This window comes from Podarcis tiliguerta (genome assembly GCF_965153285.1).
Source record: "Podarcis tiliguerta genome assembly, chromosome: 6".
In the NCBI taxonomy this organism is placed as follows: domain Eukaryota; kingdom Metazoa; phylum Chordata; class Lepidosauria; order Squamata; family Lacertidae; genus Podarcis; species Podarcis tiliguerta.
In genome coordinates, this window is record NC_139539.1 from 923,178 (window position 1) to 992,995 (window position 69,818).

At 51.0% G+C, this 69,818-nt stretch overlaps 2 protein-coding genes across 5 annotated transcripts; one reads left to right on the forward strand and one right to left on the reverse strand.

Annotated features, from left to right (window-relative positions):
* Nucleotides 1-1,747: 1,747 nt before the first annotated feature.
* Nucleotides 1,748-12,829, forward strand: LOC310680565 (uncharacterized protein). 3 transcript variants are annotated; one of them, XM_083447396.1, is made up of 3 exons: nt 1,748-1,827; nt 10,440-11,059; nt 11,240-12,829. In XM_083447396.1, the coding sequence occupies exons 1-3, from the start codon at nt 1,752-1,754 to the stop codon at nt 12,461-12,463; spliced, it is 1,920 nt and encodes a 639-aa protein (XP_083303522.1). In that variant the 5' UTR covers nt 1,748-1,751; the 3' UTR covers nt 12,464-12,829. The 3 variants fall into 3 exon arrangements, with proteins under 3 accessions (XP_083303522.1, XP_083303520.1, XP_083303521.1); XM_083447394.1 differs by having other exon boundaries at nt 10,440-12,829; XM_083447395.1 differs by lacking the exon at nt 1,748-1,827 and adding an exon at nt 8,207-8,410 and having other exon boundaries at nt 10,440-12,829.
* An 8,027-nt stretch (nt 12,830-20,856) lies between these two features.
* LOC310680703 (BPTI/Kunitz domain-containing protein-like) lies at nt 20,857-29,856 on the reverse strand. Of its 2 annotated transcripts, XR_014512877.1 has the most exons (6): nt 29,705-29,856; nt 26,645-26,821; nt 25,641-25,781; nt 24,570-24,737; nt 23,616-23,968; nt 20,857-23,573 (listed from the first exon to the last, which is right to left on the reverse strand). XR_014512877.1 is itself a non-coding variant. In XM_083447715.1 (5 exons), exons 1-5 carry the CDS (start codon nt 29,787-29,789, stop codon nt 23,958-23,960), a joined length of 582 nt encoding a protein of 193 aa, XP_083303841.1. In that variant the 5' UTR covers nt 29,790-29,856; the 3' UTR covers nt 20,857-23,957. The 2 variants fall into 2 exon arrangements, 1 of the variants encoding a protein (XP_083303841.1); XM_083447715.1 differs by having other exon boundaries at nt 20,857-23,968.
* Between the last annotated feature and the right edge of the window lie 39,962 nt (nt 29,857-69,818).

Below are 69,818 nucleotides of genomic sequence, written 5' to 3' on the forward strand. Positions count from 1 at the left end.
ATACACCACCCTTCAAAGTAATTACGCGGCAGTTTTCATCACAATAGCTAAAAAAGAGCAACGCAACCTGACTCCTTCATCTGCCCCAGAAGCAACAATACACGTTAGTCTCTACAGCCCCAAAGGCCCAGTTCTCCATTGTCCTCCAAGACAGATGGATGCCAAAGACAACATCTAAAAACACAACAGGAATAAATCAAACAGGGTATAATCCTAATAAACGGGATCCAAGTTTGCTAAATTGGAGAGAAGTACAACTAGGACCAAACTGTGGGAGGCAGTGGAAGACAGGAGTGCCTGGTGTGCTCTGGTCCAGGAGATCCGAAAAAGACCAAGACCCCAGGCAGATGGTCCTCAAATGTCTCCCTCCAGGAAGGGTGGGTGGGACGAGAGACAGCCCACCCCCAGGAAATGAGCTGACCTGCTCTTGCTATTAACACGTCTCTCTGAAGATGCTCAGGTGTACTACCTGAAAGGTAACAATGCAGAAATGCAACCTGGCTTCTAGCACTGCACTGACCAGTCCTGCAACATTACCAAGAAACATATAATTCTGGAGATAGATGAGTTTGCACTCCAAGCGTGGGTGACTCAGCATGCATCACAATAGCGAAGATATCCGCAGCACATGCTACCAGCCAGTGCACCTCGGTGGTGCAGGATGCGGTTGAATCCAGGAATGTAGGAATGCAGAACAGGGGCATGAGGCTCTTAACCTCAGGGCTTGACGGTTCAAGCTCCAGGCTGGGGAAAAGATTCCTAAATTTCAGGGGTTTGGACTCGCTGATCCTGGTGGACTTTCCCCCAGGAGGCAGGGATGACCACCAACTCTGTTCTGTCTTCTCAGTTGGGGTCAGCAAGGCTTCTGGATCCCAGTTGCTGGAAACCACCGAAGGGGAAAGTTGCTCCTGGGGTCGGATTCTGCTTGTTGGTTTCCCTTTGGGGCTTTTGTCTGACCACTGTGAGAACAGGATCCCGGGCTAGATGGGCCCTTGGCCTGATCTTACGCTTTTGTGTTCTGGGATTGGTGACTCAAGGGAGATAACTGAAACAAAATGAAAAATTTCCTTCCAGTAGGACCTTAGAGATCAACTAAGTTTGTTATTGGTATGAGCTTTCGTGTGTATGCACGCTTCTTCAGATGTGAAAGCTCATACCAATAACAAACTTAGTTGGTCTCTAAGGTGCTACTGGAAGGAAAATTTTTACTTTGTTTCGACTACGGCGGACCAACATGGCTACCTACCTGTAAACAGATAACTGAAGGCAGCTGCCAAGGGGAAAACAGGCAGAAACCCTCTTTTTCATGGAATCATAGCATTGCCGAGATGGAAGGGGCTCCAAAGGATTCCCCTACAATCAGGAATCCCACCAGTGGCCTGGATGCAGAAGGAGCCTGATTTCTGGAGGCCCCAGAGCAGAACAGAGCTGCCTTCCTCCAGAATTTGGCAGGATCAGCTGTTGATATTCAGGCGGAGCCGTGGGACGCAGCTATGATGCCCTGGGGCGCTGGCTGATTTCTGCTCTTCCCGTTGGCACCTTGCCCTTCTCGTGCTCCTGCTGGCTGCGTAGGTGGCGCAGGCGGTCCCAAGCAGCTTATTAGAGAATGGAATTGGTCTGTCTAACGGGAGGCCCTTGCAAGTCACCTTGCAAGCTGGTTACGTCACTCGCCAAACTGCTACGCCCAAGCAATTGCTTATATCCCGGTATGGCTAAATCCCCGGCACTTTGAGCTGCCTCTCAGCACCACCATGAAGCCAGGTGGCCTCTTGCTCCTTCTGGGGTCCTCGGTCCTCTGGACTGCCCTGCTGGCTGCACCGCACACAGGTGAGTAGAGGCAGCTGATGTCCTGGCGGGTGCTGGGATGCAAAGCCAAGGCGCCTGCCAGGTGAGGGGAGGAGCGGTTTTATTTCCCTGGGGAAAATCAAGGAATGGTTTTGCAATGACGAAAAGGACTAGACGTGCAATTCTGGTCCTTGCATGGAAAAGGCTGACTTGCCACTACTCCCCCCGCTCTCTGAGATGGAGCCAGGTGCAGGCACAAATCCAACAGGGAATGCTCTCCTAGCATGCAGAGGGGGGGGGCAGCTTCACCTGCAGAACTCCTGCATGCCATCTACGTAGCTGCTCTTTTCCTGAAAAAGGGGGGCAGTGGTGAGGGAGCAATGGAGACATTCATTTTTCACATTTCTCTTTTTCACAAGCTGAAATGCGGCCGTCCCTCAAAACGCAACCAAATCTTCTGCCAAGGAATGTGTGCCTGTATTGGTGAAAAAAGAGGGAAGTTGCTTGTGGAGATTAGGACCAGAGGCATACCTGGGGGGCTGGCGAAACCGGCCCCTGTTGGGGGCACAGGCCTGAGGGACCCCAACAATAATCACCCCAGAAATCTGTGTAAGGCTGTGAGTTCATATGAGAGCTGGGAGCTGAGCAGTACGAGAAAAGGCAAGACAGGAGAAAGGTAGACTGCCCTGAGACTTGTGGGTATAAGGTGGTATACAAATAATAATAATAATAATAATAATAATAATAATAATAATAATAGACGGCTGGAGACTATGGAGTGTGTGCTGTGTATGGCGAGATCTAATGTGGGAGAAATTTTCCATCCTCTTGCACGACAGCAAAAACGTGTGCAATTCTTTTGCCCTTTTTCCTCGCCTCGCCCTCACTCCAGACACTTCAAGTGCTTGGGATGCATAAAAGGTAGTAATTTCTAATGCAGCTATTGTTGTAAAGTGTTTTTTTCCCCCGGGGGGAAGGATGCTCATACGGCTCCTTGCCCAGAGCACAGGCGGCCCTTGATATGCCTCTCGTTAGGACTCTGCACAATTGCACACAAAAGGTTTACATTGGGAGAAAAGCATTTTTAAAAAGGGGGACAATTTTTTAATGCAGATCTTTATGTGACTGACTTTCACTCAGAGTAGACCCATTTAAATTAGCATCCACGACTCACTTAGGTTCATTTCAATGGGTCTACTCTGAATAAAAGTTAGTTGAACACAAGCTTGAAACACAAAATTTGCAAATTGATGCAGGGGTGCGTGTTGAGCCCACTTTTATATACACTCTATGCAGCTGACTGTGCCCCCAATTACCCCAGTAATAAGATCATTAAGTTCGCAGGTGATACAACGGTGGTTGGTTTAATCACGGCTGGAGAGGGGGAGGCGGCCTATAGGAAGGAAGTTGAGCAGTTGGGGGAGTGGTGCAGGAAAAACAACTTACTCCTTAACTTAAAGAAAACAAAAGAGATCATTGTGGACTTTAGGAAATGTAAATTGAATATTCAGCCACTCATTATTGAGGGGAAGTGTGTGGAACAGGTCTCAGTATTTCGATTTCTGGGAATGGAGTTGAGAGATGACCTGGGGGGGGAAACAGCAAAGACCTGATGAAGAGCACAGCAGAGGTTATATTTTCTGAGAATCCTCCGGAAAAACAATCTCTCAAAGGACCTGTTGATGGCATTTTACCATTGTACTGTGGAGAGTGCATTAACTTATGGTCTGTGTGTGGTTTGGGAGCTGCACGGCCAGGGGGAAAACAGTGCTGTCCAGGGTTGTAAAGAGAATAATTGGGTGCCCTCTTCCCACCTTGGATCAAATCTATGCTTCCAGGTGCCACAAGAAAGCTGCAGAGATAGCGCAGGACAGTGCGCGCCCCGGAAATGATCTCTTTCAGCTTCTGCCTTCTGGAAGAAGGTACAGGGTTATAAAGACCAGGACTAGCTGCCTGAGAAACAGTTTCTATCCAAATGCAATTCTAGTTTTAAATGTAGTATAAGGAGTCTCTATAGTATATTGTATTTAGAAATGGGGTATCAGAGTTTTTAGGGGGTTAACCAGGCTGGGATAGCAGGCTTGTTGGTTTCTGAATGTCTGATGTAGATTTTTTCAGTTTCGTTGTTCTGTATGAGACAATGACAATAAAGATTATCGTATCGTAAGAAGTGGGTGGGTGGGACAAAATCGAGATCGGAAAGATGGGACCTGAGGACGGAAGTACCTTCAGGAACAGAACTTTAGCACAGGATCCAACCACCGCCAGGCAGAGGCTTGGCTCAGTATATTACTGGGATGAGCATCACCCTAGAGATCAAAACTGGGCTGCTGTTTCAAAGCAGGATTTTGTCTCACAGCACATAACTCAGCTATGGAGTTGACTCCCAGATGGTGCTGTTACAGCCACAAATTTGGAGCACTTTCAAAGAGAATTCAGCCTATTCATGGGACAGGGAGGCCTTGCAAAGAGGAGAAGGGGGAAGCCTCCTTAGGGTGGTAGCAGCACCCCACGCCTGACTGGTGTGTAACCTGTAAGTGGGTCTGACTATTCTCAGTTCTCTTTTTCTAGAAAAAAACAAGTGCTGGAACTCACAATGGACGCCTCCCTTGTTCTCCTTTAATGATAATGGTGCCCACCTGAGAGGTACTGGAACTGCGTTCGGGCTGAAAAAAAAGCCTGGCTATTCCACCTGGCAGACAGGGGTAGCGCTGTGGGTTAAACCACAGAGCCTAGGACTTGCCGATCAGAAGGTTGGTGGTTCGGATCCCCGTGACGGGATGAGCTCCCATTGCTCGGTCCCTGCTCCTGCCCACCTAGCAGTTCGAAAGTGAAAGTAGATAAATAGGTACCACTCTGGCGGGAAGGTAAATGGCGTTTCCGTGCGCTGCTCTGGTTCGCCAGAAATGGCTTAGTCCTGCTGGCCACATCACCCAGAAGCTGTACGCCGGCTCCCTCGGCCAGTAAAGTGAGATGAGCGCTGCAACCCCAGAGTCGGCCACGACTGGACCTAATGGTCAGGGGTCCCTTTACCTTTACTTATTCTACCTGGCAGGCAGGGCTGGCTCAAGACCTTTTGTCCTGCAACCCCCCCCCCGAGGCTGCTTTGCACCATCTGAGCGCAGGGTCCCTTTGCCAAGTGGCAGCTCTTGGCTTTTGCCTAGAATAGCACAGGGTCCTGCGGGTGCAAGAGGTTTTGGGTTGCACCAAACAGCTTGTACAGGCCCTGCGGGAGCCTGAGAAGCTCCTTGTCTGTGGTTCTCCTTGCAGGCAGTGCCTAGGAGGTGGACTAGATGATGATGATGATGATGATGATGATGATAATAATTTATTTATACCCTGCCCATCTGGCTGGGTTTCCCCAGCCACTCTGGGTGGCTTCCAACAAAATATTAAAATACAGTAATGCATCAAACATTAAAAGCTTCCCTGAACAAGGCTGCCTTTAGATGTCTTCTAAAAGTCTGGTAGTTGTTTATCTCTTTGCCATCTGATGGGAGGGTGTTCCACAGGGTGGGTGCCACCACCGAGAAGGCCCTCTGCCTAGTTCCTTGTAACCTCACTTCTCGCAGGGAGGGAACCGCTGGAAGGCCCTTGGAGATGGACCTCGGTGTCCAGGCTGAACGATGAGGGTGGAGTCCCCCTCAACTCTCCAGTTCTCGGATTCCATGGCCCTGCTGGGCACTTGTGTGCCAGTCATTGCAGGATGGCATGCTGCCAGCAGGCCTTCTGCTGCCAAGGGCGGCTCACGTGCCTCCTCCTCTTCCTCCCAGGCTTGATTCAACTCTGATGGCTATCAGGTTCAGGTGCTAGTTGCTCAATTAATTAGCATAATTGCAAATTGGAAATGACACGGAGTCTTGCTCACAGGCACTTCCTCTGCTCCACACAGCAGCCCACGTGAGCCTGGGAGAGGAGGTCAGGAAGTTGGGATGGGTGAGGGCAGGAAGCATTTTTTGTGAACAGGACCATATGTTTATATCCTGCCTTTTCTGGATAGGGACCCCAGGCGAGAGGAAAACAATAATTAAAAAAACCGTTAAACAATGATAGAGTTAAAACTGTGTGTGTACACACACACACACACACACACACACACGCACACACACAAAATCTTTTAAAAACATGCACATAATTACAATGAAACAGCCTGACACCAGCCATTTTCCAAAAAGCAGTCAGTTCTCAAAAGTCTGTTGGAATGAGAGGGTCTTTTTCACCTGCCGGTGGAAGGATGCTGAGGAGAGAGGCAGCCTGGCTTCTCCAGGGAGGGGGTCCCCGAATCTGGGAGCAGTTGGTTGCGCTGTGGGTTAAACCACTGAGCCTAGGACTTGCTGATCAGAAGGTTGGCAGTTCGAATCCCCGCGATGGGGTGAGCTCCCGTTGCTCGGTCCCTGCTCCTGCCCACCTAGCAGTTCGAAAGCACCTCAAAGTGCAAGTAGATAAATAGGTACCGCTCTGGCGGGAAGGTAAACAGTGTTTCCGTGCGCTGCTCTGGTTCGCCAGAAGCGGCTTAGTCCTGCTGGCCACATGACCCAGAAGCTGTACGCCGGCTCCCTCGGCCAATAAAGCGAGATGAGCGCCACAACCCCAGAGTCGGCCATGACTGGACCTAATGGTCAGGGGTCTCTTTACCTTTACTACTGAGAAGGTCGCCTCCTGCACCCACACCAAGGGGGCCTGGGAGGGTGGTGGGACTGAGAGAAGGGCCTCTCCTGAAGATCTTAGATCCCAGGCAGGTTCACAGGGGAGAGTAAGGTCTTTCAGATGGCTTGGACTTAAGCCAGGCAGGGCTTTGTGCGCATTTAGGTTCACACATGTGGCAATTAAAAAAATAAAAGTGCAGAATTAATGATGATGATGATGATACTACTACTACTACTATCCGGTGGAGTACAGGGTCAGGTTGAAGGTGATGGTTTTGAGCCCTATGCAGCCCTGGACCCACGTACCTACGGGACCGCCTCTCCAGGTATGCCCCACGGAGGACCTTAAGGTCCACAAATAACAAACCTTAGGAGGTCCCAAGCCGCAAGATGGTTAGATTGGTCTCAACTAGGGCCAGGGCCTTTTCAGCACTGGCCCCGATGTGGTGGAACGCTCTGTCACAAGAGACCAGGGCCCTGTGGGACTTGACATCTTTCCGCAGGGCCTGCAAGACAGAGCTGTTCCACCAGGCCTTTGGATTGGACACGGTCTGACCCTTGTGTTTCCCTCCCCTTATGGTCTTGATCCATGGGCTACTTTTAAAATGAGGCTGCATTTTAAATTGCATTTTAACCTGTATTTTAAATTGCCCCCCCCATTATGTTTTTTACTGTAATTTTACTGATGTTAGCCGCCCTGAGCCAGGCTCTGGCCAGGGAGGGCGGCGTATAAATAAAATTTATTACTACTACTTTATATGCCACTCATCTGACTGGGTTTCCCCAGCCACTCTGGGCAGCTTCCAACAAATTATAAAACCATAATAAAACATCGAACATTAAAAGCTTCCTTCTAGAGAAGGGCTTGGGGGAAATGACTTTGGAAATCCCCCCACCATAGAACTCAAAGGGCTTTGACTATATGCAATTTTGGCTTTAGGAATGATTCCCACAATGTCACCCCCGCCTAAATTGCAGGAGTTTGGTACAAGGAAGGAAATTCGGGCTCCCTGGGAAGGTGGTGGCCCCTCCTTCCTGGGAGATTTTTTAAGTCAAGGTTGGGTGGCCACCTGGCAGGGATGCTTTTGCTGAGCTCCCCATATTTCAGCGGGCTGGACTAGATGACCCTTGGGATCCCTTCCAGCTCTACAACTCTGTGTTCTACCTATATCCCACCTGAGCATTAACAGCCCAACAGATCTTGCTTCTCCCTCGATCCCAGCCTTGGATCCCAGCCTGAATCAAACTTGAGTTGGATGCCAACCGCAGCAACTGGGTCCCAGATTCTCATCCCGCTGCCTCACACACAACTCACGCCTGTTGTTCTTTGTCCGCCTGCCAGGTGAGGAAGGGGGATGCCCCACGCCTTTGCCCTCTGGCACAAAGCGAATGCTGATCCTTAAATGGAAAGCTTCGCCTATTATCTTAACAACCGCCCAGTTTAGCAATGGAGTCGTTCATCAGCTGATACCCTTAGTGGGTACAGGGCCCCCCAGAATCGGAAGGGACTCAGGCATCCTCCAGACTCACCGGCCAAACTCACATCAATATAAAGGAAAGAGACTGGGGGGAGAAGCCTGGCTCACACCAGAGGCCTCCTGGAACAGAATACGTAGGCAGAGGCATGTTGCAACCAGGACGGGCTTATTTTTTGCCGTCTCATGATGTTAAGCAACCCACAACCTTTTCGGCTAACTGGGTCATTGTGACACGACAAACCCATCATTACTTCCAGTTCTTGAAACGCCTGGGATAATTGCCCCAGCTGCTTGGTCACCAGAAGCGGATTCTCACTCTGCCTGTTGAAACTCCCTTTCTGGACTTGGCAGCCCCATAAAATCAGAAATAGCTCTGGCCGGCAGCCTCTGCAATTTGGTGGCTTCTGTGGTTGGGCTGCCAGGAAGATGGAGCACCTGAGCTGCTATGGATCATGCATGGTTCTACTCCCACTCCCCCAGGTTATTTCCATGAATTAATAGGTGGCTCATTCTTCCTCTCCCCTCTTTCGAATTTTTATTATAAATGTATAGATGTAAGGTAAAGGTAAAGGGACCCCTGACCATTAGGTCCAGTCGTGACCGACTCTTGGGTTGCGGCGCTCATCTCGCTTTATTGGCCGAGGGAGCCGGCATACAGCTTCTGGGTCATGTGGCCAGCATGACTAAGCCGCTTCTGGCGAACCAGAGCAGCGCACGGAAATGCCGTTTACCTTCCTGCCGGAGCAGTACCTATTGATCTACTTGCACTTTGATGTGCTTTCGAACTGCTAGGTGGGCAGGAGCAGGGACCGAGCAATGGGAGCTCACCCCGTTGCAGGTATTTGAACCGCTGACCTTCTGATCGGCAAGTCCTAGGCTCTGTGGTTTAACCCACAGCGCCACCCACGTCCCTCCAGGTTATTTCCATGAATTAATAGGTGGCTCATTCTTCCTCTCCCCTCTTTTGAATTGTTATTATAAATGTATAGATGTTAGACTGCCATTAACAATTCCCAGGTTTGCTAAATTTCCATATCAGCCAAAGGACCAACATTTCAGCAAACACCCGTTGACTTGTTGGGTACAATCAAGCTCCAGACAATTGTTATGCTTCCTCCTCCTCCTCCTCCTCCTCCTCCTCCTCCTCCTCCTCTTCTTCTTCTTCTTCTTCTTCTTCTTCTGTGATCCCTCGTAGCCGAGTAAGATTGTCTTCCATAAACACAGTTTTAATGAGTCCATAAGTGACTGTGGAGGCCAGTTCTGGATCCACACGTCCTTCCACAGTGGAGACATAGGTTTCCGGATGGGAGTTGATCATAGTGTGGATTTGCCAAGTGTGACTTCCTCTTAGCATGTTTCCAAATGAAAAAATTGTTATGCACATTCCCCCTTGGTGAGGGACTTGTTCGTTGCACTGCTATATCCGGCCTTTTCCACCAAGGAGCTTAGATGTGGCACACATGGTTTTCTCCCTGTCCTCGTGGAATCCCCACCACAACCCTGAGAGGTAGATTTGGCCAAGGTCACACCTGGTGGACTTCTGGCTGAGGGGGGGATTGGAGCCCTGGTCTCCCCCCCCCCCCGGGCGTCCCAGTCCGACCCTCTGCACTCTGCCACCACCTGGCTGGCAATGAGACGTTGCTGCGTTAGGCTGGGGGGGAGACGCAGGAAAGGAAAAGATGGCGGCTCTTGGGCCCTTGGCAGCCGTTGAGGCAAAACCCACACCTAATGCCCACATAGTGGGAGGTTTCCAAATCTAATAGCATTTTATACATTATGGATTATTATTCTGCAGGCCTTTTTCTAACTGAATAATTTGATTTACAAAATCATTCTTTCTCCCCAACTTAAATAATTCATTAAGTTGGTGATACTGTAACCAACTCATCATCTTTTTCTGTTACTTCTTCCTACTTCCTTAATCTTATCTCACCACCAACCTGTTTTTTATTTTTATTATAATTCTTCATAATCACACTTTCATCCAGGGACGTCGAATAACTTACAGAAAAATGATTCAGTCGGAAATCTAACCAACCTCTGTTAACAGATCTCTCTCTCTGTTTCCCATTCTTCTCTCATATTTCTTTTTCTCACTGGTATGGCTTCAACAGGTGAAAGCCATCACAGTGTTTTCCTTTCCGGCAAGTTTTTATAGTTTCCCTGCACTTGGTATAATTTCTTCCCTGATTTTTGAAACCTTTATATACTTCACATTTTCCATAACATAAGTAGATGTTTTGTATTTCATCTGTCTTGTTTGAATTAGTGTAAGCCGCCTTGAGCCCTGCTCTGGGGGAAAAGTGGAATATCAATGAATAATAATAATAATAATAATAATAATAATAATAACCACCACCTCAGAAGGTCATGGAGGTTTTTATGCAGAGCTTGGGTGGCCATTTGTCAGGGATTCCTTAGCTGCAATTCCTGTTTTGCAGGGGGTTAGACTAGATGGCCCTTGGGGGTGCCTACAGTTCTATGATTCTTCGATTCCATGACCGTCTGTGCTTTGTATCCTCCTTTCTAGGCCCAGAGACCTCTGCAGCAGCAGCAGTAGCATCTCTTTCCCGTGGTGGTGATGCAGTGATGGGGCGCCAGGGGGGAGCCCCTTCTCAGGGGGGAAAAGCCTCCGGTCATCAGCTTCTGTGTCTGCTGATCAAGGATGCAGAGGTGTCTCTCAGTAACTGCTTGCCCAAGAAGCGGCCAGAGAGCCAGGAGGGCACCTCTGTGGGCAAGGGCAAGGTCTCCTCTCCAGAAGCACCCATCGCCAAGGAAGGCGGCACCCTTCTCCCAAAGGAGCCAGGACCTCCCATTCTCTGTAAGAAGAAGAGACCCCAGACTGAGAACAGAACAGAAGCCATCTCTCCTTCCACTGGAAAGACCCCAGTGGGACAGGAGGGGGTCTTTGGAGTTACCTCTGGGGAGAAACCAGCCTCCAGTGCCAAGCCAGCTTCTAATATTCAGCATGGCAAACCCACATCTGCTGACCAGCCGGTGGTGATGGGAAAGCCAGCTCCGGGTGCTAGGAACAAGACCCACTGCAGACCCCGCCCCAGGGAAAAGCCAGTAACGGACAAGAAGCCAGCTCCTCCTGTTGGGTCCATGGCACATGTCAAGCCCACATCTGAAGAGCATCCTTCTGGGCAGGTGGACCATGGCAAGCCCACATCTGGAGAGCATCCTTCTGGGCAGCCAGACCACGCCAAGCCCACATCTGGAGAGCATATCTCTGGGCACGTGGTCCACGCCAAGCCCACATCTGGAGAGCATCCTTCTGGGCAGGTGGACCATGGCAAGCCCACATCTGGAGAGCATCCTTCTGGGCAGGCAGACCACGCCAAGCCCACATCTGCAGAGCATCCATCTGGGCAGGCAGACCATGCCAAGCCCACATCTGGAGAGCATCCTTCTGGGCAGGCAGACCACGCCAAGCCCACATCTGGAGAGCATATCTCTGGGCACGTGGTCCACGCCAAGCCCACATCTGGAGAGCGTCCTTCTGGGCAGGTGGACCACGCCAAGCCCACATCTGGAGAACATCCTTCTGGGCAGGTGGCCCATGTCAAGCCCACATCTGGAGAGCATCCTTCTGGGCAGGTGGACCATGGCAAGCCCACATCTGGAGAGCATCCTTCTGGGCAGGCAGACCACGCCAAGCCCACATCTGAAGAGCATCCTTCTGGGCAGGTGGACCATGGCAAGCCCACATCTGGAGAGCATCCTTCTGGGCAGGCAGACCACGCCAAGCCCACATCTGCAGAGCATCCATCTGGGCAGGCAGACCACGCCAAGCCCACATCTGGAGAGCATCCTTCTGGGCAGGCAGACCACCCCAAGCCCACATCTGGAGAACATCCTTCTGGGCAGGTGGCCCATGTCAAGCCCACATCTGGAGAGCATCCTTCTGGGCAGGTGGACCATGCTAAACCCACATCTGGAGAGCATCCATCTGGGCATGTGGACCATGCTAAACCCACATCTGGAGAGCATCCATCTGGGCATGTGGACCATGCTAAACCCACATCTGGAGAGCATCCATCTGGGCATGTGGACCATGCCAAGCCCACATCTGGAGAGCATCCATCTGGGCATGTGGACCACGCCAAGCCCACATCTGGTGACAAACCAGCATCCCATGCAAAACCAGGGTCCGGTGTGAAACCTGCCCCTGAGAGTAAGCCTAAGCCTGAGGACAAACCAGAGAAAGTTGATGACAAGGATGACAATGATGATGAAGACGACATTTTTGAAGATGAAGGGAGTGAGGGTGGCAATTCCAATGCCAGCGATGCGGACAATGGCGGCGATGGAGATGCCTTTGACAAGGAACTGGATTACGGGTTAGACAGGCCTGCTGACAATGCGTACGCCTACCACGACATGTGGAGCGACGAGGATGCTGAGGACATTGGCTTGGAGGAGGAGGAGGCAAGTTGGCCTCATGAGTTTGGGTGGGGCTTCAACAATGGGAAGCCTGCCTTTGACGCCTGGGGAGACAAGCCCATGAAACCAATTGGAAAACAAAAACAAACAGCTCCTCGCAGGGCTTGATTTGTAACACAGAACACAACTCCTTCATAATGTGATCATGGGACAGCCAGGAAGTTTAATGTTCCTGAATCAGGTCAGGAATCCTTCCCAAAATAAATGAGGCTTTTACAAACTCTTTGAGAGGTGTGAGATTACTTTTGCCGGGTAATCTCATTGATGTGAGCTCTAATTTGAGACAAGCAAACTCTCGTCTCCTCATCAACACAAAGAAGCCTTGCTCTTTTCTGATCTTTGTCAGAGTTGAAAATCCCTTTCCACAACAATATGTCGTGGAGAACAGTAGAAGAATAGCCAATGGTCTTGGTCTCATTTTGAAAAGGTATCTATGCATATTCCACAAATAAAAAGAATACTTTTGATACTATACTTCCCTGTGATGTTGAAATGCTTCTTTGATTGTCCTTGAATCTCTCCGCCGCTCTTCCCATCCTCTCCTGCCACACCCTTTGAGAACCAAGCTCTAGGTCAAGTTGCCCCTTGTCTCCTTCCCACTAAACCTCTTCCTGTTCAAAGAGGGTCCTTAAAGGACCTGCCTGAGGGATGTGAGATCCATGACCAGAAAGAGCCTTTAAGAAAGCTGAGCTGCAGCTTTGTTTTCTGCCCAACAGCAGGGGATCTAGTTCCAGCACCAGGGATTCTAAGGCAGGATCTTCTGGGAAGCTGACCAGCCCTGCTGATTCTTTGCGAGTAAACCTGAACAACGAGTGTAGTTGAAATATACTCAGAGTCGCAAAGTGATTTCATGCTCTTTATTCAGCTCATAGTGGTGAGGAGGAATGAATGAAACTCCCCTCAAAGTATCTGCTTTATATACATTATTTACACAATGGGCTGCACATGATTGGCTAATTCTGGAATTCTACTGTAAGCCAATCAGGTTGTGGATTCACTTATATCTGGAGCATGATTGGGTGGTTCCTGCCAACCAATCAGACTGATGCATTGTTCTAGGACCAATCAGACTGATGCATTCTGAATCCTATTGTTCTAGGACCAATCAGACTGCTGCGATTTGGATCCTATTGTTCTAGGACCAATCAGACTGCTGCAGTTTCGATCCTATTCAACTCAGTACATAACACCCCTCCCCTCTAAGTTCCAGTCCTGCCCGGGAGGTCACATTCATAGTCCTCAAGGTACGCTGGCGGCCTACGTGTGCGTTGCGGCCTGTGGTGTTCCCTGGTCCGGGGTTCAGGTTCTGGCTCGTGTTCCAAGGATGCTGGCTGTGATGGGCCTGTTTGGTCTGGCGCAACCGGCTCACTCAGTCGTGGTTCTGGTTCCGGTGTCCTTTCGGCCTCGCGGGTCCTCTCTGTATTTACTGATTCTGCCTCTCCTGCTGGCCCCTCCTGCTCTATGGGCCTCACTACCCCACTGTTCCCTTGGGACTCCTCTGACCTTTCCTCCTCCTGGTTTTCTCCCGGGAATCGTCGCCGTATCTGGTCGCAGTGGCGGCGCCAGCATTGCCCCCCATCCGTTAGCACCTCGTATGACACGGGGCCAGTGACCCTGGTGACTGTGGCGGGTACCCATGCTGGGCCTGCCCCAAAATTCTTTGCGTACACTGGGTCCTGGGCCTCGAAGGTCCGGGGGTTCCTGCCTTCCCCCACCACTACCTCATCCTGAACTCTATCGGGGTGAAGGCGGTCCAATCTGATTGCAAGGCGCCGACCCATTAGTAGTTCAGCGGGGCTCCGGCCAGTCGTTGAGCTGGGGGTGCTGTGCTGTGCTAGGAGGAATGTGGCAAGGCGGTACTCCCAATCCCCTTGCGTCATGAGGCGAAGGGTGTCCTTGGTGGTCCGCACCATGCGTTCTGCTTGGCCATTGGTGGCAGGGTGGAATGGCGCCGAACGGATGTGGCGGATGGCGTTCTGCGCTGTGAAGGTTTGGAATTCTCCTGACGTGAATGCAGTCCCGTTGTCTGAGACGAGAGTGTCAGGGAGCCCGTGGGTTGCAAACAGCCTGCGTAGTACCCGGATGGCTGCGGATGTAGAAGTGGACGGTACCAGTGCGACTTCCAGCCATTTGGTGTAGGAGTCCACCACTATGAAGAATGTTTTCCCCTGAAAGGGGCCAGCGAAGTCCACATGCAGGCGTGACCATGGTGCTCGGGCGGACTCCCAGGACTGGACTGGGGCCCTTGGGGGATCTGGGCGGGATTCTTGGCAGGCCTGGCAGTGTTTGACCCAGGCCTCTATCTCTCCGTCGATCCCCGGCCACCACACATAACTCCTGGCCAGGGCCTTCATTCTTACTACCCCTGGGTGTGTCTCGTGTAGGGCTGTGAGGACCCTTTTGCGGAGGGGCTGGGGAACAACGACCCTGCTTCCCCATAACAGGCACCCCTTGTGGGCCGACAGTTCATGTTTGCGGGTTGTGTAGCCAGCGAATTCTGGCCCAGGGCTGTTGCTGGGCCATCCCCTCCACACCCAGTCCAGGACCCGGGAGATGACCCTGTCTTTCTTGGAATGGTGTGCAACTTCTTGTGCCTGAATGGGGCGGTCGGGAAGCAGCTCCAGGCTCATAACCTCTTGTGCAGGTGCTGGGTCGGGGCCTGTTTCCGGTAGTGGTAGCCTGCTGAGGGCGTCCGCATGGCCCATCGCCTTCCCAGGTCGGTGAATCAGTGCATACTGGTAGCTGGCAAGGAAAATTGACCACCTCAGGACGCGAGGAGACAGCACTTGGGGGGTCTGCTTTTCGGGGGCAAACAAGCCAAGCAACGGCTTGTGGTCAGTCACCACGGTGAAGGGCCGCCCGTACAAGAAATCATGGAATTTTTTTACTCCCTTCACAATTGCCAGCCCCTCCTTGTCTATTTGTGAGTAGTTCCGTTCGGTTGCGCTGAGTGTCTGGGAAAAGTATGCTACTGGTACCTCTCTTCCATCCGGGAGTTGGTGTCCCAGGACAGCGCCAATGCCATAGGGTGAGGCGTCGCATGCTAGCACCACCGGCAGCCTCTCGTCGAAGTGTGCCAAGACCGAGTTTGAGACAAGCAAGTCCTTGACTGCCTGGAATGCAGCCTCCTGGCGCTGGCCCCACACCCAAGGGGCCCGCTTGTCCAGAAGTCTGTGTAGGGGCTCTGCTACCGCCGCTTTGTGGGGAAGGAAGGAATGGTAAAAGTTCAATAGTCCCAAGAAGGCCTGAAGTTCAGTCTTGTTCTTGGGCGCTGGGGCATCACAAATGGCCCGTACCTTGTCCCCAGTCGGGTGGACCCCTTCTGCGTCCACCATAAATCCCAGAAAGTCCACCTGAGGCACTCCTAGTAGACATTTTTCCCGCTTCACCTTGAGACCCGCCGTCTGGAAACGGTGCAGAACGGTGCGGAGGCGGTCCTCAAACTCCTCTGGTGTGGGCCCGGCAATCAACACATCATCGAAGAAGGGGGTGACGCCAGGAATTCCTTTAAGGAGAGAGTCCATTAGGTTCTGGAATATGCCTGGTGCCACGCTGACGCCGAATTGCAGCCGCTTTACCCTGAACGCTCCTCTGTGCGTCACAATCGTCTGTGCCTCTGCTGTGGCCTCATCTACTGGTAGCTGTTGATATGCTTGGGCCAAGTCCAGCTTGCCAAAAATTTTCGACCCAGCCAGGGTGGCAAGGACATGGCTGACCACTGGCACTGGGTATGCATGGGCCGTGAGGGCCTTGTTTATGGTACATTTGTAGTCTGCGCAGATGCGGACCGAACCATTAGGCTTGACGGGTGTGACGATTGGGGTTTCCCAGGGGGCATTAGGCACCGGCTCCAGCACTCCTTGCTCCACGAGCCGGTCCAATTCCTCGTCTATACGGGGTTTCAGGGCGAACGGGACCCGGCGGGCCTTGAGCCTGACTGGCCGTACTGCGGGGTCAAGCTGTAGAGCAATGGGGGGCCCCGTATACTGTCCCAATTTCCCATCAAAAACCCCCGGAAATTCCTTGCATATGGCGTCCACGTCCACTTGTAAGCTAGTGTTGTTCACTCCGGTGACGGCTAGCCCCAGTGGTCCAAACCATGCCAATCCCAGTAAGCTAATGTAGGGGCCCTTGACCACAAGCAAGTCCAGTTGCCGCGTCCGCCCTCGGTATTGCACCCTGAAGGTCCCCACCCCCATTGTGGGGACCTTACGTTTCTGGAAGTCCCGGAGGGTGAATGGGGCCGGCCTGAGTTTGGGACCCCCAGTAGGACACAGTTTCCTTAAGGTCCTTGCCGAGATTATGGATAGATTTGAACCCGTGTCAAGCTCCATGCGGCATGGGGCCCCCTCTATCTGTACCTCTACATAAATTTTCTCTACGTTGGGGTGGGGCAACTGGTATACCTGGAAGTCCGTGAGCTCCGTTGAGTTGCCTTGGTGCGTTGGGCCCCGGGACCTGGGGCTCTTGGATTGGTCATCTGATGCCTGGCGTCGGGTGGGCCGAGCCCGACACACCCGGGCGATGTGTCCCGATTTTCTGCACTGCCTGCACTCTGCGTTGCGGAAACGGCAGGTCCTCCTCTCGTGACTTTCTCCACAGCTTGCGCAGTTCCCTCCTTCTCGTCGAGGCAGCTGTGGTATGTGGGCTGCTTGAGTGCGCTGCTGTACTCGGTGCACCTCCTCCTCCCTGTCGGATCCTGAGTTGTCGGTGAGGTCTTCGTGGTGGACCCGCGGTTGGGGTGGCAGGCTCAGCCGTGCCTCTTGCGTCGACCTCTTTGCAGCTTCCGTTGCCAGGGCCTCCTCCAGAGCGACCTGGAACGTTAGGTCCTTCTTAGCGTAGAGGCGTCGTTGCAGCTTCTCATCCCTCAGGCCACCGACGAGGCGGTCACGAAGCATGTTCTCCAGCTCTGAGAAGTTGCAGAACCGGGCGGCTTGGCGGAGAGAGGTCACAAACCCAGTTATGGTTTCCCCAGGGGCTTGCCGCTTTGCGTAGAAGGCATTTCGACGAGCCACCACTGAGGGCTGTGGCGAAAAGTGCCCCTTCAGCTGTTCCATTATTGTTTTGTATGGAACTGTAGCGACGTCTTCAGGCGCAAGGAGAGCCCGGGCGATTTCAAACGTCTCCTCTCCGCAGACGCTGAAGAATATCGCCCTCTTCTTGGAGTCTTCTTCATCGGTGACCCCTTTGGCTTCTAGGAGGAAGGTGAAACGGGAGGCGTACGCTTCCCAGTCTCCAGATGCTGGGTTGAACGGCGAGAAGCTGCTGTCGGTTGCCATTCTGAGTTCCTTGTGTCCCGGAGCTGAAGCCTGGATACACGGTGCGAGGCAGCGGTGCGGCAGGTGGCGGTGCTGCGGTGCGGTGTGTGGCAGTCAGCTCAGCGGGATCCCACCATCGTCGCCAGTGAAATATACTCAGAGTCGCAAAGTGATTTCATGCTCTTTATTCAGCTCATAGTGGTGAGGAGGAATGAATGAAAGTCCCCTCACAGTATCTGCTTTATATACATTATTTACACAATGGGCTGCACATGATTGGCTAATTCTGGAATTCTACTGTAAGCCAATCAGGTTGTGGATTCACTTATATCTGGAGCATGATTGGGTGGTTCCTGCCAACCAATCAGACTGATGCATTGTTCTAGGACCAATCAGACTGATGCATTCTGAATCCTATTGTTCTAGGACCAATCAGACTGCTGCGATTTGGATCCTATTGTTCTAGGACCAATCAGACTGCTGCAGTTTCGATCCTATTCAACTCAGTACATAACAGTAGTGAATTTGCTAGGAATAGCTCCTTGTAGAGCCCCAAGGCTCAGCCTCATTTGCCATTCTGTTTGGACCTTCTGCCTGCTTCCTCCCTCTTGTGACATTTGGGAGCAACTTGGAGAGCATGCAGACTGCATTTACGCTCCAAGCAAACCCCCAAAATGTAGGTGGAGTGCTGGGGCACTGACCTGGGACCATAGAATCATTGTATTGTATAGTCGGAAGGAACCAATGCAGGAATCTCAACTGAAGCATCCATGACCGATGGCCATCTAACCTCTGCTTAGAAACTTGCACCCAATAACAAGGGAGTCAGTTCCAGTGTCGAATGGCCCTTAGTGTCAGAAAGTTAATAATAATAATAATAATAATAATAATAATAATAATAATAATAATAATAATATAAATTTATTCTTTATACCCCGCCCATCTGGTAATGCATCAAACATTAAAAGCTTCCCTAAAGAGGGCTGCCTTCAGATGTCTTCTAAAAGTCTGGTAGTTGTTCTTCTCTTTGACATCTGGTGGGAGGGTGTTCCACAGGGCTGGTGCCACGACTGAGAAGGCCCTCTGCCTGGTTCCCTGTAACTTCGCTTCTCGCAGTGAGGGAACCGCCAGAAGGCCCTCGGCGCTGGACCTCAGTGTCCGGGCTGAACGATGGGGGTGGAGATGCTCCTTCAGGTATACTGGGCTGTTTAGGGCTTTCAAGGTCAGCACCAACACTTTGAATTGTGCTTGGAAACGTACTGGGAGCCAATGTAGGTCTTTTAAGATCGGTGTTATGTGGTCTCGGCGGCCGCTCCCAGTCACCAGTCTGGCTGCAGCATTCTGGATTAGTTGTAGTTTCCGGGTCACCTTCAATGACCCGGCATAGAGCACATTGCAGTAGTTATGTTTAATCACAGCCTCCTTTTTTTGTAATTTTAATACATTGGTTAGGATTCTGCGCTCTGGAGCAGCAGAAAGCAAGCCTGCTCCATTTTCCATGCGGCAGCCTTTCAGGTATTTGAAGATGGCTATTCTATCTCCTTTCAGCCTCTTCTTCTCCAGGCTAAACATGCCCAGCTCCTTCTGGGGCTGCAGTGGCATAGAAATTTAATTGATGATAATGATAATACTGGAGGGTGAGGCCCACTGCCAACACTGATGGGGGTTGTGTTGCAGTTGAGCAGTGAAGCAGGTGGGAAAAGCTCTTGGGCACCCCCTCCCCGCTTGGTCCCAGGTGGAGCCCCCTGCTCCCTTCTTTCCCAACGTCTGCTGGATATCCTGTTTCTGAAGGCATCTCCCAGAGAAGGAGCTGAGGACAGAGAGGGAGGCGGAATTCCTGTTGTGGGGGGCAGAGGAGATGGGGAAGCAGCCTGAGGAACCCCCCACCACCCCCTGCTTCCAAGTTCCTCTCTAGTGGCCTCCCCCAGCCCCACCAGAGCCTTCCCCATCCCTCTGGAGGCCTCTTCTGGATCATCATCCTGACTCAGCCAACCCTTTGGAGCATTGTGCAGCAGGCAACCACCAGGGGGCAGCACTGCAAAGCTGCTCTCCTGAAAGACCTTCATTGGCTCCCAGTACGTTTCTGAGCACAATTCAAAGTGTTGGTGCTGACCTTTCAAGCCCTAAACCGCCTCCGTCCTGTATACCTAAAGAAGTGTCTCCACCCCCATCGTTCTGCCCGGACACTGAGGTCCAGCGCCAAGGGCCTTATGGTGGTTCCCTCATTGTGAAAAGTGAGGTTACAGGGAACCAGGCAGAGGGCCTTCTCGGTGGTGGCACCCGCCCTGCGGAACGCCCTCCCACCAGATGTGAAGGAAATAAATGACTATTTGATTTTTAGAAGACACCTGAAGGCAGCCCTGTTTAGGGAAGCTTTTAATGTGTGATGTTTTATTCTGTTTTTAATCTTTTGGGAGCTGCCCAGAGTGGCTGGGCAAACCCAGCCAGATGGGCAGGGTATAAATAATATTAGATGGTGATGATGATGATGACGACGACATGCTTTCTTTCCCCCCCTTTTACCAATGACCAAAGTAGCCTTTTCTAAAGCTGTCTGCAGTGGCCTTTTCAAAAACAGCCCGCCTGCAATCCCCTAAACCCATCAGTTGCTGTTACCATATTTTTCCGTGTATAAGACTAGGTCCCCCCCCCCTAAAAAAGTCAAAAATTAGGGGGTGTCTTATACTCTGGGCCATCTCCCCCATTTTCTTAAATCTGGGTCCTCCAAAATAGGTGGCGTCTTATACTTGGGGGCGTCTTATAGATGGAAAAATATGGTAAGTGTCCTAAATCTATACTTGGTGGAGCAGGACCCCACACTTTGCTTTGGCGCTGCAGGATCTGATGAATCTGCCTGGCCACCTCAATTGCCTTCCTGTTCGGCTGATGATGTATTGGCCAAAGCAGGCCTTTGCTTCTCACTGCTCCTGCTGACTGAGCTTTGCCATTCATCAAAACTGGATTTACATTAAGAGCAAAACTGAAACCACACCTGTGCGGCATCCCTGGGTCTGACACACCAGCAGCCATGCCCTGGCCATTCCAGCAGCCGTGGGTCCCTCTCCGCCATGAAAAGACCTCCAGAGAAACACGACTGGCTCTTCCACTACATTTAAGGAGTTCAATCCCTGCAGCCATGGAAAAGTGGGAGAATCTGATTTGTTTTATTTAAGATAGGTACACCTCACCCAAGGCAGCTCACACCCACAACCATTACAATACCAACAATATAAAAGCACCATATTTATTTCATAATTTATTTTTATAAAGAAAAATACAATTCTTCAATCCCCCCCCAAAGACAATGTTACAATGATATGATAAAATCACACTGTTAAGCGAAACAATTCTGAACAAAGATTCCAATAAGGCTAAGCAAGAGACGGAGGGACAAGGAGGAGTCCCCCTGCCAGGAATCCCTTGAGGTGTGGGAGGGGCTCCAGACTGAGGGATGGGGCCACCCAGGGAGCACCCAGAATGAAGCGCCTCCCTCCTTCCCCAGCCCCCCCCCTTGATCTGCCCCAAAACATGAAATCCCTGGACTCAGATAGGACCACAGTTGATCTGTGAGTGTACGAAGCCCACTCTGCCATTTAAATCTAGGAGAAGGACCACTTGCCATCTGTAGAATACAGGCTCAGCATACAGAAATTCCCAGGAACACCCCCAGGATTTTAAAAGCAGAGATTGTTTAGCTGCGACTCCTGCATTGCTGGGGGTTGGACTAGATGAACCTGGGGGTCCCTTCTGACTCTGCAATTCTGTGATCCCACAGGAGCTGGCTGCTCCCCGTATTCCGCCTGAGGCAGTTTCTCCTTCCCAGCAAGATACTCCCCGGGGCTGCAGGGAGACAGCTGACCTTCCAAGAATAAATAAATGAAAATACTGTTTGTTGCTTGCCTTGGCTGTTTTATTAAATAACTTAAAGGTGCTTTATTGAGGCTTATTGCTTTCATATCCCTATGTAAACTGCTTTGCAAAGTTCACTTGGTGAATGGTATATAAATATCTTTTTTAAAAATAAAAATAAAAATGAATGTCAGGAAATGGGAAAGGGCAGCTCTCTGCCAAAGGCCCTGGAAGGAGAGACCATGGCTGAGAGACCAGGGGCCCCTTGCCACCAGCTTAGGGTGCGGTCTATGCCCCTCCCCTTCAGCTCTGCCTCCCCCCTTGCCCTCCCATGCATGGGGTGGGGGATTTCCACTGGAGAGGCAGCTGGGGAGGGTTGGGGTGAACCCCCCCTCTCTCCATGGACTGGGACCTTGGCAAAAATCCCCCCCCTCCCAGGAAGGAAGGAAGGAAGGAAGGAGGAGAAGGGAGAGACCACATTTAACTTCAGTCTCCTCCCATCCCTGGTATGTGGCTCCCAAGAGATTACCCCCCGGTGGAATGTGGCCCTCAAAAGGTTCCTCAAAAGGAGGCTGGAGGGGACGCTGTCACTCTGTTCTTCTCTGCCTTCCTGTGTCCTCTTTGCTACCTCAGCATCCCCTACAAAGGTCGTGATTCAAGCCTTGCTTGCCTGCCAACACAACCTGACCCCTCTTCTCCACCCCTCACCTTTGTGGCTTTTTGTAGGGGTGCAGATATCCAGAGTGTGGGATTGCTATGAGGAATTATGAAAAATGAAGCAAGCCATGGTGTCCGCGATGAAAGCATTGCGTTGACTGGGTTTGATTCATTGACAATAATTTCTGATCGAATCCCAGAAGCCTCTCCATCTCTGCCATTTGCTTTCTCTACGCCTGACGTATAAGCTTTCTAAATACACAGACCGGTTGCTTCACCAGGCATCCTGGGCCATAAAGATAGTAGATGGCTTTGATGTACCTTTCCTTGGTTTTGTTAATCTTAGGGCCAGGAAACAGTATCACATGGAGGTGATAAACATGCCTAATCTTTCCTTGCTATCCTTCCTTGCTTGTTTACCGCTTGTTTATGACCTCCAGGGTTGCTGAATGCATTCCTTGTTTCCTATTTTATTTACTCTGGGCTACTATGCATGCTCAAATTAGCTTTTTGTAGTTTTAACTTTGTCCCCACGTGGGTTTTTTTGAAATGCTTAGAGGAAATCTGATTGGTTCTTACGAACACTGTGTAAAAAGTTCTTTCGTGAATAAAACGACCTGGGCCGAGGGGTGGAGAAGGAATTATTATTATACACACTCCTCCCAGAGTCTTGCTTGTCAATCCTCATTTGTATTCTATTAACCAGAGTCTAATCCTTCCTTGCTTTGGGAACACTACAGCTTTTTGGACTGCGAGAGGGAAGCCCTGCATGGGCTGCTACACCTTCTCTTCGAACGCTGGCCACAGCAGTTGCTCTTCATTCACATTTGCAAAAACGCTCCAGAAAGACCCCAACCAGGTGGAAGGTGCGCAGAGGAAGGTGGCCAAGAGGGTCAAGGGAGGGGAAGCAAAGTCTTGTGAGAAATGGTTGAGGGAGTTGGGGATGCTTAGCCTGGAGAAGAGAAGACGGCGAGGTGAGATGAGAGATGAGAGCCATCTTCCAATATCTGCAGGGCTGTCCCATGGAAGAGGGACCATGTTCGTTTCCTTTTTCTCTGGAGGATAGGACCTGAACTGATGGATCCAAGTTACAGGAAAGGACAGTCTGTCTAAACATCAGGAAGAACTTTCTGGTGGCAAGAGCTGCTGGAGAGTGGAATGGACTCCCTTGGAAGGTGGTGGACTCCTTCACTGGAGGTTTTCAAGCAGAGGTTGGGTGGCCATCTCTCAGGGATGCTTGAGCTGTGATTTCTACATTTCATGGCGTTGGGATAGATGACTCCTGGGTTCCTTCCAACTCTACCGTTCTATGATTCTATATGCCCTCCAGTTGAGTGTGCTTTTGTGGAAGAACAGGCTAGTGGTGGCAGGTGGGGAGAAGCACCCAGGAAGCACTCAGGTGAGGTGGCAGCAAGGAAGCCAGGCCTCTCTTTCCTCTTCCTCCTCTTCCTCCTCTTCCTCCTCCTCCTCCTCCTCCTCCTCCTCTGAGAGTTCACACCAGAGTTTCTGCAAGCGCCATTGGCTGCCTGGTTTCATCTGCCACATGCCAGCATGGACATTCATACGAAGAAGGGTGCAGGCTCTTGGAGAATGCAGACAGTCCTTTGCACCCCACCGGGAGCAATGCCACACCCCCTTGGGCGAAGCACACGTCAACCACCAGGAAGTTTCTCGCAGCAGCGGAGACATTTGTCATCACTTCACGGAAACATTGATTCATTCATACACCCAGATTGTCTGTGCAATGCGTGCGGAGGGGCCGTCTGTTCTGGCATGAGGCCATTGCAGGCTGGCCAGGTCGAGGGCCTTGGGCCAGGCAGTGGGTGAGCGAGGAAGACTTAGGAAGAGCCTGGAAAAAGAGGAAGGCATTGTCAGAACACTGTGCCATCGGCGGGGACTCCTTCCCGCCTAAGGCGGCTTCTACACTTTTGTGCCTTTGAGAAATGGCTTCTCTGCAGTCAACTGGAAGTGGATCATTCCCTCCCAGTCACTGCCAAGAACTTTCTGTAACATACTCAGAATCAGTCCTGCATCCGTACGTTAACTCAAAGCTTCCTGCTTGTAGTTTCTGCTTATTTATTTATTTATTTATTTATCGGTTTTATAAACTTTGTGCCAAATCAATTTATTCACATTTCTTAGCGATTCAACTTCCCATCCTTGCATTCAATTTGTTTATTCCTGAAATGCAAAAGTTACGCATTTCTTCATTTAGTTCATTCTTGTTAGCTTACCATTGCTCACACTGCAAGAACCTGCTTGCAATTTCATTTGGCTATAATCCTTTCTAAAAGAGGCCGAAAAGAATTTCCATTCTTCCGTACACTTTTCTTCATTTTGTTCTCGTATTTCCGCTGGCCATTCCCCCTCTTTTAACCTAGCCCAGCCTAGTCACCCTGGCTAGTAGCCATCGGTAGCCCCCTTCCCTGCTGGGTCCCCAGCCTGCTCACCTGCTGGCTTGCACCTGGCCAGGCACTCCCTGCGCTTCTTGAATTTGTTCTCGTTGCCGAGGCAGCCGCTGTAGATGAACCTCTTGCAGTTTTGGTCACGCTCGTCGTAATACCAGCTCCGGAACTTGCCATGGCAGGGACCGTAATCCGGAGGCAGCTTGCAAATATCTGGGATGGCAAAGGGAGAGGAAGGAAGAGTGAGAGAGAAACAGACTTTAACTACATTCTCTGTGATGATTCGGAAGGAGGACAGGGGTGGAGCAACTGATCTGTGAAGAAAGGTCAAAACATCTGGGGCTATAATTCCTTGTGGGAGTTATAGCGACAGGACTATCCAGATTGTATAGAAATTTATTCGGCCTCGGTCCTGTATACCTGAAGGAGCGTCCCCACCCCCATAATTCAGCCCAGACACTGAGGTCCAGCTCCGAGGGCCTTCTGGCGGTTCCCTCGCTGCGAGAAGCCAAATTACAGGGAACCAGGCAGAGTGCCTTCTCGGTGGTGGTGCCCACCCTGTGGAACGCCCTCCCTTCAGATGTGAAGGAAATAAGTAGCTATCCTATCTTTAAAAGATATCTGAAGGCAGCCCTGTTCAGGGAAGTTTTTAATATTTAACGCTGTATTGTTTTTAATACTTGATTGGGATCCGCCCAGGGTGGCTGGGGAAAATTATGACAGAATGTGGGGAGAAAACAGGTAGCTTTCTCCATCTCTCAGAATCCTAGAACCTGATGGGGTCATCCAGTCAAACTGGTGGAAGATTCAGGGCAGATTGAGGGAACCGAGTCTGTTTAGACTGGGAAACGAGGGTCATCTAGTCCAACCCCCTGCAATGCAGGAATCTTTTGCCCAGTGTGGGGCTTGAACCCACAGCCCTGAGAATTAGTCGCACACTCCATGGAAAGCAGAACTTCTAGTGCTTGCTCCAGCCGCAGAAGCACCACTCTGCTCTCACAGCTGCCCAGCATTATTGAGAGCCCATGAGTAGCAGCTAAATCATCCCCGACAGAGGCCCCTTCTCTGAAGGGTACCAGTAGCCCCCCACCTCCCCCAGCAACCTCTGGGTCTCACCTTTGACGGGCTCAGAGCAGCGCAATGCGCACCCATAAGAGCAGCACTTCTGTTCCCCCGGGCAGTTTCCGTCATGAAGGCAGCTGGCCAAGCACTCCAGGGTGATGTTTCGAGGACTGGGGAGGCAGGAGCCAGGCTTTTCTGCAAGACAGAGAGCGAAACAAGGGTTGTCGTTGGGCGTGATGTGGAGGGGACCTTAGGCCACTGTTCTGCAAGCCCTGATCATGAGTCTTCAACTTCAAGGAGCATTCCCAAAAGGGGCAGAATGGTGGGTGCAAGGAGGTGGGGAGGTTTTATCAACGATGGAGAAAAGCCCTCCTAATGTCTCTCAAGGATCCTGGTTGCCGGACCCAGCTGTTCTTACAGAGGCCAGCCACGTGCCGCAATGGAGAAGCTTGCATGAAGGACATCAGAGCAAGACTGACTCTCTCCATCAACAGGGGAGGTCATGCATGGACCTTGTGGCTAGTAGCGTCATCCTCCCCATGAATTTGCTCAGTCCTTAAAGCCCTCCAAGTTGGTGGCTGTCAATTCCTTTTGCAGGAACAAATTCAATATTTCAGCTATTTGCTGTGTGCCCCTTCCCTTTGTCTGCCCTGAATCTCTCACCATTGACTCCATGAAGTTCTGGAGAAGAAGAAGAAGACAATCTCTGTCCACTTTCTCACACCCTGCAGAGTTTCATGCACACCTAGTGTGTTCCCTCGCCTCTTTCCCACCCCCCTCCATAAGGATGGGCTTCTAGGAGGATGCTGAGTGATGGGTCCCCGTCAGGCCTGCCCCTCGACTCTGGGATGCTGGGATGAGTGGGGCAACCCTTTGAGCCACATCTATGCCTGACCACATCTACATGGCAGGTGAAGAAGTTCAGGACACCCGCTCCCCCCACCCAGGTCCCAAGCGCCCCCTGTGCTTCAAGATGCCTGGGTGGGTGGGTGTCTGTCAGTCAAGAGGGTCAGGGTCTTTTCCCACAGCTGGGCCCACCCCCCGCTCACCCCACTCACCAGTCCCTCCACAGTGACGCTGGCATTCTTCGATGGTGTAAAAGCGGTTGCGGAACCACGAGCAGCCTCTGTAGGTGAAGGGCTCGCAGGCCTTGGAGGTGGAGTTGTAGAAGAAGCGCGGTTTGGGGTCGCCACACCGGTCAGAGTCCTTTGGAAAGGTGCTGCACACGTCTGAAACTGTATTATTGATCTCTCTTAAGTCAACAGAATTTGTACAGTGCTCGACTGCAGCACAGCCTCCAAGCAGCTTACAAGGAAGACAAGAAATCTAGCCAGGGCGAAGAAAGCCCTGGTCCAGCCTCCAATGGCATCTCTGGGTAGGGTTAGGAATAATTCCCTTGCCTGAAAACGTGGAAAGCCACTGCCCATCAGTGGAGACAATATTGAGCAATATGGACCAGTGGCTGACTCCTCTGTTTCCGCTTCCTCTGTTGCTAAGAGACACTCAAAGTCCATTGCTCTTCCCTGCCATATCTCCAGGGAGAGACCTTCAGGAATCCAATGATGAAGGAACTGGAGGTGACTGGCAACAGCGGCAGAGCATATGCCCATGCTGCCCAGGGCGGGTGAGTTCCCGAGGGGCGTGTGGTAGGTGTGTGGTACGGAGGGTGCCCTCCCAGGGGAGGGATAGCCACTCAGGGTCCGGAGCAGCGCTCACGCCCTGCAGCCAACAGCGGAGCAAGCTGCCCATAGAGGACAGTCAGTACCACCCGCCCACGACCCCCAAGCCTCCCCCAAGCAGTCAAAGCAAAGGGGGAAGCGGGGAATGCCACCAGCAAAACGGCGTAGCTCTGCCCCTTACCCTGGAGGGGTTGGGGTAGGTTTGGGAGTCATGGGCGGATGGCGTGCTGAATGTCATCCCCTCAGTGAGGGCACCCGGGGCAGTCCACCCCCACCGCCCCCCCTTCCTACACCCCTGACTGGATCTCTCAGGAGAGAAGAACAGAGAGACCCAGAGAGGGAGGAGGACTCTGAAGGGAAGAGAGAGGAGTTGGGAGTAGGTCTGGGACAGGGCAGGAAATCAGGAGAAGGCTTTAAGGTGGGGCATTGCATGATCAGGCTGTCTGACTAATGAGAGAGAGAGAGAGAGAGAGAGAGAGAGAGAAGCTCGTTGTTTTTGGCCCCAGAGGCATGGAAAAACGGGAGGGGGCCACAGGTGAGAACAATAGGAAACTTGACGTGTCTGGGCCAACCTGGAGGGCGGCCTCCTGGCACCATTAGACAAGCAAGGATTTTCCACACACTCCACAGAGCCCACAGGAATGCAGGAGAACCAGTTGTAAGAATGCAAAAGTAGACACCTCCCGCCACCCAGAGCTGATTCAGGTGGCGGATACACAACACTATTTCAGAATGTGTTGCCCCAGTATGGAAGTCTCCCTGCCCGCCGGAAGTTTTTCTAGGCACCATCATCACCCTTCTGAAAGGGCAGGCTCCAGGCATCCATGAGTCATTTGTCTTTTGCTCCAAGGAGGCTGACATCATCTGTTACATCTGAACCTTGGGAGACGCATAGGATTTCAACACCTAACCACCCCCTAACCCAAGCCCCACTCCCTTTAGAGTATCAAAGGCCGGGTGATTCATTGCTTGGCTTGCTGAACCTTCCCTTTCCCCCACAAGACCCAACTTGCAGACACTCAGGCACAGGCTGCTTTGGAAGTCAGAGCGGGCTGGAGTCGGCTTCTCTCTTCCAGGATGCTGACACCCTTCAGAGCTTGCCAGGAGGTCCCACCATCATCTCCAGCACCTCCACCTTCCTCTGCTCAGAGATGGGCTCTATCTGGCATGGGAAAACCTCAGGTTGCTTTGTTTTTGCTAGAGCCTCAAGGTCCACCAACGGAAGCCAGAAGCACAGCAACGGCTGGGTGGCACCCTTAGGGAAGAACTTTCTAGCGGTAAGAGCTGTGGAGGGTTTCAAAGCAGAGGTTGGATGGCCGCCTGTTATAGATGCTTTAAATGTAATTTCTCCAATGCAGGGAGATGGACTAACGGACCCTGGAGGGCCCAGTCCAACAGTTCTATGATTCTTGTTAAATGCAGAGTCCAAGAATCTGCCTACAGCCCTCCTACACAAAACCCCACTTCTGGATGAGCCCCCAAACCTCTCTTGGGGCTCACCTCTGCTTGCCCCACCGTTCCCCTAGGAAAACCTGTGGTTTAGCACTGAATCAGGATGAATGGCAATGGGGTTTCTCATGGGTTGCCATTTGTTTTGATTCAGTGCTAAAGAGCTGAGCTTTCTAGGCATGACTTTCGGAATTGTGGACAAGCCCTTCCTTTCAGCAGCTTAGAGGGTGAAGGTGGCGAAAGAGCCTTTGTTGTCCCCACCCTTATTTAAAGAGAGAAAGGACATCATAAACTTTTGCCATTGCCTGTCTAGTCAGCCATATATCTGCCTCATCTCTCTCCTGAGCCAGATTCTCCTCCACTCTGACCAGAATTTGGGGTTGGGCTTCTTCATTTGAGGACTGCAATCAAATTTCCCCTTTGAAGCTCCCGAATTTGAACCCCACCCTGCCCAAATCCCACCACACAGTTTCTTATGGTCAATGCGCAGAAGTGAATTTCTACGGTGTAAATGAAGAGCCTTGTTGCTTGCTTGGACCAAGGGAGGCAGCTCACTGACCAGCTGCTGCCCATCACTGACCAACCTGAAACATTCAGGCAGGCAGATCTTCAAATTCAGGGCTTGTCCACACAACCTGCAGAGTCCCAGCAAAACTTCTGGGCCTGTGCGTCTCAACTGGGTGTGTGGGAGGTTCTCTGAGCATGTGAGGGTGCTGTGGATCGCGAGAGTCACCATGTCCAGGCTCCTTGGGGCTGTGACTGGGGAGGGAGGTGGAATCCCTCAAATTCAGGCTAGGCTTAGCCCTGGCAGGTGGGCTCCACACCACCCTGGCATGCTATCACCAGTTAAGGCCATGCCCCTCAGACAAGGAGCCCCAAGGGACACCGGGCCCCACCCCCTGCGATGTAGGAATCACAGCTCACCAAGCATGCTCCCCAACTCCCAAACCTCCCCAATTCTTCACCCCTCCAAGTAATACCCAAACTCACATGGGGCGGGCACCGACGGCAGCTGAGCCCAGAGGATGAGGACGGGACCCATCACAGAGAAGAAGGAGAACCTGGTGGACTTCATGGTGCTCCTGCTGGGAGGCAGCTCTGAATGGTGCTCAGGGCTATGATCAGCAGCCAGATATAGTTTTCCTTCCCTCCTCCCTCCCTCCCTCCCCTGGGTTGGGCTGGGACAGAAGCTGGGTGGATCACAGCCAGTCACGGCTGCTGGCTCCTGGTCCAGATGGTTTTTTCCCCAGTGACACTTAGGGTAATTTCCAGGAACCAGTAAGCAAAATTTTGTTTGTTTGTGTGCGTCCATTTCGTAGGAAGCTGACGTGGGGCTCCGACATGGAGCAAGTTCCAGGTGGATATTTTCTCTCTCTTCAAAATAAACATTGCAAGTCAAAGCATGCTTTCAAAGACGTGTGTTTCTAAAAAAAGTATAATTTCTCTCTGAAGTGGAACGGCGGAATCCTGCCTGCTTGAAAAAGGCTTGAGCAGGAGGCCCCCTCGGATTCTCTGGAGATGGGGTGGGGTGGGGCAGCTACTGTCCTGCCAGCAAGGTGTCCTCCTTGCCTTCTCTCCCTGACCCCCACCCCAAACACTCCCCATGGCCACTGCCTGTCTGGGGGAAGATCAGCCCCCAGCAGGGCACAAGGAGCAGGCTCCATCCTTCCTCGCTCACTTCTTCAGGCAGCACAGAGTTAAACTATGGAACTCACTGCTACAGGGAACAGGGACCATCCCTAGACGGCTTTGGAAGACAAATTCATGGAAAAGATTACAGGTTCCTGGGTGACACACAGCCTCTCTTTCTTTTGGCTCATCAGTGCTCATAGAATCTTAGAGTTGAGGAGTTGGAGGAGACCCCAGGGGACATCTAGTCCACCCCCCTAAAGGGCAGGAATTGCAGCTAAAGCATCCCTGGCAGATGGCCATCCAACCTGTCCTTGGAAACCTTCCGAGAAGGAGAGTTTGCCAGGGAGCCGTGTTCCACTCCTCTTGCCAGGAACTGTTTGGAAAATCACCTCTGGTGTCAAATGTTTCCTTCACCTGACAGAATCCCAACCACCTCTCCGCTTGCGGCAAACTTCCTCTTGCGCCAGAGTTGCTACCAGCCAGCTCTTTCCCCTGGGGGCCTCACAGGCCAAGAGTGGGTCATCCACAAGCCACTGGGAGCTATTTCTCAGCAGCAGCAACAGCATTTGACCCAGGGCCCTGGGGCTGTGACCATGGACCTCACATTCCCTTGCATGACGCAAGTTGTGTGGCATTTGCTGGAGTCAACGGGAAGGTCAGCCTTCAGGGCTGGGGGAGGCACCCAGCACGGCTCTTCTGAACAGCACCCTCTGTCCCAGAGATTAGGGGGGAACCGCACTGAAGACACCACTTGTTTGCTAAAAGCACTTGAGTAATTTCAGGATCCCTGGAATAGCTCAGCCGGCAGAGCGTGAGGCTCATAATCTCAGGGTTGTGGGTTTGAACCCCACGTTGGTCAGAAGATTCCTGCATTGGACTAGATGATCCTTGTGGTCCCTTCCAACAGCACAGTTCCATGATTCCATGACCCATCAGGGAGACACCAGTTTACCCAGTGAGGTTTTTCCTACCCAACCAACTATTTTGTCTGTTTCCAGAGGCTAGGCAACTGGCTTTTGACCGCAACTATTCCTGCCATAATAACTATTGTCGTCTTTAGGGCGGCACAGGACTCTCCAGCTTTCCCTTCACAAAGGTCCTTGTGTAATCTGGAGAAATGTCTGCCTGGCTATGAAATAAATAAATTAAGGTCTTATGTATATAATAAAGGTTCATAAATGTACCGAGCAAACATGTACATAGATATATAGGCCACATGTCTGAAGCTGCACAGGAGAGCAGCCATGGAGCCATTTTGACTCCCAGGCTGACCAGGTGTTTTCTCTGCAAGGTCAAATGGAGGAGCCTCCCCATTGTCTTTTCCTTCAAAAATCCTGTCTTAAGGGTATGTCTGTGTATGAATAAGGTGAGCCTGTGATCTGGCTCAGGGACTAAGTACTTATTACAAAAGACTGGCCAGGCTCCCCAGGGTATCCAATCAAGTGAACATTAACAAGTAACCTGCCAGATAAGAGGTAAACAATGCACTCAGATTTCTGTTGTAGACCACCCTTTCTGTGATGTAGGTATGATGTTTCTGGGGGTGGTCTTTGACTCCAAGGTGGGCAATTTAAAATGTCTATATAAGGATGGGGACACCTTTGTTCTGAGTCCTCCTCCTCTCCTGCATGTGAGGAGAGCACCCTGTTGCAACAGATCAATAAAGATCAGGCTTACGAGCTGCTTTGCTTCTCAGTATTCTCTGCTTGGCCTCTGTTTTTCCTCTGACCAATGGAGAACCTACAAAGGATTCTATGAGGGCTCTTGTGTCCCCCCAGAAAGGAATAAGGGCAGATTTTTCGTTTATTACAGCTATGTGGCTTTCCCCGAGCTGAGTGTTGGAGATGTGGCAAGGACAATGCCTCTCTTAAGCATATGTTTGTACAGCGCCCCATGCCTTGACCCCCAACCTTGCCCCCCCTCTGAAGACCAGAAGTGGGCTTATCTGGGAGAGAAGCTGCAAGGGGGAGGTGTTTCAAAGGCCCCTCTAGATTCCTCCATTGCTCCTCCATCCCTTGTGGGACACGAGCCCTACAACCCCCGTCCGTTGAAGGAGGACGCAGCCACCGTGGCCTGGCCTGGGCAAAGTCCCAGGGTCCAGCGACCGAGGCCTGTGGGGGCTGCCTTCCCTGCTGCCTTCTTTCCTCACGGCCCAGAGCTCCTGCCTAGGGCATAACGGAGGTGAAAGAGGGTCATAGAATAACAGAAGTGTAGAGTTGGAAGAGACCCTGGGGGTCATCAAGTCCAACCCCCCTTGCAATGCAGGAATATGCAACTGGGGACCCCCTCCCCCTTGAGCTCAGGGCCAACAGCATCTTAATCCCTCCGCTGTTGACTTGGGGAAGAAGCCTCCGCCTGCTTGCTCTGAGGTGGCTCTGGGGAAATCCCCTTTCCAGCTCCTCCCTTTCCTCCTAAGGAGCACCTTTGGGGCCAAGAAGGACTAGTGAGGTGTCTGTGGCTTCTGTGTCATCACCACTCTTGACAAAGGCCCTGATTCACTGAGCAAAGCCGAGCAGAGCGGAGCCCTTGGCCCCTCGGGGCTCTGGAGGAGTGAGTTTCCCTTCTGCCTGCTTTGCAGTGATCTGGGCTGTGGGCAAGAGGAGGCACCTTGAACCCTGCAGGGCCCACTTTTCCAGAACTGGGTTTGGCAGCGCAAGGTCTCTCCGCTCTCTAGGAGAGCTATCATTTCTCAACTCATTTCTATGCTGTTTGGAGAGATTTCCTTTCTTACATATCAAATTCAGATACGCAAAACTCTTAGCAAATCACGAAACTGGGCTTCCATTATGCGTTTTGCTGCTTTTATTTTTCTGCAATTTGTGCCTTCTATTTACTTTTAAAAGAAAACTTCACATATTTGGGGCCGTCGAGGCGAGGGGGGGCGCGGAGAGGCGAGGCAAAGGTTGGCAGCGGGAGCAGAGGCGGGAGAGGGCAGGTTTGGTTGCTGGCAGTGGCCGCCCGAAGCTACTGTTCCGGATCGAATTCTAGGAGTCCTCATTGGAGTCCTCAGATTCCTTAGAGGTGCCCTCATTGAAGGAGTAATTCTCATCCTGGTAAGGCAAGACGTGGAGAAGCGAGGCAGAGGTTGGCAGCAGGCGCTGAGGGAGGGTTTGAATGTCACCAAAGTCGCGCAGCAACTGTACCCAAACGAATTCCCCATCGTCGTCATCGAAGGAGTCTTCCTCAACCTGGCGTTTCTCCGGCTGCAAGGACTCTATAGGCAAGACATCAGACCAAGAGTTAGGGTTCCCCTCTCCAGCCTCGTAACTAGTCTTGGCCTCCCGCTCCTTCTCCCCTGCAGAATTGTGGGAATTGTTCCCTTTGGGGGTGCATTTTTGGATGTTTCATTGATTGTTTGTGGGTAATTTTGCTATGTTGCTGCCATGTAGTTTTTTCCATGTTGTAAGCTGCCTTGAGCGTAGTTTGAACTGTGGAAAGGTGTCATACAAATAAAATTGTGCATGCATGAGGGAAGCTGGGATTCCTAGGATGTTGAACATAAGGAGAGCCTGCTGGATCAAGCTCATAGCTGTCAATGTTTCCCTTTTTTAAGGGAAATTCCCTTATTCCGAATAGGATTCCTCGCAAGAAAAGGGAAAAGTGGACAGCTATGATCAAGCTATCAACCTCTCTGCTCCAACTTCTTGCTCCCAACCAGCTGCTCCAAAGGGAAACCTGCAAGGCCCTGATCCGAGCATGAAAACAACTCTCCCCACCTCCTTTGGCTCATAGCAAGTGGTATTGAGAAGCAGGGCTGCCTCCATTAGAACAGGCAGAGAACAGCCATTGCAGCTGCCTGCGGTTGAAAGCCTTCTTTTCCTCCCTGATTTTATCATGTTCAAGCTGTCTTGGTTGGTGGCCACCTCTGCCTCTTGCTGGAGTGAGTTCCATAGTTTAACGGGGTTCAAGTTGCCCGGGAGCAGGGCTGGGAGGCAAACTGCACTCAGGTGACAACTGAGAGTGAGGAGCCGACAAGTCTTGGGCTCTGCGTTCAGTGCGCAGGGAGCCTGCTGGGCTTTGAGGGGCTGGTGGTGGGAGGGACACAGAGCTGCCTTCGCGCACCCCCCTCCGACCCCCAAGAAGGCGAGGCAGGGCTGAGCCACTCACCGTCAAAGTCCATAAGGCCAAAGTCATTTCTGTCAGTCATTGCATGAGTAAGTCTTCGTAAGATCTCTGAAATACGCTCAAGCCAATCCAGTTGGGCACCAAGAGCCCTGTTTCGGAGTGGGGGGAGGAAAGTGTTGAGGTGGGCAGCACTCAGCTCCTCCCAACTTAAACCCATCACTGTCGCCTGATCAAAGCCAGGTCACCCCACTGGGAGCAGCTGTGGTTTTTTCCAAGAAAAATTAGGTGCCCCTAGGCACCATGCCCACCCCAGCTGCTTGCCCACCTTCCCACCCTCTCCGTCCCTCCCACCCCTCCCACTTTGCCACTGCCCCCACCGCTGCCGCTTCCCACGGCTGCAGGCACAGCCTCTTGAGAGTTGCATGGACTGCAAGAAGATCAAACCTCTCCATTCTGAAGGAAATCTGCCCTGAGTGCTCACTGGAAGGACAGATCCTGAAGCTGAGGCTCCAAGACTTTGGCCACCTCCGGAGAAGAGAAGACTCCCTGGAAAAGACCCTGATGTTGGGAAAGATGGAGGGCACAAGGAGAAGGGAGTGGAAGGCAGTGGAAGACAGGAGGGCCTGGCGTGCTCTGGTCCAGCGGGTGACGAAGAGTCAGACACGACTCAGCAGCAACAACAAAGGCGGCTTGCGGGGCATCAACAGATCATCCTCTGTTTGGGGCTCTGGGTAGGAGGGCCGCCTCTGAGATGGGCTGATGTGTGGGGAGTGGATGGGAGGGGGAATCTCGGATCTAAGGAAGGGGTCAGCAACCTGTGGTCCACGGGGGTCGTTTAACTGGCCCCCGAGCCACCCCCAAACAGAGCTGCTTGTTCAGCGAGTCCCCGCGCACTGCAATAAACCAGCGCAGCATGGTGTGGGGACTCGCTGCTGCGGTGCCGAAAATCGTGCCTATGCATGCGCAGAAACCGGAAATCATGCATGCGCGCGCTCACACTCGCTGACAATCTGGCCCACAGAGAGATCTCCGCTGGAGTGAACCAGCCCAGGCGAGGCAGATGCTTGGGAAAGCAAAAGTTCTGCTTTGTATCATTGCAGGAAGGGACTGCAAAAGACGACCCCCGCTTTCTGGTTTGTGAACTCTCTAGGTCTAACACGCCCTGCTCGAGAGCCCCAGACCGAGCTCAGCTGTCCTAAGAAGCTTGCAAAGAGGGTCCTGTCAAGGCTATCGGCATAGAACGTGGGTCGGCAAGCTAAGGCCTGGGAAACGCTGTGGTGATCGGCGTGGGGATTCTGATCATTCGGGCTTCGTCATTTCCCCCCATCCACACTGCCACAGCGGTGGCTCCTCCCTCCCTCCTCCTGGCTTCTCCCTGCCCTGCCTAGAGGAGGAAGGGGGCTGGGCTTTGTTGAGCCGCAGATGGCTGAGTGCCATTTTACGGAGCCCTTTTCCGGAGCCAACCCCTTTGCTCCACTCATTGTCCCTCCACCGCCACCGCCGCCCGCCCCTGCCACTCACAAGGCACAGGTAAGCAGCCACCAGGCTCGTCCGGTGCTGTGGAGAAGGGGGGGGGGGAGAGTCGGTGGGGTGGTGGTGGTTTTCTTCAAAAGATAGTCCAGCCCCACACGATAAAAATTGCTGGAAGTGTAAGGAGAAGGAGGGGAATTTCCTCCATATGTGGTGGACGTGTCCTAGCCTCACCTGTCCTTTACAGAGCCAGCTTGCTCCACCTTCGCCTCCTCATTGGCTTGTCGAATCTGCCGCCGTATCCCCTGCTGCAAGCGTCCTGCAAAGCCGTTGGCTCCATTGCCTGCAAGGAGGAATCCAGTCCAGGGTGAGGGTCGCGCTCTCCAGCCCTCTGCCCACGCCTCCCTTCCTCCTCCACAGGGGCGTAGCCACAAATCAAGTAAATAAATAAAAATACTCAGCAAACTGACCAAACAAGTCACAGTTAGCTTGGTTCTGCCCCCCTAACAACAGTCCTGCCCCCCCGAAATCCTGGCCATGCCCATATGCTCCACACCTCTATGATGGCATCCAGCTCCTCTTCAATGGGCACCTAGCCCAGCACCCTCATGATGGTGCCCAACTGCTTGGTGCTGATGTCTTCACTCCCATGCTTGGCAGGGGGTTGGACTCGATGGCCCTTGTGGACTCTTCCAACTCTATGATTCTATGATTCTATGACCATCAGCATCAAATCACAATCATAATCATAATCATTTATTACTTATACCCCGCCCATCTGGCTGGGTTTCCCCAGCCACTCTGGGTGCCTTCCAACAGGAGATTAAAAATACATTAAAACATCAATCATTAAAAGCTTCCTTCAGAGGTCCTTCCACCACCAACTGCAGCACCCTCCACCTTCCTTTGCTCAGAGATGGGTTGAGATTTTCAGGGGCTAGTTTGGTTTTTGCTAGAGCCCTGAGGTCCACCAGCTGGAGCCAGCTGCACAGCAGCAGCTCAGGGCAGGGGTGTCTACCCAGAATCCCGTCCGTGAAGAAGGCAGGGCATAAATACCCTAAACTGACTCCCCGACTCCATGCCTTCCTGAGTCTTTGCCCCTCCAAGCAATCCCCAAACTTACATAGTATGGATGGCAGCAGAGCCCAGAGGATGAGCGAGGGACCCATTGCGAAGAAGAAGCAGAACCTGGTGGACCTCACGCTGGAAGGCAGCTCTGAATGGTGCTCAAGGCTCAGATCGGCAGCCATATATCCTCCCCTCCTCCCTCCCCCCTCCTCTCCTGGGTTGGGCTGGGACAGAAGCCAAGCGGATTTGAGTGTGTGGGTCCAGCTGGCTCCTGCTCCAGATAATTTCCCCGTGACAATCAATCAAAAATAACACAAGAGGCACCTGCTGGATCTAGCCAATGGTCCAGCATCCTCTTCTCAGAGTGTCCAACCAGGATCTGGGCAGAAGAGCAATACCCTCCCCTGCTGTGTTTTCCAGCCCCTGGTCTCTGAAACATTGCTGCCTCTAACTGTGGAGACAAAGCATAAATGTTGTGCCTGGTAGCCATTGGTCCAGCAGAACCATGGAATGGTAGAGTTGGATGTGGTCCAAGGGTCGTCTAATCCATGCAAGAACCTCAGTTTAGGCAACCATGACAGATGACCATTTGTCCTCCACTTAAAAATTGCCAACAAAGGAGAGTCCACCACAGAGGGAGTCTGTTCCACTGTCAAACAGCTCTTACTGTCAGAAAGTTTTTCTCGAGAAAGTTTTATCCTGGAGCAGGAGAAAACAAGCTTCCTCCATCTTCCATGTGAACAGCCTTTAAGATATTTGAAGATGGCCATCATATCTCCTCTCCGTCTCCTCTTTTTCAAACTAAACATACCCAGCTCCTTCAACCGTTCCTCATCAGGCTTGATTTCCAGACCAGTGATTGTCTTGGTTCGGCTCCTCTGCACACCTTCCAGCTTGTCAACATCCTTCTTAAATTGTGGTGCCCAGAATTGGACACAGTATTCCAGGTGTGGTCTGACCAAGGCAGAACAGAGCGGAACTATGACTTCTTCCCATGATCTGGACTCTAGACTTCTGTTGGTGCAGCCTAGAATAGCATTAGCTTTTTCTCCTGCTGCATCACACTGTTGACTCATGTTCAGCTTGTAGTCCACCAAGACCCCTAGATCCTTTTCACATGTACTGCTAGTAAGTCAGGGGTCCCCCATCCTATCTTTGTGCATCTGGTTCTTCCTGCCTAAGTGCAGAACCTGACATTTCTGCCTGTTGAAATGCATTGTGTTAGCTTGCACCCAGTTCTCCAATCGGTTAAGGCAATATTGAATTCTGTCTTCTGCAGCATTAGCTACCCCTCTCAGTTTGGTGTCATCTGCAAACTGGATGAGCATCTCCTCAATTCCTTCATCCAAGTCATTTATAAAGACGTTTAAACAACAACGGGCCCAGGACAGAACCCTGCAGCTTGTCACTTTTTCCAGGATGACGAGAAACCATTAATGAGTACTCTTTGGGTTCGGACACTTAAAAAATAAAATGTATTATGTACCTTGATGGGCCACCCTGGACTGGATGGATAGATTTAAGACTTCAGGACTTTACAAAGAAGCCCAATCCATGTTTCAGTTCTTGAATGGCCTTTCTGAGCAAACTTCACTGTACTCAGGGAAAAGCTTTCTCCAGTTTCAAAGCAAGACAAATGGCTGGCTTGCTGAATTGGTTTGTTTTTACTCATTTCTAGGCAATCTGCTGTTTTCGTTTTTATTTTTAAAAAGATCTGTTTGAAGTTGATGGATTTTTATTTTTTGGTCTTGGTGTATGGATATTGGAATTTTTGTACCTTTTAGCAAGAATAGATGTAAAACTCTTCTGATTTAATTCTGAAATTCGTAAGAATGCATTATAGATGGATTGTTATTTGGGTTTAGAATGGCTGTTAGGCTGACGACTGACCATTTAGCCAGAAGGCATTTCAGTTGCAGTGAGTCGTTTATCCCTGTGGCATAATTGTGGTGTTGTTGTTGCAGAGTTTAAAACATGGAGCCATAAATCCATCCTTTTTCAAAGGTTGGTGATGGTATCTTTTGCTTGCTCTTCTTATATAGGTACCTTAAGGAGTCGTAAATTCTCTTCGTTTACTTTTGGCGTGGATGTATTTGCAAATACTTGCTCTGTATTTGTGGCGGTTGGATGTCATATTTAACAAACAAACAGAAAACAAGATAAATAAAATAAACAATAAAATAAAAAGTATAGAAATTAAAAAATAGATTTTTTAATCGGGAAAAAAGTAGTAATAATAATGATAAAAAAATTGTGGTGGTGATTCAAGTTATGAAAAGGTAAAGAGACCCCTGACCATTAGGTCCAGTCGTGGCCGACACTGGTTGTGGCGCTCATCTCACTTTATTGGCCGAGGGAGCCGGCGTACAGCTTCCGGGTCATGTGGCCAGCATGACTAAGCCGCTTCTGGCGAACCAGAGCAGCACATGGAAACGCCATTTAGCTTCCTGCCGGAGCGGTACCTATTTATCTACTTGCACTTTGACATGCTTTCAAACTGCTAGGTTGGCAGGAACAGGGACCGAGCAATGGGAGCTCACCCCGTCGTGGGGATTCGAACCGTCGACCATCTGATCGGCAAGTGCTAGGCTCTTTGGTTTACACCACAGAGCCACCCGCGTCCCATGGGGATTCAAGTTATAGTGTGAGGTAAAAGACCACCAAAATGAAAGGAAAATAAAATAAAAGGGGGGATTCACTATTGAAAGTGGATGAAGTGATATATGTATATAGGTATATATGTATATAGGTATGTAATGTTTATTTCTTTGTTTTGTGGGGAGGAGAAAAAAGAAAAAGAGAAGAAGGAGGGGGATGGGGTGAAAAGAGTAGGGCCATTAAGAGTCTCTCTGTGTGTACTTTCCTTTAAAAACAAAAAACAAACAAAAAAGCAAAAAAGAAAAGAAAAATAACACAAGAAATAGCAATAACAGTAAGGTGAGTAAGAAGTGAAAAATAGTGATGATAATGATGGGCGGGCAAGGGAAGGGAAACAATGATAGATTTCCCCCCATCATCATCATCATCATCATCATGAGGAAGTCAGGGCTGAAGTGGCGGTCCCAGGTAGTGGCCTGTTTTGGTTCAGGAATCCTTCATAATTTGTGAGAGTTTAAATACGAATAATAAAGTTAGGAAAAGAGAAGTTTTGGGCAGACCCACCCAGTGCCCGTCTTCTGCTGGGGTGACACCATTGGCGTGGCTCCTAGCTGGGCCCCTGCCCGCCTCCCTTGTGCCCATCGCCAGATGCGACAGTTAGATGTTGTGATGGGCAGAGATCGTGATAGCCAAGTGGAATTTGCCTTGCCGTTTCAGATGCGGATGTTGCTGTTTTTTCTGATGAATCTGATGAATACCTTTTAACTAAGTTGGCAGCACTCTGGGTGCTTTGTTGCCAGAATCAGGCCATCATTGTCTAACTGAATTAGTGCATCGTTCCAGCTTTTCAAGCTGAAGGCCTTGGTGCGTGTGAGATGCAAGTCAAGGCCCGAATGCGGAGAGGGGGAAATGTCATGTGGGTGTTGTGTTCTGGCCAAGGGTGGGGTGTGACACGGCTGACATTCAAACCACTTCACCTACGTTGTGCCTGCAATCTTGGCTACGTGCGGTGGGAGTGCAGGGAGGGGAAAGGAGATGTCAGGGTGGGTGCCTGGAGCAGGTCAGGAATAAGTCACAGTGCCCGTGATGTTATCTCTTTATTCCAATAAGCAAACGGCTCAGAAGGCCAGGCCTAGGGAGCACATCTTCCCAATACAGTCCTACCTCGGGTTACAGCCGCTTCAGGTTGCGCTTTTTCAGGTTACGGACCGCTGAAACCCGGAAGTACTGGAATGGGTTAATTCTGGGTTTTGGCGGTCGCGCATGTGCAGAAGCGCTAAATAGTGCTTTGCGCATGCGCAGAAGAGGTGAATCGCAACTTGCGCATGCACAGACCTGCAGTCGAGGGTTGTGAACGCTGCGGGTTGTGAAGGTGCATCCCGCATGGATCACGTTCTCAACCCGAGCATCCACAGTAGGTCTTGCCCCAAGGAGGAGGTTCTGAGGACTGAAGGTCCTCACCTTCCCATAGTTGCCTAAGCATAGCTGTCAACGTTTCCCCTTTTTAAGGAAAATTCCCTTATTCCAAATAGAATTCCTTGCAAGAAAATGGAAAAGCTGACAGCTATGTGCCTAAGCCTCCTCCCCACTGGGTCCTTCGCAAGCAGTCTCCATCAACGCATCTGTTTCTGCTTCGCCCTCTTCATAACGCTTCTGGTCAGGGGAGGGGAACGGGTCACAGTAGGAGGGAGAGACCCCTGGATGCTTCAGCAGCCTGCCTCATCTCTGCCTCTTGGCCCCCCCTCCTCTCCACCCTCCACTTCTGCCTCTAATTCTGGACTTCTCTCTGCCACAGACTCTCCTCGCTCACTAAGCCCTGTTGCTTCTTCCGCTTCTGACACCTCCTCTTCCCAGTCTGCTCCCTCTTCTCCCTCTGACCACTCATGGTTGTCCCACCCCCAATCCCTGGGCTCTGAGCCTTCTTCCCCTGGGGGGTCCCCAAGACCCGTCTGCATCCAGCCAGTCCATGACATAAGAGGGGCGTGGCATCTTGGGGTGCGTTGTGTGCCGACTGGCTGTGGGTGAAGTGCGAGACTTAGAACATTCTAACTACTTTAAATAATAATAATAATAATAATAATAATAATAATAATTTATTATTTATACCCCACCCATCTGGCTGGGTTTCCCCAGCCACTCTGGGCGGCTTCCAACCAAATATTGAAATACTCTAATACTCAAACATTAAAAGCTTCCCTAAACAGGGCTGCCTTCAGATGTCCTTTAAAAGTCTGGTAGTTGTTTTTCTCTTTGACATCTGGTGGGAGGGCATTCCACAGGCCGGGTGCCACTACCGAGAAGGTCCTCTGCCTGGTTCCCTGTAACTTGGCTTCTCGAAGTGAGGGAACTGCCAGAAGGCCGTTGGAGCTGGACCTCAGTGTCCAAGTAGAACGATGGGGGTGGAGACGCTCCTTCAGATATACTGGACCGAGTCTGTTTAGGGCTTTAAAGGTCAGCACCAACACTTTGAATTGTGCTCGGAAACGTCCTGGGAGCCAATGTAGCTCTTTCAAGACTGGTGTTATATGGTCTCGGCGGCCGCTCCCAGTCACCAGTCTAGCTGCCGCATTCTCGATTAGTTGTAGTTTCCGGGTCACCTTCAAAGGCAGCCCCACATAGAGCGCATTGCAGTAGTCCAAGCGGGAGATAACCAGAGCATGCACCACTCTGGCAAGACAGACAGCGGGCAGGTAGGGTCTCAGCCTGCGTATCAGATGGAGCTGGGAGACAGCTGCCCTGGACACAGAATTGACCTGCCCCTCCATGGACAGCTGTGAGTCCAGAATAACTCCCAGGCGGCGCACCTGGTCCTTCAGGGGCACAGTTACCCCATTCAGGAACAGAGAGGCCTCCACACCTGCCCACCGCCTGTCCCCTTTGTCAGGCTTCTGAGCAGTGGAAGACAGGAGGGCCTGGCGTGCTCCAGGGGTGTCACGAAGAGGCGGACACAACTAAACGACTAAACAACAACAAATTGCTTCCCTTGATCTGGACACTATACTTATGTTGATGTAGCCTAGAATAGCATTGGCTTTTTTTGCTGCTGCGTCACACTGTGGACTCATGCTGAGCTTGTGGTCCACCAAGACCACTGCATCCTTTTCACACGTACTGCTTGCAAGCCAGGTGTCCCCCATCTTATATTCGTGCATCTGTTTCTTCCTGCCTAAGTGCAGAACCTGGCATTGGCCCCTATTGAAATTCATTTGGGCCCTGTTCTCTGATTGCATCATCTTGCAGCAGGGAGAAAGGGAATGCTATTCTAAGCTGCACCAACAGACATCCAGTGTCCTGATAAGGGGAAGTCATAGTCTTGCTCTGTTCTGCCTCGGGGATTCCTTCCCCTTGCTCTCTACTTTTAAACCAAAAAGCACTTCTAGCGTCTTTCAACCCCTGTCAAGTTTAGAGGACTCTCCCACTGCTTGTGGGCAGGGTTTTCAGTGAACTTTGCCTTAGGAGATTCGGATTCATGTCTCATCTTGAAAGTCCGACCGGGGAAATAGCTAAGCAAATTTCCACTATGATCAGCACAACAGCTCACCTTCTGAAGATTTAGCTGGGCGATACTTTCTTTTCTTTTCAACCTCATGACATATCAGCAGAGAGATGGGGATAGCTCAGTCGGTAGAGCAGGTGACCCATGTTGGGCAAAATATTCTTGGGCTGCAAGGGGTTGGACTCCATGATCTTTGTGGCCCCTTCTACAGTTCTACGATTCTACAAAATACCGGTATATGCTGAATGAATGAATGAATGAACTTTATTACGGTCACAGACCAGGATAAACAAAACAAAACATATAAATAAAATAGCCGTTAGGGGTTTTTTTTAATCCGATAATTGTTAGAGCAAATAAGGACAAAGAAACAAGTATAGGATGAAACATCTGAATAAAATACAAGATTAAACATGGATAGTGGATGGATAAAAACTGATAATTAAAACAGATAAGAACTAAAAACAAATAAAAACACGCAGTTAAGACAACTGTAAGAGCATAAGAACTAAAAGACTCGCAGTTAAAACAACTATAGGAGGCTGCAGAGTAGAAGCCTCTGAAATAGAGGACACTCACAACATTAGAAACTGATGTGCAAATACAGACAATTAAAACAATGTACAGCAATAAATTTAGAAACAATGTAGAACAATAAACTATCCCAGGGAGTTGACTCAGAGTCAACCATGGACCCGAGTTTGGGGCTTTTCATGCCGGACTACTTTGAGTTGGGTGATGGTCTGCGCCTAGAGATTTGTACACAGAATCTGGCGACCATCCAGGTCATCTGATCCTAACAGCAAAAGGTCAAATTTTTGCTTTTGTGGGAGGTCGGGGAGCTTCACCAGTAGGGGATCAATGTGAGGAGAATCAGAACTTACAGGGTTAACAGTTCTGTGTGACGTCTCACATTCTGAGGCGTGGTTTGGTTCACATACGGGAATCTTTCTTTCTGTGTGAAGTCCTTTCGTTTTTGCTGAAAGGCAAGAAGGATGTCTGCTCTCTCGCCGGGGAAAATTTACGATGTTTTTCTATGCAATTAAAGACTGATAGAGATAAGCAAGAAGCCTGCGTTCAGTCTGATTTATTACCCACACACGAGGCAACGTTTCCTACCGCTGCGAATAACTCTGCTAAAAGTATCAAAGGGCTCACGTTTTATATCAGCACGAGCAGAAAGGTGCAGGGAAGTGTGCCGGACGCCATCTTAACACCTACAATCAATGATCTTACTACGTGGCGAAGACGTTTTGGTTGCTAAGTGATGAGAAGGGAGTGCAAAGAGACGGCTGCCAGCTGGATCTCCTGCCGGAAAAAGGCAGTTCTGAGGTCGCTGATGAAAAAGGAGCTGAGACAGATAAGCTCAGCTTCTCAGCAGCAGAGACATGGGAAAGCTTCTAATGGCACAGGATGTGGAGATAACAAGGACAAGTTGTCGTTTTTTCCACCTGGCTGCTTCTATGGCAACCGTGAGGGACACTTGCAAAGGCCCCAGTGGGGGGGGGGGAGCAGAGAGGGCAGTGTTGCTATGGCAACTCTTGAGGAAGACCAACAGCCAGTTGTTTTGTCTCTCGTTGTTGACACTGGAGCCACGCATTGCCTCGTGCCCTCTGCTGGCTATCTTCAGAACTGCAAGGAAGTAAAAACTCGTCGTTTTGTTTCCCTAGCTGATGGGAGTAGACGGCCACTGACAAAGACTGGAATGCTTTAGTGTTCCTTTCTCAATCATGAGGTTCAGGCCTATGTTGTACCAGAGATAGCAAATTGCCTGTTAAGTGTATCTGCTCTAGTTGCTGATGGCTTCTGTGTATCTTTTGCAAATAACATGTGCTCTTTTTCCAGGGAGGCAAGGAGCTGTATATTGTGGAATGCAAGGACAGGCTTTTTACTGTTGAGATGCCCATTGTTACTGAGGATGCCACTGAGGATGCAAGGGTGCAATGTGTGAATGTAGCACCCCATAGTGGTTGTGCACATCTATGGCATCACAGATTTTGTCACTCAAATTGGAATTATGTTTAAAAGGCCCCTGAACTAACAGAAGGGTGCAAATTTATGGCTTGTGACAAATTCCTGGATTGCCGAGCCTGCAAGCAATCAAAGGTTGTCACATGCTCTTATGCCAAGTCAGACAGGAAGATCACTAGTCCCTTTGAACTAGTGCATGCAGATCTGTGTGGCCCCGTGTCTGTTGAGTCCCGGGGGTGTGTGTGTGAAAGTACGTTCTTCTCCTAACTGATGATTTTTCGAGATCTGCTTGGGTTTTTCCTTTAAAAACCAAGGGAGAGGCTGCTGGGTTAATCAAGGATTGGGTCACAGCAGTAGAGGTAACCTCCTCCACCGAGGTGAGGAGTTTTCAAAGTGACAGGGAGGCAGAGTTCACTGGGTCTGCTTTGCAGAATTTCTTCCAACAGAAGGAAATCAGCCACAGGTTGACTACGCCCTATAGTCTACAACAGAATGGAGTTGCGGAAAGGAGAAATAGGACTTTGCAGGAATCGGTGTCGACCATTTTGTTTGATGCAGGGCTACCCCAGCGTTTTGGGGCTGAAGCCTGGAGATTTGCAGTTTTTACGCAGAACAGAGTGTACAGTTCAAGGGTAGGGAAAACGCCTATTTCCTGCTGCACGGTAAGAAGCCCAAGGTGCATTACTTCCGGGTGTTTGGGTGTGAGGCCTGGGTCCTCATTCCAAAGGTTCTATGCAGGAAGGGTGAGCCAAGGTCTAAGAAAATGATCTTTGTGGGGTATGAGCCTGGCTCAAAGGCTTGGAGGTTTGCATACCCGGAGCAACAGAGTCTGCCACAGGGGGAGAGTCCACAGCTGGGACAGCTCAGGATCCCTCAGAGGGGGAAACCAACAACACCTCTTCAAACCACAGTCAAGTCTGAACCAAAGAGTGAGCCTTCCTCTCCTGCTGAACTGGCTGTCAGCTTCAAAAGGTGCAGCAGGTCAGAGGGGGAAGTTTCTGACACTGAAGATGGTCTTGCTGGCCCTAGTGGGTCAGAGGGGGTGCCAGGGTTCATGCTGAGGAGATCAGCGAGGTCAACCAAGGGCAGGCCACCTGACAGGTTCGAGGCCACTAGTGTGTGGGTTGGTGTGGCTAGATGTGAACCACATCTAGCCACACCAACCCACAGTCAAGTCTGAACCAAAGTGAGCCTTCCTCTCCAGTAAATGGCATGAGGTGATGCAGAAGGAGATGAGGTCAATGGAGTCTCTTGGTGTGTTCTCGCTCACAGAGTTGCTGCCTAGCAAACAAGCTGTGAGTTGCAGATGGGTTTACCGCCTTAAACCCACAGAAGCTGGAGAACCACAGTATAAAGCAAGACTCGTTGCCAGGGGTTTCACACAGAGGAAGGGGATTCATTTCACAGAAGTGTATTCACCTACCTCACGAAGTGAAACTCTGTGCATGCTCCTAACTGTAGCTCAGAGAGGTTGGAAGGTAAACCACTTTGATGTGGATATAGCCTATCTGAACTCAGATCTACAGGAGGAGTTGTACACGCTTCCTCCTCCAGGTTTTGAGGCCAGTGGGCAAGGCATTGTGTGGCGGTTGAACAAATCCATCTATGGGTTACGTCAATCTGCCAGAAACTGGAATATGTGTTTGAATGAAGCCTTAGAGAAGTTAGGTTTCAGGAGAGGTGTTGCTGATAGTTGTCTGTACCTGAAAGGGTCAGGTGAGACAAAGGAAGCTCTTCCAATCTTTGTTGACGATCTCTTATACCTTCCACAGACTGGTAAACAGGTAGAAAAGTTCACCAAGGAGCTTGGGAAAAGGTTCTAGCTCAAGCAGCTTGGAGCTGTTCGTACTTATTTGGGTGTGGATGTTTCTAGAACACAAGATGGAAGTTTTTTGCTCAGCCAGAAAGGTAAAATTGAGCAACTGCTTCAGAAGTTCAGGATGAGTGATTGTGCAGGTGTCAGAACTCCTATGGAGACTGGCCACGTAAAGGACAGTCAGCCAGTAGAACGTGCTGTGTTCGAAAATGCTGAAGTCTTTCTGTCAGCTCTAGGTAGTCTGCTGTATCTGTCCCAGTGGAGCAGACCAGACATAGCGTTTGCTATTAATCTGCTCAGCAGAGAGGCTTCAAGTCCTAGTGTGCAGGCCTGGAATGGCATCAAGAGAGTTCTGCGGTATCTACAGGATATGAAGGATCTCTGCCTAAAGTTGTCAGCTCAGGGTGTGGTCAAGCTGACTGCGTGGGTGGATTCGGATTGGGCTAATCTTCAGGATCGCAAGTCCGTGTCCGGCCTAGTGGTGAAGTTTGGGAACTCAGTAGTTGGGTGAAGGTCCAGGAAGCAAAGCCTCATAGCGTTTTCATCCCTTGAGGCTGAGATCAGTGCACTTTCTGAGGCGTGCAGAGAGTTAGAGATCTATGCTTGTTTGGTCCAGGAGCTCTGTGGAGTGAATAGTTTGCCCATCACGGTTTTCGAGGACAACCAACCGTGCCTGAAATTGGCCGAATCGGGGCAATTCATATTTTTTTTAAAGTAATATTTATTAAAGGTTTTATAGTTACAGAAGAAAAAAAAGGAAAAAGACAATAAAAAGAAAATTAAAAAACAATACATCAAAAAAAGAAAAAAGACAATACATCAACACAATAATAAAAAGCAAAAACATTTAAAAACACACCCATTTTCCATATCTTTATCTTTCAATGACTTATTTCCTCGACCTGCTCCCACCTCCCATTTTTGTATTCCAGTTAATAATTAAATCAGCAAATCCTTTCCATCTTCCACTACTTTCTATCATTTAGTTGTCTTAATTTATTTTAACCTTATTTTACCATCAAAAATCTTAAAATTTATCTATACTTAAGTCCTTCTCATATTTCTACTAAATGAATCGGGGCAATTCAAGGCCCGGACCAAACACCTAGATATTCGCTTTCAGAATGTGTGTCAGAGTGTTCATGAGGGATTGGTTGCGCTGAAGTACTGTCCCTCAGCCAAAAACCTCGCTGACGGTTTCACAAAACCACTAACCTTCCAGAGCCATGGAGAGTTCAGCGAAGGTCTGGGTTTGGGATAAGAGTGGGTATGTGTTTCCCCTCAGACATGAAGCAAGAGGGGGTGTAGAGTTTCGTGGTTAAAGAGTTAACCTTCCGGTGCTTCGTGTCTGAGGGAGGGGCTGTTACGATATGGATGCAACGCAGCTGCAGACTGGCAGCTTGGTGAAAACATCATGTGATGTGACTAGCTGTGGGAAAGAATGTTCCTGGAAGTTCACAGGCTACTCAAAGCTGTGTTCTTTGTGTGATATGAGACCTTCCTGTTGCGTTTGTAAAGGAAGTCTTTGCCACTTACTAGGAGGAGATTGAAGGTATCGGATGTGTTTCTTGTAGAGCTGCAATGTCAGAAATAAACAGAATGTAGAAGGACTTTCTGACTATTCTTCTTTCCCCTGAGAAGGGGGAGAAGGGGGTGTGCTTTTTCCACGCTGGGAAATGTCACCTATCAAGGTCTGCCTGGACTGCCGGGACGTGGACAGCCAGAGTAGATCAACCGGTAAACAGCCCGGGAGTCTGGGAAAGTTGCCAGGCTCTCCCGAGGGGGGTAGTTTTCCAACAGGGACTTCTACGGGAAGTCAGGATGTCACGTCACAGTTCCTTTGTTCTGTGAGTCTGCTTTCGTTTTCAGACGGAGCCTGTTTGAGCAAGGAGTCGGAGTGTGTTTGAGCTGGGAGAAAGATGTCTGAAAGTACGGACGGTGTAATTTTGTGCTTGTAAATAAAGCTCCTAGAATAGAAGACTCTGTCTCTGGACTATTTCACTCCCTTTCCTCCCACACGACAGCAAGGCCGCTGCATCTCTGCTATTTCTGCCTCAGGCGAAGCTTTCCCCCAGAAGATTGCACTGAGAGAAAGCAGTGTTTTTTTGGCACAGGGAAGCGCACTGGACAGGCAGAAGTCCAAAATGCCTCTTCATAAAAGAACAAGTGTTCTGGGCTTCCTATATCTCCCATTGGACAGGTGCAAAGTCTCTGAGCATAGGGGACTTTTCTAAAGGCTCCATCCAGGGCCGGTGAGGGAAGAGCCGAGCTTCTGGAGAGTATAAAGGCCCTTCTTGCATTTCCAGATGTGAGAAAGAAGAGATATGCTGCCGGTGCGGCTATATCTCTCTCAATTTCTCCAATTTTATAGTCGGGGCACCTTGCGCAGTCCTGTTGTCTCTCGGTGTCTAATATTCTTTGCCTGACCATAGCTTTTTCCTGGCCGAAGCCCAGACTGGCTCAGGAAGTAAGTATTTGTCATTACAAAAGACTGGCCAGGCTCCCCAGGGTATCCAATCAAGTGACCATTAACATGTAACCTGCCAGACAGGAACTAAACAACGCACTCAGATTTCGGTTGTAGACCACCCTTTCTGTGATGTAGGTATGATGTATCTGGGGGGTGGTCTTGAGCTACACCCCTTCTGTGATGTATGTATGATGTTTCTGGTGGGTGGTATTTTACTCTAAGGTGGGCAATTTAAAATGTCTATATAAGGGTGGACACACCTTTCTTCTGGGTCCTCCTCCTTTCCTGCGTGTGAGGAGAGCACCCTGTTGCAACAGTTCAGTAAAGATCAGGCTTACGAGCTGCTTTGCTTCTCAATATTCTTTGCTTGGCCTCTGTTTTTCCTCTGACCGATGGAGAAGAACCTACAAAGGACTCTATAAGGGCTCTTGTGTCCCCCAGAAAGGAATAAGGGCAGATTTTTCGTTTATTGCAGCTATGTGGCTTTCCCCGACCTGAGCGTTGGAGATGTGGCAAGGACAATGCCTCTCTTAAGCATATGTTTGTACAGCACCCCATGCCTTGACCCCCAACCTTGCCCCCCCTCTGAAGACCAGAAGTGGGCTTATGTGGGAGAGAAGCTGCAAGGGGGAGGTGTTTCAAAGGCCCCTCTAGATTCCTCCATTGCTCCTCCATCCCTTGTGGGACACGAGCCCTACAACCCCCGTCCGTTGAAGGAGGACGCAGCCACCGTGGCCTGGCCTGGGCAAAGTCCCAGGGTCCAGCGACAGAGGCCTGTGGGGGCTGCCTTCCCTGCTGCCTTCTTTCCTCACGGCCCAGAGCTCCTGCCTAGCGGCATAACGGAGGTGAAAGAGGGTCATAGAATAACAGAAGTGTAGAGTTGGAAGAGACCCTGGGGGTCATCAAGTCCAACCCCCCTTGCAATGCCGGAATATGCAACTGGGAACCCCCTCCCCCTTGAGCTCAGGACCAAGAGCATCTTAATCCCTCCGCTGTTGACTTGGGGAAGAAGCCTCCGCCTGCTTGCTCTGAGGTGGCTCTGGGGACATCCCCTTTCCAGCTCCTCCCTTTCCTCCTAAGGAGCACCTTTGGGGCCAAGAAGGACTAGTGAGGTGTCTGTGGCTTCTGTGTCATCACCACTCTTGACAAAGGCCCTGATTCACTGAGCAAAGCCGAGCAGAGCGGAGCCCTTGGCCCCTCGGGGCTCTGGAGGAGTGAGTTTCCCTTCTGCCTGCGTTGCAGTGATCTGGGCTGTGGGCAAGAGGAGGCACCTTGAACCCTGCAGGGCCCACTTTTCCAGAACTGGGTTTGGCAGCGCAAGGTCTCTCCGCTCTCTAGGAGAGCTATCATTTCGCAACTCATTTCTATGCTGTTTGGAGAGATTTCCTTTCTTACATATCAAATTCAGATACGCAAAACTCCCAGCAAATCATGAAACTGGGCTTCCATTATGCGTTTTGCTGCTTTTATTTTTCTGCAATTTGTGCCTTCTATTTACTTTTAAAAGAAAAGAAAACAATTTGGGGCCGTCGAGGCGAGGGGAGGCGCGGAGAGGCAAGGCAGAGGTTGGCAGCGGGAGCAGAGGCAGGAGAGGGCAGGTTTGGTTGCTGGCAATGGCCGCTCGAAGCTACTGTTCCGGATCGAATTCTAGGAGTCCTCCTCGGAGTCATCAGATTCCTTAGAGGCGCCCTCATTGAAGAAGACATCCTCAGCCTGGTAAGGCAAGGCTTGGAGAAGGAAGGCGAAGTTTGGCGGCTGGCGCAGAGGGAGGGTTTGCTTGCCAGCCAAGTCCCGCCGCAACTGATCCGGATCTTTTTCCTTAGAGGCGCTATCATCGAAGGAGTCTTCCTCAACCTGGCGTTTCTCCGGCTGCAAGGACTCTGTAGGCAAGACATCAGACCAAGAGTTAGGGTTTCCCTCTCCAGCCTCGTAACTAGTCTTGGCCTCCCGCTCCTTCTCCCCTGCAGAATTGTGGGAATTGTTCCCTTTGGGGGTGCATTTTTGGATGTTTCATTGACTGATTGTGGCTAATTTTGCTATGTTGCTGCCATGTAGTTTTTTCCATGTTGTAAGCTGCCTTGAGCATAGTTTGAACTGTGGAAAGGTGTCATACAAATAAAATTGTGCATGCATGAGGGAAGCTGGGATTCCTAGGATGAGAGGGAAGCTGGGATTCCTAGGATGTTGAACATAAGGAGAGCCTGCTGGATGAAGCTCATAGCTGTCAACGTTTCCCTTTTTTAAGGGAAATTCCCTTATTCCGAATAGGATTCCTCGCAAGAAAAGGGAAAAGTGGACAGCTATGATCAAGCTATCAACCTCTCTGCTCCAACTTCTTGCTCCCAACCAGCTGCTCCAAAGGGAAACCTGCAAGGCCCTGATCTGAGCATGAAAACAACTCTCCCCACCTCCTTTGGTTCATAGCAAGTGGTATTGAGAAGCAGGGCTGCCTCCATTAGAACAGGCAGAGAACAGCCCTTGCAGCTGCCTGCGGTTGAAAGCCTTCTTTTCCACCCTGATTTTATCATGTTCAAGCTGTCTTGGTTGGTGGCCACCTCTGCCTCTTGCTGGAGTGAGTTCCATAGTTTAACAGGGTTCAAGTTGCCTGGGAGCAGGGCTGGGAGGCAACACTGCACTCAGGTGCCAACTGAGAGTGAGGAGGCGACAAGTCTCGGGCTCCCCGTTCAGTGCGCAGGGAGCCTGCTGGGCTTTGAGGGGCTGGTGGTGGGAGGGACACAGAGCTGCCTTCGCGCACCCCCCTCCGACCCCCAAGAAGGCGAGGCAGGGCTGAGCCACTCACCGTCAAAGTCCATAAGGCCAAAGTCATTTCTGTCAGTCATTGCATGAGTAAGTCTTCGTAAGATCTCTGAAATACGCTCAAGCCAATCCAGTTGGGCACCAAGAGCCCTGTTTCGGAGTGGGGGGAGGAAAGTGTTGAGGTGGGCAGCACTCAGCTCCTCCCAACTTAAACCCATCACTGTCGCCTGATCAAAGCCAGGTCACCCCACTGGGAGCAGCTGTGGTTTTTTCCAAGAAAAATTAGGTGCCCCTAGGCACCATGCCCACCCCAGCTGCTTGCCCACCTTCCCACCCTCTCCGTCCCTCCCACCCCTCCCACTTTGCCACTGCCCCCACCGCTGCCGCTTCCCACGGCTGCAGGCACAGCCTCTTGAGAGTTGCATGGACTGCAGGAAGATCAAACCTCTCCATTCTGAAGGAAATCAGCTCTGAGTGCTCACTGGAAGGACACATCCTGAAGCTGAGGCTCCAAGACTTGAGTAGACTCATGAGAAGAGAAGACTCCCTGGAAAAGCCCCTGATGATGGGAAAGATGGAGGGTGCAAGGAGAAGGGGACGACAGAGGACGAGATGGTGGGACAGTGTTCTCGAAGCTACCAGCATGAGTTTGACCAAACTGCGGGAGGCAGTGGAAGACAGGAGGGCCTGGCGTGCTCTGGTCCAGGGGGTCACGAAGAGTCGGACACGACTAAACAACAACAACAAAGTGCCTTTCTGGAAGTTGCCCGGTGACAGGCAGCCAAAGCGGTGCCTTCATCACAGCAGCGGAGGAAGCGGCAAAGGGGCGGGGATGCGGGGGGAGGGAGCGGGGGTCAGACAAGCAATATGGCGATACGGCACACCTGCCTGCACCGTCTCAGAAAAGGCACTGGCTGTGGGGACGTGGCTTCTGTGACAAGGCGCTGGCTCCCCCAGCAAGGCGCGCTGTGCGTTTTCTGATCTCCACATCCAAGCTTGGGGATTTTCAACCCTCCCCCTTGCACTGTTTCTCCTGGGGCAGTTCCCTCCCATGATTGCATGTTTGCTTATTGGAAGTGTTTCTGGTCTGCCCCTCAGGCAACAGTCTGAAAGGTAAAGAATAAAGCGCAGACATGGAGACAAACGCAGCTCCAAAGGAAACCTCCAGCAGCAGCAACAACAGAAACCCAGGTGACAGAGGGGATGGAGGGGAACCAGGTAACTGCAGGAGAGGCGGCTTGCGGGGCAACAACAGACCATCCTCTGTTTGGGGCTCTGGGTAGGAGGGCCGCCTCGGAGATGGGCTGGTGTGTGGGGAGCGGATGGGAGGGGGAGTCTCGGATCTAAGGAAGGGGTCAGCAACCTGTGGTCCACAGGGGTCGTTTGACCGGCCCCCGAGCCTCCCCCGAACTGAGCTGCTTGTTCGGCGAGTCCCCGCGCAGTGCAATAAACCAGCGCCGCACGGTGTGGGGACTCGTTGCTGCGGTGCCGAAAATCGCGCCTATGCATGCGCAGACACCGGAAATCATGCATGCGCGCACTCACACTCGCTGACAATCTGGCCCACAGAGAGATCTCCGCTGGAGTGAACCAGCCCAGGCGAGGCAAACCTTGCTGACCCCTCCTCTAAGGTGCCCCAGCCTGGATGCTTGGGAAAGCCAAAGTTCTGCTTTGTATCATTGCAGGAAGGGACTGCAAGAGACGACCCCCGCTTTCTGGTTTGTGAACTCTCTAGGTCTAACGCACGCTGCTCGAGAGCCCCAGACAGAGCCCAGCTGTCCTAAGAAGCTTGCAAAGAGGGTCCTATCAAGGCTATCGGCATAGAACGTGGGTCAGCAAGCTAAGGCCCGGGGGCTGGATCTGGCCCAATTGCCTTCTGGATCCAGCCCGCGGACGGTCCAGGAATCACTGTGGTGATCGGCGTGGGGATTCTGATCATTTGGGCTTCGTCATTTTCCCCTATCCACACTGCCACGGCGGTGGCTCCTCCCTCCCTCCTCCTGGCTTCTCCCTGCCCTGCCTAGAGGAGGAAGGGGGCTGGGCTTTGTTGAACCGCAGATGGCTGAGTGCCATTTTACGGAGTCCTTCTCCGGAGCCAACCCCTTTGCTCCACTCATTGTCCCTCCACCGCCACCGCCGCCCGCCCCTGCCACTCACAAGGCACAGGTAAGCAGCCACCAGGCTCGTCCGGTGCTGTGGAGAAGGGGGGGGGGGGAGAGTCGGTGGGGTGGTGGTGGTTTTCTTCAAAAGATAGTCCAGCCCCACACGATAAAAATTGCTGGAAGTGTAAGGAGAAGGAGGGGATTTTCCTCCATATGTGGTGGACGTGTCCTAGCCTCACCTGTCCATTACAGAGCCAGCTTCCTCCACCTTCGCCTCCTCATTGGCTTGTCGAATCTGCCGCCGTATCCCCTGCTGCAAGCGTCCTGCAAAGCCGTTGGCTCCATTGCCTGCAAGGAGGAATCCAGTCCAGGGTGAGGGTCGCGCTCTCCAGCCCTCTGCCCACGCCTCCCATCCTCCTCCACCGGGGCGTAGCCAGAAATCAAGTAAATAAATAGAAATACTCAGCAAACTGACCAAACAAGTCGCAGGTAACTCGGTTCTGCCCCCCGAACAAAAGTCCTGCCCCCCCGAAATCCTGGCCATGCCCATATGCTCCACACCTCTATGATGGCATCCAGCTCCTCTTCGATGGGCACCTAGCCCAGCACCCTCATGATGGTGCCCAACTGCTTGGTGCTGATGTCTTCACTCCCATGCTTGGCAGGGGGTTGGACTCGATGGCCCTTGTGGACTCTTCCAACTCTATGATTCTATGATTCTATGACCATCAGCATCAAATCATAATCATAATCATTTATTACTTATACCCCGCCCATCTGGCTGGGTTTCCCCAGCCACTCTGGGTGCCTTCCAACAGGAGATTAAAAATACATTAAAACATCAATCATTAAAAGCTTCCTTCAGAGGTCCTTCCACCACCAACTGCAGCACCCTCCACCTTCCTCTGCTCAGAGATGGGTTGAGATTTGCAGGGGCTAGTTTGGTTTTTGCTAGAGCCCTGAGGTCCACCAGCTGGAGCCAGCTGCACAGCAGCAGCTCAGGACAGGGGTGTCTACTTAGAATCCCGTCCGTGAAGAAGGCAGGGCATAAATACCCTAAACTGACTCCCCGACTCCATGCCTTCCTGAGTCTTTGCCCCTCCAAGCAATCCCCAAACTTACATAGTATGGATGGCAGCAGAGCCCAGAGGATGAGCGAGGGACCCATTGCGAAGAAGAAGGAGAACCTGGTGGACCTCACGCTGGAAGGCAGCTCTGAATGGTGCTCAAGGCTCAGATCGGCAGCCATATATCCTCCCCTCCTCCCTCCCCCCTCCTCTCCTGGGTTGGGCTGGGAAAGAAGCCAAGCGGATTTGAGTGTGTGGGTGCAGCTGGCTCCTGGTCCAGATAATTTCCCCGTGATAATCAATCAAAAATAACACAAGAAGCATCTGCTGGATCTAGCCAATGGTCCAGCATCCTCTTCTCAGAGTGGCCAACCAGGATCTGGGCAGAAGAGCAATACCCTCCCCTGCTGTGTTTTCCAGCCCCTGGTCTCTGAAACATTGCTGCCTCTAACTGTGGAGACAAAGCATAAATGTTGTGCCTGGTAGCCATTGGTCCAGCAGAACCATGGAATGGTAGAGTTGGATGTGGTCCAAGGGTCGTCTAATCCATGCAAGAACCTCAGTTTAGGCAACCATGACAGATGACCATTTGGCCTCCACTTAAAAATTGCCAACAAAGGAGAGTCCACCACAGAGGGAGTCTGTTCCACTGTCAAACAGCTCTTACTGTCAGAAAGTTCTTCTGGAGAAAGTTTTATCCTGGAGCAGGAGAAAACAAGCTTCCTCCATCTTCCATGTGAACAGCCTTTAAGATATTTGGAGATGGCCATCATATTTCCTCTCCGTCTCCTCTTTTTCAAACTAAACATACCCAGCTCCTTCAACCATTCCTCATCAGGCTTGGTTTCCAGACCAGTGATTGTCTTGGTTGGCCTCCTCTGTACCCATTCCAGCTTGTCAACATCCTCTTAATTGTGGTGCCCAGAATTAGGCACAGTATTTCAGGTGTGGTCTGACCAAGGCAGAACAGAGCGGAACTATGACTTCTTCCCATGATCTGGACTCTAGACTTCTGTTGGTGCAGCCTAGAATAGCATTAGCTTTTTCTCCTGCTGCATCACACTGTTGACTCATGTTCAGCTTGTAGTCCACCAAGACCCCTAGATCCTTTTCACATGTACTGCTAGTAAGTCAGGGGTCCCCCATCCTATCTTTGTGCATCTGGTTCTTCCTGCCTAAGTGCAGAACCTGACATTTCTGCCTGTTGAAATGCATTGTGTTAGCTTGCACCCAGTTCTCCAATCGGTTAAGGCAATATTGAATTCTGTCTTCTGCAGCATTAGCTACCCCTCTCAGTTTGGTGTCATCTGCAAACTGGATGAGCATCTCCTCAATTCCTTCATCCAAGTCATTTATAAAGACGTTTAAACAACAACGGGCCCAGGACAGAACCCTGCAGCTTGTCACTTTTTCCAGGATGACGAGAAACCATTAATGAGTACTCTTTGGGTTCGGACACTTAAAAAATAAAATGTATGATGTACCTTGATGGGCCACCCTGGACTGGATGGATAGATTTAAGACTTCAGGACTTTACAAAGAAGCCCAATCCATGTTTCAGTTCTTGAATGGCCTTTCTGAGCAAACTTCACTGTACTCAGGGAAAAGCTTTCTCCAGTTTCAAAGCAAGACAAATGGCTGGCTTGCTGAATTGGTTTGTTTTTACTCATTTCTAGGCAATCTGCTGTTTTCGTTTTTATTTTAAAAAAGATCTGTTTGAAGTTGATGGGTTTTTATTTTTTGGTCTTGGTGTATGGATATTGGAATTTTTGTACCTTTTAGCAAGAATAGATGTAAAACTCTTCTGATTGAATTCTGAAATTCGTAAGAATGCATTATAGATGGATTGTTATTTGGGTTTAGAATGGCTGTTAGGCTGACGTCTGACCATTTAGCCAGAAGGCATTTCAGTTGCAGTGAGTCGTTTATCCCTGTGGCATAATTGTGGTGTTGTTGTTGCAGAGTTTAAAACATGGAGCCATAAATCCATCCTTTTTCAAAGGTTGGTGATGGTATCTTTTGCTTGCTCTTCTTATATAGGTACCTTAAGGAGTCGTAAATTCTCTTCGTTTACTTTTGGCGTGGATGTATTTGCAAATACTTGCTCTGTATTTGTGACGGTTGGATGTTATATTTAACAAACAAACAAAAAACAAGATAAATAAAATAAACAATAAAATAAAAAGTATAGAAATTAAAAAATAGATTTTTTTAATAGGGAAAAAAGTAGTAATAATAATTATTTAAAAATTGTGGTGGTGATTCAAGTTATGAAACGGTAAAGAGACCCCTGACCATTAGGTCCAGTCGTGGCCGACACTGGTTGTGGCGCTCATCTCACTTTATTGGCCGAGGGAGCTGGCGTACAGCTTCCGGGTCATGTGGCCAGCATGACTAAGCCGCTTCTGGCGAACCAGAGCAGCGCACGGAAATGCCGTTTACCTTCCTGTCGGAGTGGTACCTCTTTATCTACCTGCACTTTGACATGCTTTTGAACTGCTAGGTTGGCAGGAGCTGGGACCGAGCAACGGGAGCTCACCCCCTAGCGGGGATTCAAACTGTTGACCTTCTGATCGGCAAGCCCTAGGCTCTTTGGTTTACACCACAGAGCCACCCGGAAGTACTGGAATGGGTTAATTCTGGGTTTTGGCGGTCGTGCATGTGCAGAAGCGCTAAATCGCAACTTGCGCATGCACAGACGTGCAGTCGAGGGTTGTGAACGCTGCGGGTTGTGAAGGTGCATCCCGCATGGACCACGTTCTCAACCTGAGTATCCACAGTAGGTCTTGCCCCAAGGAGGAGGTTCTGAGGACTGAAGGTCCTCACCTTCCCATAGTTGCCTAAGCATAGCTGTCAACGTTTCCCCCTTTTAAGGAAAATTCCCTTATTCCAAATAGAATTCCTTGCAAGAAAAGCGAAAAGCCCACAGCTATGTGCCTAAGCCTCCTCCCCACTGGGTCCTTCCCAAGCAATCTCCATCAACGCATCTGTTTCTGCTTCGCCCTCTTCATAACGCTTCTGGTCAGGGGAGGGGAACGGGTCACAGTAGGAGGGAGAGACCCCTGGATGCTTCAGCAGCCTGCCTCATCTCTGCCTCTTGGCCCCCCCTCCTCTCCACCCTCCACTTCTGCCTCTAATTCTGGACTTCTCTCTGCCACAGACTCTCCTCGCTCACTAAGCCCTGTTGCTTCTTCCGCTTCTGACACCTCCTCTTCCCAGTCTGCTCCCTCTTCGCCCTCTGACCACTCATGGTTGTCCCACCCCCAATCCCTGGGCTCTGAGCCTTCTTCCCCTGGGGGGTCCCCAAGACCCGTCTGCATCCAGCCAGTCCATGACATAAGAGGGGCGTGGCGTCTTGAGGTGCGTTGTGTGCCGACTGGCTGTGGGTGAAGTGTGAGACTTAGAACATTCTAACTACTTTTAATAATAATAATAATAATAATAATAATAATAATAATAATAATAGTTTATTATTTATACCCCGCCCATCTGGCTGGGTTTCCCCAGCCACTCTGGGCGGCTTCCAACCAAATATTGAAATACTCTAATACTCAAACATTAAAAGCTTCCCTAAACAGGGCTGCCTTCAGATGTCCTTTAAAAGTCTGGTAGTTGTTTTTCTCTTTGACATCTGGTGGGAGGGCGTTCCACAGGCCGGGTGCCACTACCGAGAAGGCCCTCTGCCTGGTTCCCTGTAACTTGGCTTCTCGAAGTGAGGGAACTGCCAGAAGGCCATTGGAGCTGGACCTCAGTGTCCAAGTAGAACGATGGGGGTGGAGACGCTGCTTCAGATATACTGGACCGAGTCCGTTTAGGGCTTTCAAGGTCAGCACCAACACTTTGAATTGTGCTCAGAAATGTCCTGGGAGCCAATGTAGCTCTTTCAAGACCGGTGTTATGTGGTCTCGGTGGCCGCTCCCAGTCACCAGTCTGGCTGCTGCGTTCTGGATTAGTTGTAGTTTCCGGGTCACCTTCAAAGGTAGCCCCACGTAGAGCGCATTTCAGTAGTCCAAGCGGGAGATAACCAGAGCATGCACCACTCTGACGAGACAGACAGTGCGCAGGTAGGGTCTCAACCTGCGTACCATATGGAACCTGGGCACAGAATTGACCTGCCCCTCCATGGACAGCTGTGAGTCCAGAATGACTCCCAGGCGGTGCACAGTGACCCCATTCAGGAACAGAGAGTCCTCCACACCTGCCCACCTCCTGTCCCCTTTGTCAGGCTTCTGTCTTGTCAGGATTCAACCTCGATCCATTAGCCACTTTCCATCCTCCAACTGCCTCCAGACACGCACACAGGACATTCACCACCTTCACTGGTTCTCATTTGAAAGAGAGGTAGAGCTGGGTATCATCTGCATATTGATGGACACCAAACCCTAACCCCCTGATGATCTCTCCCAGCGGCTGCATGTATATGTTGAAAAGCACGGGGGAGAGGACAGAACCCTGAGGCACCCCACAAGTGAGAGCCCACAAGTGAGAGCCCATACGTTGTGTTTGAGATCTCCAGGAGTTTAGCCCCTTCACCACGGCAAGGCAGTGATCCATTAAGGGGCGATCAGAAGGCTGAACACCGAAGAATCGAGGCTTTTGCATTCTGCTGCTGGATGAGACTCTTGAGAGTCCCATGGACTGCAAGAAGATCAAACCTCTCCATTCTGAAGGAAATCAGCCCTGAGTGCTCACTGGAAGGACAGATCCTGAAGCTGAGGCTCCAAGGCGTTGGCCACCTCATGAGAAGACTCCCTGGAAAAGACCCTGGTGTTGGGAAAGATGGAGGGCACAAGGAGAAGGGGACAACAGAGGACGACATGGTGGGACAGTGTTCTCGAAGCTACCAGCATGAGTCTGACCAAACTGTGGGAGGCAGTGGAAGACAGGAGTGCCTGGCGTGCTCTGGTCCAGGGGGATCACGAAGAGGCGGACACAACTAAACGACTAAACAACAACAAATTGCTTCCCTTGATCTGGACACTCTACTTCTGTTGATGTAGCCTAGAATAGCATTGGCTTTTTTTGCTGCTGCGTCACACTGTGGACTCATGCTGAGCTTGTGGCCCACCAAGACCACTGCATCCTTTTCACATGTACGGCTTGCAAGCCAGGTGTCCCCCATCTTATATTCGTGCATCTGTTTCTTCCTGCCTAAGTGCAGAACCTGGCATTGGCCCCTATTGAAATTCATTTGGACCCCGTTCTCTGATTGCATCATCTTGCAGCAGGGAGAAAGGGAATGCTATTCTAAGCTGCACCAACAGACATCCAGTGTCCTGCTAAGGGGAAGTCATAGTCTTGCTCTGTTCTGCCTCGGGGATTCCTTCCCCTTGCTCTCTACTTTTAAACCCAAAAGCACTTCTAGCGTCTTTCAACCCCTATCAAGTTTAGAGGACTCTCCCACTGCTTGTGGGCAGGGTTTTCAGTGAACTTTGCCTCAGGAGATTTGGATTCATGTCTCATCTTGAAAGTCCAACCGGGGAAATAGCTAAGCAAATTTCCACTATGATCAGCACAACAGCTCACCTTCTGAAGATTTAGCTGGGCGATACTTTCTTTTCTTTTCAACCTCATGACATATCAGCAGAGAGATGGGGATAGCTCAGTCGGTAGAGCAGGTGAGCCATGTTGGGCAAAATATTCTTGGGCTGCAAGGGGTTGGACTCCATGATCCTTGTGGCCCCTTCTACAGTTCTACGATTCTACAAAATACCGGTATATGCTGAATGAATGAATGAATGAACTTTATTACGGTCACAGACCAGGATAAACAAAACAAAACATATAACTAAAATAGCTGTTAGGATTTTTTTTTAATCCGATAATTGTTAGAGGAAATAAGGAGAAAGAAACAAGCATAGGATGAAAAATCTGAATAAAATACAAGATTAAACATGGATAGTGGATGGATAAAAACTGATAATTAAAACAGATAAGAACTAAAAACAAATAAAAACACGCAGTTAAAACAACTGTAAGAGGCTGCAGAGTAGAAGCCTCTGAAACAGAGGACACTCACAGCATTAGAAACTGATGTGCAAATACAGACAATTAAAACAATGTACAGCAATAAATTTAGAAACAATGTAGAACAATAAACTATCCCAGGGAGTTGACTCAGAGTCAACCATGGACCCGAGTTTGGGGCTTTTCATGCCGGACTACTTTGAGTTGGGTGATGGTCTGCGCCTACAGAATCTGGCGACCATCCAGGTCATCTGATCTTTGCCTAACCGCAAAAGGTCAAATTTTTGCTTTTGCGGGAGGTCGGGGAGCTTCACCAGTAGGGGATCAATTTGAGGAGAATCAGAACTTACAGGGTTAACAGTTCTGTGTGACGTCTCACATTCTGAGGCGTGGTTTGGTTCACATACGGGAATCTTTCTTTGTGTGTGAAGTCCTTTCGTTTTTTGCTGAAGTCCTTTTGTTTTTGCTGAAAGGCGAGAAGGATGTCTGCTCTCTCGCCGGGCAAAATTTACGATGTTTTTCTATGCAATTAAAGACTGATAGAGATAAGCAAGAAGCCTGCGTTCAGTCTGATTTATTACCCACACACGAGGCAACGTTTCCTACCGCTGCGAATAACTCTGCTAAAAGTATCAAAGGGCTCACGTTTTATATCAGCACGAGCAGAAAGGTGCAGGGAAGTGTGCCGGACGCCATCTTAACACCCACAGGTTATGGGGGAAGACAGCCAAGCTTTGGAAGCTGTTGCCACGTCATGCTGTGTGTGCAGTTATCCCAGATCAGAGAGGGTAACCACAAAGCCTTTTGAGCTTGTGCATACAGACCTCTTTGGACCCATGCCAGTGCCAAGTCTGGGTGGAGCTAGGTATGTGCTCACGCTCACAGATGATTTTTCGAGGACCGGTTGGGTTTTCTCACTGAAACAGAAAAGCGAGGCAGCGCAACTGATGAAAGACTGGGTTGTGGCGGTAGAACTACAGTTTTCCACCAAGGTGCAGAGTTTTCAGAGCGACCGAGGCGGAGAGTTCACCGGGTCTGCTCTGCAGAGTTTCTTCCACCAGAAGGGGATACGTCACAGGCTGAGGGTTGCTTTTTCTCCTCAGGAGAATGGCATAGCAGAGCGCAGGAACAGAACGGTAGCTGAAGCAGCTGACGCTCTACTGTTTGACTCTGGTTTGCCTCAGAGTTTTTGGGCCGAAGCTTGGAAAACTGCCAACTTCACGCTGAACAGGTCCTATAGTTCTGTTGTAGGGGACACGCCCTATTTTCTGCTGCACCGGAAGAAGCCCAAGGTGCATTTCTTCCGTGTGTTTGGCTGCGAAGCCTGGGTGCTTGTGCCAAAGGCTCAACGCAAGAAATGTGACCCGAGGTTCCGGAGAATGATCTTTTGTGGATACGAGCCTGGGACAAAAGGGTGGAGGTTTGCCTATCCAGAAGGCGATCAGTCCAGGATTCTAGTCAGCAGGAGTGCTGAGTTCTGTGAGCAGAATGGTTGGTCAAGGATCCACGCGAATCCTGACGTTCTCTCAGAGTGTCTGTCTGATTCTGCTGAGGAAGGAGAGTTAGAAGCTGAACCTGTTGATGAGGACCAGGTCTCTGACCAGGGTCAAGAACAGGGAGGGGCATCTCCACAGGTTGGTAAAAGAGAGCCCAAGAGTGAGCCTTCGTCTCCCGTTAGTCAAGTGCAGAAGGCCAGAAGACGCAGTAAGTCAGAGGGGGAGTCTTCTGATGTCAAGGACATATTTGCTGGCCCCAGTGGGTCAGAGGGAGCACCTGAGACAGTGCTCAGACGTTTCACACGCACCACAAAGGGGGTACCACCTGAGAGGTTTGAGGTCACCAGCGTGTGGGTAGGTTTAGCGCAGTGCGAACCTGAGAGTTTTGAGGAGGTTCAACAGTTGCCTGAAGCAGAAGCCAGGAAGTGGCAAGAGGCAATGGGAAAGGAGTTGAACTCAATGAAGTCCTTAGGTGTGTTCTCCACCACGAAGCTGCCAGAGGGCAAGCAGGCCGTGAGCTGTCGGGTTTACAGGATTAAGCCCACAGCGTCTGGAGAACCACAGTACAAGGCGAGATTTGTAGCCAGAGGGTTCACGCAGAGGAGAGGGCTGCATTACACCGAGGTGTATGCTCCCACGTCTAGGAGCGAGACTCTGCGCGTGGTTTTGACAGTAGCTGCTCAAAGAGGGCACCAAGTGCACCACTTTGATGTGGATGTGGCTTATTTGAACTCGGATCTGAAGGAGGATCTGTACATGTTACTTCCTCCAGGGTTTGAGGTCAATGAGCCAGGTGTTGTGTGGAAGCTACACAAGTCAATTTATGGTTTGAAACAGTCAGCCAGAAATTGGAACATGTGCCTGAATGAAGCTCTGGAAAGTCTGGGTTTCCAGAAGAGTCTGGAAGACAGTTGCCTGTTCCTGAAGGGGTCAGGAGGAACACAGGAAATGGTTCTGGTGTTCGTAGATGATATTCTTTATGTGGCACAGACAGATAGACAGGTGCAAGGTTTTGCCGAAGAGCTTGGTAAGAAGTTTAAGCTCAAAAACCTTGGTCCCGCTTAGGTGTATCTAGGTGTCAAGATAGACAGGTCTGAGAACGGGAGTTTCTTGCTCAGTCAGAAAGGCAAGATTGAGCAGTTGCTCGAGAAGTTCCGGATGTCTGACTGTGCAGGGGTCAGAACGCCCATGGAGACCAACTTCGTGAAGGACAGTCAGCTTGCGGAGCGTTCTCAGTTCCAAAACCCTGAGGTGTTTCAGTCAGCGCTAGGGAGTCTGTTGTATCTCTCTCAGTGGAGCAGACCGGACATAGCGTTTGCTGTGAATCTGCTCAGCAGGGAGGCTACAAAGCCCAGTGTGAATGCCTGGCAAGGCATCAAGAGAGTGTTGAGGTATCTGCAGGCTACCAAAGAGTTTTGCCTCACGTTGTCAGCTGAAGGTGATGCATGGCTTACGTGCTGGAGCGTCAGCGACTGGGCATCTCTTGGGGACAGGAAGTCTGTGTCTGGGCTGGTGGTAAAGTTCAGGGAATCCCTGGTTGGGTGGAAGTCCCAGAAGCAAAGTCTTATTGCACTTTCTTCCACTGAGGCTGAGTTCAGTGCATTGTTGGATTTGTGCAGGGAGTTGGACTTCTACCGGTGTTTGATCCAAGAGATCTGTGGGGATTGTTACTTTCCCGTAACTGTTTGGGGAGACAATCAACCTTGTCTTAGGTTGGCAGAATCTGGACAGTTCAAGTCCAGAACCAAGCATTTGGACATACATTTCCAGAATGTATGTCAGAGTGTCCAGGCAGGTTGGATACGGCTCAAGTATTGTTCGAGCCGGGGGAACCTAGCTGATGGGTTTACCAAACCCTTGACCTTCCAGCGACATGGGGAGTTCTGTAAAGGGTTGTGCTTGGAGTGAGTTGTACTCACAGCTTCCCTCAGGATGCGAGACGAGAGGGGGTGTGAGGAGAATCAGAAGTTACAGGGTTAACAGTTCTGTGTGACGTCTCACATTCTGAGGCGTGGTTTGGTTCACATACGGGAATCTTTCTTTGTGTGTGAAGTCCTTTCGTTTTTGCTGAAAGGCGAGAAGGATGTCTGCTCTCTCGCCGGGGAAAATTTACGATGTTTTTCTATGCAATTAAAGACTGATAGAGATAAGCAAGAAGCCTGCGTTCAGTCTGATTTATTACCCACACACGAGGCAACGTTTCCTACCGCTGCGAATAACTCTGCTAAAAGTATCAAAGGGCTCACGTTTTATATCAGCACGAGCAGAAAGGCGCAGGGAAGTGTTCCGGACGCCATCTTAACACCTACAATCAATGATCTTACTACGTGGCGAAGACGTTTTGGTTGCTAAGTGATGAGAAGGGAGTGCAAAGAGACGGCTGCCAGCTGGATCTCCTGCCAGGAAAAAGGCAGTTCTGAGGTCGCTGGTGAAAAAGGAGCTGAGACAGATAAGCTCAGCTTCTCAGCAGCAGAGACAGGGGAAAGCTTCTAATGGCACAGGATGTGGAGATAACAAGGACAAGTTGTCGTTTTTCCACCTGGCTGCTTCTATGGCAACCGTGAGGGACACTTGCAAAGGCCCCAGTCCGGGGGGGGGGGAGGCAGAGAGGGCAGTGTTGCTATGGCAACTCTTGAGGAAGACCAACAGCCAGTTGTTTTGTCTCTCGTTGTTGACACTGGAGCCACGCATTGCCTCGTGCCCTCTGCTGGCTATCTTCGGAACTGCAAGGAAGTAAAAACTCGTCGTTTTGTTTCCCTAGCTGAATCATGAGGTTCAGGCCTATGTTGTACCAGAGATAGCAAATTGCCTGTTAAGTGTATCTGCTCTAGTTGCTGATGGCTTCTGTGTATCTTTTGCAAATAGCATGTGTCAGGGGTTCAGGAGCAGAGTCACAGGAGAGGGAAGAAACGGAGAGCGAGGGGGAGGAGTCGGAAGGAAATGTCAGCGGCGACAGTAGTCCGAGGTCTCTGAGTCTCTCCAGTGACTCGGAGGATTCACAGAAAGGGGCCCCCATGGTCAGGGCAAGGGGGACACCTCGGGAAGAAGGGGCCAGAGGGGACTCAGAGAGTAACAGCTGGAAATCCGGACCAGCTTCCCCCCCAGAGTGCAGTAGGGGGGAGGAGTCCAAGGCATCGGGATCAGGGAGCGCGCAGGCAGAGGGAGAGCGTGAAGCAGGGGTGGCCACACCCTCGTCAGGGAGCGAGGAAACGGTCATCAGGAAAGTTAAACGCGCGCGCGCGCCAAGTTCAAATGTACAGGAGGGCGGCAAGGTGGGCAGCCCGGGTAGAGAGCCAGGTCCTAAAGCACGCCGAAGAGAGGGGGAGGAGTCAGAGGGGTCCAGCTCTGCGTCAGAAGAGTCCAGGAGGGAAGAGACCCCGGGGGGTAGTAAGACCCAGAGGAAGAGAGAGAGAAGGAGGAGGTGGAGTAAGATTAGAGTTTTAAGCTGGTGCACAGGGGGCGGAGATCCAGATAGAGCTTCGCCGGTCTAAAGCTCAGACGTAGAGCTGGGACGCTGAGATTTGTAAATGGAGACTATTCTTCAATAAAGACTTTGATACTGTACTACCGGCTAGCGTTGGTCCTTGGTGAGCTGGGACCCGGAGCCAGCTCTGACAGTAAGCTCTATCTCCATTCTTAAAGTTTTGGCACCCAGAACCTCGCCACGTGAGTTGACGCAGCGAGGGCAGAGGAGGGGTGCTTCAAGAGCTCACAGAACTCAGGCAAGATGACGACGGAAGAGCAGATATCCGCCCTGCAAGAAGCTGTGACACGACTCAGCACGGAGGTAATTGCATCCAGAAAAAGAGAGGAGGAAATGAGTAGCGCCTACCGGGATCTCCAAGTAAGATTGGACGTGATTTCCAAACAGGGGCCACCTGGATCCAAAGCAGAGGGCATTGGATTGGGAAAGAGGGGAGGCAGCCTTGTATCCCATTTTGACGGGAGTTTACAGCAGTACCCCAACTTTAGAGCAGACCTGTTGTTTGCGCTGGATCTGCTTGACAAAGACTTTAGAGATGAAAGAGAGAAAGTGGGGTTTATCCTATCCCATTTGCATGGTGAAGCCAAAACGTGGCTGAGAAATTTATGGAGGGACAATGATCCGGCGCTCCAAGACGCGAAGGCTTTCATTAAAGCTATGGACTCGTGTTTTTTATCAAAGATAGACGTTGATATTGCCAGGAGAGACATACATGGACTTAAGCAAGGCAAAGCCAGCGTGCGTCAGTACCATACGCGTTTCTTCGCACTGGTTCATGCACTGGGATGGGACAAAGCTTCTGCGCCAGTGAGAGATCTCTTTTGGGAGGGCTTGAATACAGAAGTAAAAGCCGAGATTGGAAGGGGGGAGAGGCCAAGGAGCACCCAGGAAGTGGTCCAGAGGGCTCTGGAGATCGGGGTGCATCTGGAGGAACGTCCTTGCAACAGAGAAGAAGGACGTTGGGGAAGGGCACCAGCCAGAGCACCTCCCTTCTATCCCAAAGAAGCAGCGCGTGCGCAGTCCACGCCCTCGCAGGGAGGGGGAGAGGAACCGATGGAGCTCGGAGGTGCCAGGGCTCAGTCAGCTACCAGAGCCCTGACGCCGGGAGCAGTCAAGACGAAGCCTCCTAGAGGGAACAGGAAGTGCTACATCTGCGACAGTGCTCAACACATGGCGAAAGAGTGTCCCCAGAGGCTCCACAAGCACACTGCAGCATCAGCAACAGTGACAGAAGCAACGCAGCAGGGAAACGACAGAGTCTGGCTGGAGGAAGAGGTACTGGGGTCCAGCCAGACAAATCAATGAGACAATCCCCAGGGATTTTGCAGCCCACAGACCCCCTCCCACCCAAACCAGTGGTGCAGCTTACAGCGTCTCTCCAACTGCCCAACGGAAGCACTCTGGAAGTGCCGATCACCATTGACTCCGGCAGCAACGCCGACTTTATAGGACTGGATTTTATTCAGCAGCACAATATACCACTGCTGCCAGCCACACTGCCCCTGAAGGTTGTCACAGTGGATGGCAGGGACTTGCTAGGGGGGCAAGTGGTGCAACAAACGCAACCAATGGTGATGCGGATTGGAAATCACCAAGAGGTCATCAGCTTCAACGTCACCAAACTGTCAGGCACGCCGGTAGTCTTGGGCATGAGTTGGCTGCACAGGCACAGTCCAGCATTGGCGTGGTACCAACGCCAATTGACCTTCGGTTCCTCCTATTGCGCGGAACATTGCATTCTTCGTAGCCAAGAAGAAGGAGGGGAAGACACGCAGCTACAATTGAGCACGCTGCAAGCAGTGCCACGCAAGTACGCAGCGTTTTTGGAGGTTTTCTGCGAGAAGGAAGCAGACAAGCTGCCTCCCCACAGGCCCTATGACTGCCAGATTGACCTCCTGCCAGGGGCGACGCTGCCAGCCGGGAAACTGTATTCCATGTCTGAAGACGAGCTGCAGGAGCTCAAGGAGTTCATAGACCTCAACTTAAAGCGCGGTTTCATCCGGGAGTCGAAAGCAGCGGGGGGCAGTCCTGTATTCTTTGTGAAGAAAAAGGACACGCCCCAAAAAAGACTTGTAGTGGATTTCAGGCTCTTAAATTCAAAGACCAAGCCCACAGCCTTTCCAATGCCCAAAATAGATGACCTGCTTGCAACGGTGAGGAAAGGACGCGTTTTTACAAAGTTGGATCTGAGAGGGGCGTACAACCTGATCCGCATACGGGAGGGGGACGAGTGGAAGACTGCCATGTTCACGCCCCTGGGCACATATGAATATAGAGTTATGCCCTTCGGTTTACAAAATGGCGCCCACTGTTTTCAAGCGTTCATGCATCACGTCCTGGCGGGTCTTCTCTACAAGAAATGCGTCTGCTTCTTGGACGACATCCTGATATTCTCAGAATCTGAGGAGACCCACGAGGGGGACGTCAAGGAGGTTCTGCAGCGACTGCAGGAGCATCGGCTGTACGCAAAGCTGGAGAAGTGCCAGTTCGACAGGAAGGAGGTGGATTTCCTGGGCTACAAGCTGTCGGACAAGGGGCTCGCCATGGACAGCGCCAAGGTTCGCGCGGTGTTGGATTGGAAGAGCCCGCGCAATCGGAAGGAGGTCCAGCGGTTTGTGGGGTTCGCCAACTTTTACCGCAAATTCATCAAGGGGTTCGCGATGCAGACAGCGGCCATTACCGACACGCTCAGCTCCAAGAAGAAGAAGTTCATCTGGACGGAGCAAGCGGAGCAGTCCTTCCAGAACCTCAAGCGTCTCTTCTCGTCCGAAGGGCAGCTACTGCATGTGAATCCCAGCAAACCGCTGAGGGTTGAGACGGACGCCTCAGACAGAGCCGTGGGCGCCGTACTGTTGCAGGAGGACCCGCATGGGGACTGGAGACCGTGTGCCTTCTACTCTAGGAAGCTCAGCAAGTCAGAGCAGAACTACACCATCTGGGACAGGGAGTTGCTGGCCATTCATGCAGCATTCAAGGCGTGGCGGCACTTCCTCATCGGGGCCAAACACACTGTGCAGGTTCGCACGGATCATAAGAACTTGGAGTACTGGCGCACGGCAAGGTTCCTGAACCAGCGGCACATCAGATGGGCGGAGTTCTTTGCGGATTTCGACTTCAGGATAGAATACATCCCAGGCGACAACAACATCATGGCAGATGCACTGTCCAGAAAGCCGCAATACCTCGAAGAAGCGGCGCCAGCAGCGGCCAAGCACATTTTCGCCCAGAAAGCGTGGGCGTGCGCTTCCGCAACCGTGGACCTGGAAGCGGTCCGTCGAGCACTGCAGGAGGACTCCTTCGCTCTAGCCAAGATGGAGGAGGTGCGCAAGGGCACGGTGAAAAACGACGAGTTCCAAATAAGGGACGGATTGCTCATCCGCAGAGGAGCACTCTATGTACCGGGAGATGAGCTCCGCGCGAAAGTACTGCAGCAGTTGCACGACGCGCCAACCGCCGGGCACTTCGGCAAGGAGAAGACGGCGGAACTCGTTGCCAGAGATTTCTGGTGGCCCAAGATGAGGGGGGAAGTCGCGGAGTACGTCTCGAGGTGCGACACTTGCCAAAGGGCCAAGTCGGTGCACAAACCTCCGGCAGGACTGCTCGAACCGCTGCAGACCCCGAGCGAACCGTGGGAGAGGGTGGCAC

What these genes read in the sequence shown, in the direction of transcription:
- LOC310680565 (XM_083447394.1), top strand. Translation starts at nt 1,752, where the DNA reads ATGAAGCCAGGTGGCCTCTTGCTCCTTCTGGGGTCCTCGGTCCTCTGG. An exon ending in GCTGGCTGCACCGCACACAG is followed by an intron (nt 1,828 to 10,439) that starts GTGAGTAGAGGC and finishes CCTCCTTTCTAG; the next exon opens with GCCCAGAGACCTCTGCAGCA.
- LOC310680703 (XM_083447715.1), bottom strand. Translation starts at nt 29,789, where the DNA reads ATGAAGTCCACCAGGTTCTCCTTCTTCTCTGTGATGGGTCCCGTCCTC. An exon ending in GCCGTCGGTGCCCGCCCCAT is followed by an intron (nt 26,822 to 29,704) that starts GTGAGTTTGGGT and finishes TCAATAATACAG; the next exon opens with TTTCAGACGTGTGCAGCACC. An exon ending in CTGCTCTGAGCCCGTCAAAG is followed by an intron (nt 24,738 to 25,640) that starts GTGAGACCCAGA and finishes TTGCCATCCCAG; the next exon opens with ATATTTGCAAGCTGCCTCCG.